At 41.9% G+C, this 72,089-nt stretch overlaps 2 protein-coding genes across 4 annotated transcripts; one reads left to right on the forward strand and one right to left on the reverse strand.

Moving 5' to 3' along the window:
* Positions 1 to 27,851: 27,851 nt before the first annotated feature.
* Positions 27,852 to 49,016, forward strand: LOC125295197 (major histocompatibility complex class I-related gene protein-like). Of its 3 annotated transcripts, XM_048244429.1 has the most exons (7): positions 27,852 to 27,960; positions 42,548 to 42,814; positions 43,475 to 43,759; positions 44,443 to 44,730; positions 44,889 to 45,005; positions 47,723 to 47,770; positions 48,396 to 49,016. In XM_048244429.1, exons 1-7 carry the CDS (start codon positions 27,903 to 27,905, stop codon positions 48,458 to 48,460), a joined length of 1,128 nt encoding a protein of 375 aa, XP_048100386.1. In that variant the 5' UTR covers positions 27,852 to 27,902; the 3' UTR covers positions 48,461 to 49,016. The 3 variants fall into 3 exon arrangements, with proteins under 3 accessions (XP_048100386.1, XP_048100387.1, XP_048100385.1); XM_048244430.1 differs by lacking the exon at positions 42,548 to 42,814; XM_048244428.1 differs by lacking the exon at positions 27,852 to 27,960 and having other exon boundaries at positions 40,785 to 42,814.
* An 11,798-nt stretch (positions 49,017 to 60,814) lies between these two features.
* On the reverse strand, positions 60,815 to 62,606 carry LOC125295307 (major histocompatibility complex class I-related gene protein-like). Its single transcript, XM_048244572.1, has 3 exons — positions 62,594 to 62,606; positions 61,992 to 62,149; positions 60,815 to 61,656 (listed from the first exon to the last, which is right to left on the reverse strand). The coding sequence occupies exons 1-3, from the start codon at positions 62,604 to 62,606 to the stop codon at positions 61,291 to 61,293; spliced, it is 537 nt and encodes a 178-aa protein (XP_048100529.1). The 3' UTR covers positions 60,815 to 61,290.
* Positions 62,607 to 72,089: the final 9,483 nt, after the last annotated feature.

Genomic DNA, 72,089 nt, shown 5'->3' on the forward strand with positions numbered 1-72,089 from the left:
CAGCTAGTTATTATTTCATTCTGATATGACATTCTTTTTTGACTATGTTACAACTGATAAAAGCAAGACAAATAAAGTAACCAAATCGCTTTGCAATATTTTAGTCCAGAAATACTTATGGGTGTTCATTTACCATAATGTTAATTACAGTAGCCTAACATTAGCGTTATCTCCCCTTGCTGTTACCACCAGTTTTAATAACTTTACATTTGCGATCATGACCCATTTCATCTAACAACACCACTGGCATCTTCTTTGACTATCAGACCCCAAACAGCAATACATTGAACTACAAAGATGTTATAGTAATGGTGTTCAGTTCATCATAATCTTTATGACATAATGTAATTTGCCGTCCGTCTCCCATCTTTTTGCCGTCCAGCATGGAGCCGTCACGTGACTTAAGTCACGTGTCTGCAAGGGGTGAATAGGCCTATTAACTGACCACCCGATTCACGTTGACTGGGGGGCAGGGGGGGCCATCAGACATTTGTGCAGTTAATCCGGCCCTGCCCCCAAGAAAACCTTCCCACCAGCTGTGACAGCTTAAAAGAAGTTGAGAGGACTCCTAACTCACAGACCTATTCACAAACCGGTTTTGTGGCATTTCGCCTGTTTTGAAATCCAATGCGGCTACAGGAGCTTCCGTGAGGAAGCAATTTAGCATTGTAGGCATAACTAACATGCAATAACGGCACCAACAACAACCAAAACTAGGCTACTCATTGTCAACATGTAAATTAAATGTAACATTATTGTGAATCAAATTAAAATGTTCTCTTTTGCAAACGTAGGCATAGGCATGGTAACAGATTAATTTAATAATGTTACAAAGATACTACATCAATCCGTATGTTTCATTAGGCTACTAGGCTATTTGTTTTGCCTTACTCTTGATTCATTTAGGCTAGGCCTTTTTATTCAATTATTCATCATCTTCCGTCCTTGTGTAGCGCACGCATTCTCAGACCTGTCACCTGCCACTCGTCGTAACGGAGGTGTTTGGAATCATTCCCGTGTTACAATCATCAGCCAATCAAGGTGGTCACTTCAGTCAAGCTTCGTGCATAAGTAATAACGTCATCCATAGCAACGAAGACTCACTCACTCCTAGTCAAAGATTCTAGAGCGCTCAGCTCCAGAATCTGTTCAGGAGTTGTCATTTTCCCTTACTAAGAGTAGGTCTGAAAGGCTTTGTGAATAACTTAAAGGGGGACTTGGCAACTATTTCAACGTAATAAACCCGTTTAGAAATCATTTGGATGGTTAAATGACCTGTTCCGGTGAAAATGGTGACTTTTCCCACTGCCCCTAGCGTCCCCAGGCGGAAAACCAACCTTGCAACATTGAGACTACCGTTTCTGGAAAGAGAAGTGAGAAACAAGAAACTTGTTTTAAATCGTGTTTCTTACCTTGTAACATCCACATTGTTCTGCCAAACTTATGCTAACTGTTTTGCTACCTTGTAAACAAATCCATGTGCTTTATCGTTACCTTTTTCCACAGTTTGAAATAGCATAATGCACAATTTCTCCAGCAGAGGGGGAAATCCTGCCAAGTTTCCCTTTAATAAGAGAAACTCCTATAGCTAAAATCTTTTATTGTTATTTAGGAGTAGCCTACTCCTAGTGGTAAGATAAAAGGCTTTGTGAATATGGCCCCTGGTGTCTAACCCAATGCATAGCCCATTTACACAAAATAATGGTTGAATATTAGGCTACTGATGATCATTGTTATTTAAGAACATGCAGGGCACCAAAAACGTCTTGCTCGTAAAAAATCATCATACCGCACATTGTGGCGGGTCTGTTATTTAACCTACTTACTGTAGGCTGCTAGCCTAGAAATCTAAATTACATTTGCTGCCAGGGCTAGTCTAGCAACTCTCCGTTGGCTTGTGAGCTTCAGAAATCGAAACTTAATCAGGCCAATGAAATCGTGTATAGAGTCGTTAGGTGGGTGTAACATAATGATTGATGGCAGAGTTGCAACGGTTTGGCTTGAATTCCCTGCTACTTGAAAACAAATAAGATGGATGTTGCTGCTGGCGAACAGTGTGACACGAGTTAAGCTTTTATTAAGTTGGCAAACGTTTGAACTAGCCAACTAGCTCCGCTGGTTGGAAACGCATGGGACTCATAGCGCTGCCGCTGTCCTATTGCGTGCAGAGGGAATTTGAAAGACAACTGATTATCCCGCCCCTCGGCCTGAGCACTGTGAACGGCGAGTGCCCAGACCCTACATTTTAATGTGGGTCTGGCTCGTCAGGCTAGGCGTTCCATACTGTAAGCACACATTAAGCACAGTAAGCACATTTACTATATGAGGGGCCTACCGGTTTTATATCCAAAAGGTAGCCCAAAGCTGACTTCACACTGCATTTGGTGTTCCCTTTGCCCCTGCCTGATGCAGTGGGGGGCAGCAGATGGACAAGCTTATGAAGAGCTCTGTAACATGAAACTATAAAAACAAACAAATGTAGTAAACTCTTACTTGTTAAAATCAAATGCATTCATTCACTGTAGCACAAAAGTCAAAGTCAAAGTCAGCTTTATTGTCAATTTCTTCACATGTTCCAGACATACAAAGAGATCGAAATTACGTTTCTCACTATCCCACGGTGAAGACAAGACATATTTTACCAATTTAAGTCCACAGACAAACATAACATTCAAGTAAAAACAAAAAGTAAGTAAATAAGTAAATAAGAGGGCACATATAATAATGAAAAAAATAAGAGCAGCAAAATTTGGTTGAAATTGTGCATAGACAGTCAATAAAATACTAGTGCAATAAAATACTAGTGCATACAAATACAAAAGCTTAACAGAGATAATTCCTCCTACCATCATCCTCAGGAACTGATGGCAAGGCAGCTGCAGGTTCATTTGTGGACATTTTTCAGTATCTTCGGGATGATGGTTCCCTCCCATTTTCGGATTTACATGTCAGCTTTTCCAGGAAACATCTTTCCAAATTCTGTGTCAAACTACATAAATGGACAAAATACAGTCATTTGAATAATTATAATGATATCAGAGGGATTAAACACAGTTCATCCAACTTTCATTATTTTCATCTTTATTTTACAATTGTTTTTACAAATAGGTAATTTGAATAGATAGATAGATAGATACTTTATCGATCCTCAAGGGGAAATTCAAGAATAATTAGAATGATATCAGAGGGATTAAAGACAACTAATCCAACTTTCATTATTTTCATTGTCCCAACACAATATGCACTCACCATGTATGGCATGTCCACAAATAGATGGAAACTCTGCAAAAATTCCTCCAACGTTGGATGTCTAGCAGCAATGACTATCATAGGGATTAAAGACAGGTTCATCCCTTCTCCCAACACAATGAGGTTTTGTATGTCCATGGCATGGCTTCTTTGATGGTGCTGAGGTTTTGTCCAGCTTCTTTGATGGTGCTGAGGTTTTGTCCATGGCTTCTTTGATGGTGCTGAGGCTTTTGTCCTTTTGGTGCTTCTTTGATGGTGCTGAGGCTCCTTTTGTCTGAGGTCCTTTGGCTTCTTTGATGGTGCTGAGGTTTTGTCCTTTTGGCTTCTTTGATGGTGCTTTGATGGTGGAGGTTTTGGCTTCTTTGATGGTGCTGAGGTTTTGTCCTTTTGGCTTCTTTGATGGTGCTGAGGTTTTGTCCTTTTGGCTTCTTTGATGGTGCTGAGGTTTTGTCCTTTTGGCTTCTTTGATGGTGCTGAGGTTTTGTTCTTTGATGGTGCTGGCTGAGGGTTTGTCCATGGCTTCTTTGATGGTGCTGAGGTTTTGTCCTTTTGTCCTTCTTTTGATGGTGCTGAGGTCCTTTTGTCCTTTTGGCTTCTTTGATGGTGCTGAGGTTTTGGCTTCTTTGATGGTGCTGAGGTTTTGTCCTTTTGGCTTCTTTGATGGTGCTGAGGTTTTGTCCTTGGCTTCTTTGATGGTGCTGAGGTTTTGTCCTTTTGGCTTCTTTGATGGTGCTGAGGTTTTGTCCTTTTGGCTTCTTTGATGGTGCTGAGGTTTTGTCCTTTTGGCTTCTTTGATGGTGCTGAGGTTTTGTCCTTTTTGGCTTCTTTGATGGTGCTGAGGTTTTGTCCATGGCTTCTTTGATGGTGCTGAGGTTTTGTCCTTTTTGGCTTCTTTGATGGTGCTGAGGTTTTGTCCTTTTGGCTTCTTTGATGGTGCTGAGGTTTTGTCCTTTTGGCTTCTTTGATGGTGCTGAGGTTTTGTCCTTGGCTTCTTTGATGGTGCTGAGGTTTTGTCCATGGCTTCTTTGATGGTGCTGAGGTTTTGTCCTTTTGGCTTCTTTGATGGTGCTGAGGTTTTGTCCTTTTGGCTTCTTTGATGGTGCTGAGGTTTTGTCCTTTTTGGCTTCTTTGATGGTGCTGAGGTTTTGTCCTTTTGGCTTCTTTGATGGTGCTGAGGTTTTGTCTGAGGGTTTTGTCCTTTGGCTTCTTTTTTGGCTTCTTTGATGGTGCTGAGGTTTTGTCCTTTTGGCTTCTTTGATGGTGCTGAGGTTTTGTCCTTTTGGCTTCTTTGATGGTGCTGAGGTTTTGTCCATGGCTTCTTTGATGGTGCTGAGGTTTTGTCCATGGCTTCTTTGATGGTGCTGAGGTTTTGTCCTTTTGGCTTCTTTGATGGTGCTGAGGTTTTGTCCATGGCTTCTTTGATGGTGCTGAGGTTTTGTCCTTTTGGCTTCTTTGATGGTGCTGAGGTTTTGTCCTTTTGGCTTCTTTGATGGTGCTGAGGTTTTGTCCATGGCTTCTTTGATGGTGCTGAGGGTTTTGTGCTGAGGTTTTGTCCTTTTGGCTTCTTTGATGGTGCTGAGGTTTTGTCCTTTTGGCTTCTTTGATGGTGCTGAGGTTTTGTCCTTTTGGCTTCTTTGATGGTGCTGAGGTTTTGTCCTTTTGGCTTCTTTGATGGTGCTGAGGTTTTGTCCATGGCTTCTTTGATGGTGCTGAGGTTTTGTCCTTTTGGCTTCTTTGATGGTGCTGAGGTTTTGTCCTTTTGGCTTCTTTGATGGTGCTGAGGTTTTGTCCTTTTGGCTTCTTTGATGGTGCTGAGGTTTTGTCCTTTTGGCTTCTTTGATGGTGCTGAGGTTTTGTCCTTTTGGCTTCTTTGATGGTGCTGAGGTTTTGTCCTTTTGGCTTCTTTGATGGTGCTGAGGTTTTGTCCTTTTGGCTTCTTTGATGGTGCTGAGGTTTTGTCCTTTTGGCTTCTTTGATGGTGCTGAGGTTTTGTCCTTTTGGCTTCTTTGATGGTGCTGAGGTTTGGCTTCTTTGATGGTGCTGAGGTTTTGTCCTTTTGGCTTCTTTGATGGTGCTGAGGTTTTGTCCTTTTGGCTTCTTTGATGGTGCTGAGGTTTTGTCCTTTTTGCTTCTTTGATGGTGCTGAGGTTTTGTCCTTTTGGCTTCTTTGATGGTGCTGAGGTTTTGTCCTTTTGGCTTCTTTGATGGTGCTGAGGTTTTGTCCTTTTGGCTTCTTTGATGGTGCTGAGGTTTTGTCCTTTTGGCTTCTTTGATGGTGCTGAGGTTTGGCTTCTTTGATGGTGCTGAGGTTTGGCTTCTTTGATGGTGCTGAGGTTTTGTCCTTTTGGCTTCTTTGATGGTGCTGAGGTTTTGTCCTTTTGGCTTCTTTGATGGTGCTGAGGTTTTGTCCTTTTGGCTTCTTTGATGGTGCTGAGGTTTTGTCCTTTTGGCTTCTTTGAAGGTGCTGAGGTTTTGTCCTTTTGGCTTCTTTGAAGGTGCTGAGGTTTTGTCCTTTTGGCTTCTTTGAAGGTTTTCCTGACACGGTCTCATTCTTTTTATAACCGTCATCCATTCGTTGACTGAATCATCCCCTTCTGCAGGCATTTCCACCCTAATGGACGCTCTAGGGTTATCAGTGGACTTGACACGCTTGCGCTGATAACGGCGTTGATCATCTTGAAGATTCCTCCTTAGATTTCGGAGTCGGATCTCAAGGAATCCACTGTGGGATATGGGGTCATAGAAATGTTCCTGGAAAAGAAAAGGAACTTAAATAGTTTTCCATTCTTATGTATTATGTAGAATACATACAAATGTGTACAAATAATAGGAAACCCTAAATGCTTAATCTCTATGCAGATATAGTGGTCATTATGTCTAGCTTTCAATTTTTTTCTGTCAGTTGAGTCACTCACTCTAAAGTAGATTACCAACTCACCACAGGGAATAATCATTCAGGGCATTTCTATACATGAATGTACATACACTGAACCAGTATGTATGAATGCTCTATATTGTACAAAAGCAGTAAATATGCTTAAAAAAATCAATTAAATTAAGTTATAAAACTCATATCAGAATTATAGTACTTTAACTTTCCCAGTTACAATAACACCACAATACATTTATATAGCGCTTTTCTTGACACTCAAAGTGCGTCACATGGAAGGGGGGACCTCACTAGCAACCACCACCAATGTGTAGCACCCACCTGGGTGATGCACGGCAGCCATTATGCACCAGAACGCTCTCCACACACCAGCTTGAGGTGGAGTGAGGGAGTGAATGAGCAATTACTGTGGGGAATGATTAGGGGGCCACATTGAATGAGCCAGGTTGGGAATTTAGCCAGGACACCAGGGAACCCCCTATTCTTTGCCATGGGATCTTTAATGAGCACAGTGAGTCAGGACCTCGGTTTAACGTCTCATCCGAAGGACGGCATTTCCTACAGTGCAGTGTCCCCGTAACTGCACTGGGGCATTGGGATCTATCATTTTGGCCAGAGAGAAGAGTGCCACCTACTGACCACCCACCAACACCACTTCCAGCGGCAACCTAGTTTTCCAAGGAGCTCTCTCATCCAAGTACTAACCAGGCCCACACCTGCTTAGCTTCAGTAATTCAGTTAAGACAAGGTATCTGGCTACTGGGAATAACAGTTGTTATAACAATGAATGAGCACTACTTACAAATCCCTCATTCTCCTCTCCCATCTTGATTTTGAGTGATGGGAAAAGTGCTACCATAGATCTGGCCAACTTGGATTTGTCTTCACTTTGTGGATAACTGTCGATTAAAACAAATAATTCAAATCAGTGAAATATAGGAGTTAAAGAGTATACAGCTATCTTACAGACTTTTTTTAAACAGGCTTTCTTTCAGTCTATAACTATGTCACTACTTTCAAAAAGTACTGATATACATTGTATTGATATTTTCAATGTACAATAGAAGTGACGTATTAATATTGAAACATTTTAAAAGAAGCGCTTTAAGTACCTATAAGCTAAAGCGAATTGTAAAATGGTGTATTAACTTACAATCCCTTCCTCTCAATCAACTCACTGACAGCGATTTTAACAAAGGAGTTTTTCTTGAAGACTCTGAGAGTGTTCCAGAGGCCTCATAATCTGCCAGAACACTTGCACCTTTCCGCACAATAACTGCTCTCAGAGTTTCAGCACCAATGGGATCCTGTTGCTGGGAAGAAAACAAACAAATGAAATCCACATACATGAACCATTTCTGATGATTTCAGTGCTCATTAGTACAGAAAGAATTCACTGCATGCATTTGTTGACTACTAAATGAATGAAGTAGTTCCCAAAGACCAGTCACACAATTATGAGAAGTAATGCTTATTTACTACATACTGTAGCTAAGATGTTCACTTGAGTGTTGACCTTCACATCACATGTTTTGTCCTGTCCAGCCATTCTTGTTCTATACTGTACATTCTAGTAGCTCTAAGTATACTTTTGTTTGCAAAGTTGCAAGCCCCATAAATATCTATTTCCAATTAGTATTTTTCATGTTATCACATTAGTTGGTGTACATACCCTGATTTGATTTGTTTCAACTGCATCCGATTGTTCAGTCTTAAAATGGTACAAGAGACAATTATTATTATCAAACATCACTTGTATATATTGGTCATTGTGTCTATACTAAAGTGGTAGTAGTTATTTAGAATATTCAAATCATAGTGGTACTTTTCTTGTTTCTTTGTTTAATTTGTTATATTATGTTATCACATTAGATGGTGTACATACCCTGATTTGATTTGTTGTGACTATTTCAACTGCATCCGAGTGTTCGGTCTTAAAATGTTACAAGAGACAAATTATTATTATCAATCATCCCTTGTATATATTGGTCATTGTGTCTATACTAAAGCGGTAGTAGTTATTTAGAATATACAAATCATAGTGGTACTTTTCTTGTTTCTTTGTTTCATTCGTTATATTAAAGAATTATCATTGCATTGAGAATATCATACATACCAACATTGATGCTCCACGTGTCTTGAAAAACACCTGGAACTTGTCCATGTGTTGAACAAAGTCATGGCAGTCTATATCAATGAATTCATTGAATTCAGGGGAGAATTTGAGAATTCTGTCACATTCAAGGAGTTCACTGTTAAGGAGTAGTGTTGCATTCGATTTGCAGGCATCTACTATCTCTTCGACAGACTCCAGCTGAAATATTTTTTTGCTGATTTCCTTGTCATCCAGAAATATGGTAACAAGCGATTTGGGCATCTCCATGTCTCCTTGTACTGTAGCTGCAACAAAATAGATTCTTTTAAATTTGATATCACACCATTTTGTGAACACATAACTTATTTCAACTTCCATACAGTTTACATTTAAAATTATTCAGCATTTCCAAAATAAACACACAATCTTGGTGACTGGCGGACTGGTCAGAAACTAAATGTTACTTTAGGCTATTATCAAAAGCATTGATTGCCGTTTCATTAATGTGTCACTTACTGCTTAACCTGCACCCCAAAAAAGCAAACTACACACTCTATAAACTACAAACGATAGCTAATCATAACGTTATGCATAGATGTAGTTCAACACTGGGTCTAACTGCATGCAATAACGTTTCATCAAACCGTGTTCACTAACGTTAGTGTCACGTTCGGAATACAAATGTGTTTTCCCTTGGCAGCGCGCTAAATGCATCAGTTCATTCATCATCGCTAACTTGTACATTCATTGTATGTAGTAGAACATGTTCTAATGTTATGTCATGGAGCAGAAGAGATATAACGGCATATAAAAACAGGACTACACTCACGTTACCTGACCTTATGTCTGTTATGACTGTCACTTAAAGCTTGTAACCACTGATTGTTCGGAATAAAACGGTCACCGTTATCTAACTTATGCAACTAAATCAATAACGGTGGTTATCATGATTTATAGTAGTTAGTACTGTAGCGTCGGCGCAAAAAGACAGTGTTAGCGTTCTCCCGCGAAAGGCATGCTGGGATACGAGAGCAAACATTTGGGGGGTTTATGTCGTTATTCTCTTAAGTTATAAGTGTAAAGTTAGTGTCTTTAGTGTAACATGTTTCCCTTTTAGTTTTCCCTCATGTGTGATCCTTTTTGTGTGGGGGGCTGCGACCTCCCCTGTTGGTGTAGTGTGTGTGTCTTCTTGACCTGCCCTGTGTGCATTGTGTTTTGAGTCCATGTCCCTGCCCTCGTTCTCAGCCAATAAACCTTGCACTGAACAACTCTTGGCGTCCTGAAACCATCAAACGTTACAGTGGTGTCAGAAGTAAAGCGATGGAAGCCTCCAATGCGAGAATGTGTGGCGGAGCTGCCCCTGCCCCGGGAGTTATCCTGAGGGCAGGCAACCTGACCCCGGGGTGGGGGCCGTTTGAGCTCCCGCCAGCCCTTGTAAGGGCTCTCAAGGCTCGCCAGAGGAGGGAGAGGAGACGAGGTGCAGTCATAAGGGCTTGGCTCCGCGCGGAAGAAGAAGCTCCAGGGGACCTTTGCATAGGGGAAGAGGAGGGCCATCTGCTCGAGCTGCCGGATGAGGAGGACGAGTGCCAGTTCCGGAGGAGATGCTCGGGCCTGCTAGCGTTGGAGTTCGCGCCAGTGACGAGCAAGGAGGAGCTGAGCGGTAGCGAGAGTGACGGCGGCAGCAGCGGAGAAGCCGGGCTACCAACAACGCCAGTCGAGGAGGGCCCGGAGCGGCTGCCCCCGCCGGGGGAGCGACGCCGTGAGTTGGCGGCTCACCTCCGGCCCTCCTCGACGGCCCGGCTGTTGGTCGGCGAGAGCGGGGAGCCCGTTGCCACGGTGAGTTGGGCCCGGAGGCTGGCCGGGAGCCTCGGTGGCAGCGCCTGGTTAGCGCCATTTTGGAGCGGGGAGCAGTCGTGGACTTTGGGGGTGGGGAAGAGGGTGGGGGCCCTCTAGGGTGTGACTGTTTTTGTGTGGGTTGTGACTTTTGGGTGTGTGTGAGAGGCACCGTGCTGTGCTAGGCGCCAGTTCTAGTTGGCCTGTTGGCCGGCGCCTTTAAAAAAAAAAAAAAAGTTTGTTGTGTGGAGTTCGTTAGCATGGCCATCTCGGGGGGTCGTGCCGCCGCCCGAGGCATGAAGAAGTGGAACAGGCGGGGAGCAGAGCAGGGCGGCTCTGCGAGATGGCAACCACGAGGAGGGATGCCGAAGGCAGTAGCTGCAGCGTGAGAGCTCAGCGGTCCGGTTACTCTTGGTCGGTGCCTGTCTGTCCTGGTCGGCAACTTCGGCGGGCGGAGTGGCGTTAGTGCAGCTTCATCTGGCCCCCCTCGAACCCGGTGCTTGGTACAGTGTCGGCGGTTGAAAAGGCCACCTAGGGCCCGCCAGAGGAGGTGTGCCGTGGTGACACGTGGCGGAAAGTGCAGCCTGAGGGGCGGCTGCTGAGGGAGCTGGTGGCGAGTGGGGTCAGCCACATGGCGCTTAGCGCCCGCACTGGATTAATAGCAGCGTGGGCCCGTTGAGTGAGCTCCTGCGGTGTGCACCCCGTGAGTTGGCGGTACTGTCGCCAATGGACTGAGTGGCCCGGGCGGCGGCGCGCCCGATGCTAACATGTGGCTACCCGTGGTCGTTGCGAGGGCGGCAATGGCTTGTTGGGGAGCTATGTAGCGTCAGCGCAAAAGACAGTGTTAGCGTTCTCGCGAAAGGCATGCTGGGATCTGAGGCGAACATTTGGGGTTTATGTCGTTATTCTCTTAAGTTATAAGTGTAAAGTTAGTGTCTTTAGTGTAACATGTTTCCCTTTTAGTTTTCCCTCATGTGTGATCCTTTTTTTGTGGGGGCTGCGACCTCCCTGTTGGTGTAGTGTGTGTGTCTACTTGACCTGCCCTGTGTGCATTGTGTTCTGTGTCTGTGTCCCTGCCCTCGTTCTCAGCCAATAAAGCTTGCACTGAACAACTCTTGGCGTCCTGAAACCTTCAAACGTTACAGTACGTTAGATAGTGTTGTAACTTATCGTAATGTGTAACGTAGATAGTAGTTTGTAGTTTTGACATCCTGAGCCTAGCATTTCATGCCTTATTACAAGGTCATACCAGTTCCCACAAACAAAGCAACGTTTCCGCCTGTAATGTTAGCAATCATAAGCGTCTAGCTAAGCATAAGCGTTAGCATTCTAGAACTAGCTCCTTTCCGCCGAATTTGCTGGCAAAATACATACCAATGTGGTCAGCTTGCTAGCGTTAGCTGTCCATAGCTAAAAACTTTACCCAAAATGCGGTTACCCACATAGTATCTGAGTTGGCGTAGCGTTAGAATATTTTAGTTTCTACATGTATGGCAGTGTTTTTTTTCAAAGTGTGTTAATGTAAGGTAACTGCGATTGCTTATCAATAACCTAGCTTCTAGGTGCTAAAGCTAGCTGCTACTTGGCTAACAATCGATGCTGGACTCTATTTTTAGTTTATTATCGTTTAACCTTTACAATATTGCAAATTGCAACAGTCTTTAAAATAAACATAAGAAATACGTCTGAAGACATGGGTCTACCTTACCTTTTATTCAGACATTTACATCCACTGTGTGCCAGGGCCACCTTGCAACTTCTTCAAGTCTTGGCGCCAAGATAAAATGAAGTGCTGCTGAGAAAAAAGAACCTCTCAGGGTAACGGCTCATCCAGGACACCAGGGATTGGCCAATAATTTAACACATTTTGTGTTGGGCAGTATATTCCAGCAATATAACACATTAACAACACAAAATAACACAAATTGTGTTAAAATTGTGATAACACAAAAAATGTGTAGTTATTTAACACATCATTTTTGAGAGTGTGGTTAGCACTCTGGACTTGTAACCGGAGGGTTGCCGGTTCGAGCCCCGACCAGTGGGCCGCGGCTGAAGTGCCCTTGAGCAAGGCACCTAACCCCTCACTGCTCCCCGAGCGCCGCCGTTGTAGCAGGCAGCTCACTGCGCCGGGATTAGTTTGTGCTACACCTCACTGTGTGTTCACTGTGTGCTGTTTGTGTTTCACTGATTGGGTTAAAATGCAGAGACCAAATTTCCCGAACGGGATCAAAAAAGTATATATACTTATACTTACATACTTATACAAGTATATATACTTATACTTACATACTTATACAGAAGGAAAGCTCAGGAGTCACCAAAATCAATAGGGTTCTTTGTGCGACTGGCAATATGAAAGATGAATGTACATATCTTACATTATTTCATAAAGTATGCAGTGCTGCGAAGAATTGTTTGCCCCATTCCCGATTTCTTCTATTTTAGCATACCAGTAACGCTGAAATGTTTCCCAAGCAAACAAATTTTAATATTAGGCAAATAACCAGACTAAACATGAATTGCTGATTTTAAATGATGATTTCATTTATCAAAGGAAAAAAAAAAACAATCCAAAAGTTTGCTCCTTTGCTCCCTTGGATATTACCTTAACCAACTAACCAGATGTAATTGATAATTTGGTTCAACTTCACTAGACACACCCAGGTATGATTACTGCCAACCCTTTTGAGTCTAACCATCACTTAATTAGAACCTTGTCAAGCAAACTTTCTATATGTATATGTGGTTTTTTTTTTTTTAAGCATGAGTCCATTTAATAATTTTAATGTATGCATTAGTTACAGAATACATTATCAAGTCAGCATATATTATAATCAAAAATAATAATAATAACAAATTACTTACTTGGAGCACATGATACCAGCATAGAAGAACGTCAGACTCAGGAAATGACTCTTTCAAAGCATTCATTTCACTCATGTTTTTATCGACCATGAAACATCTGTCAGACATAATAATTAACATTAACCATTTCCACATCATGTGCATCAACCTGGGGAACTAATAAAACATAGCTCTTTCATCATCAAATTCCAGTACAATACCTGGCTGGATTAGAAAACAAAGGTCGTAGCTTCTGGAGTGCAAGCGCAAGGGTTTCTTGTCTCTCACTGCATGCCACAGGAATGCCATGACCATCTCTAACAAGCAAAGTGAAGAGTGGAAAGGGATACTGATTCACACAGTGTGTGGCATCGAAGAATAAAATGTTCTTTCCGTATTTGTTCAAGTCTCTTTTCATGCTTTGAGTTTGAAAAATTAATATAAGGTCCTGGTCCTTGGTTAGAGGCTGGTAAAATATGACATGTTCTTTAAAAGCACCAGCTAAAAGTTTAAAGTAATTTATTTATCTAAATGCCTTTTTCGAAGCATACTGGTGCGAATATTATAAACGTCTTCTGGGGTGACAAAGTACTTTCCGTTATGTCAATTTGTTTGGCCTTGTGCTTTTGACCAGCTGTTTGATTGAATAAGAATGATATCCGGTTTCACCCCTAAATTTATCCACTTCTCAATATGACTGACTAGGTCAGGGTGAATGGTTTCAAAATGGCCATCCTTTTCAGAGAGTAGGTTTCAAAATGACCATTCTCTTCAGAGAGTGGGTTTCAAAATGACCATTCTCTTCCACTGTGTGTGCCACAATTATTGTGTGCCTTTCCCAATCATTCCGAACTTTAAAAGATACTGTATGTACGCTGTACATCCGCTTCTTCTGCTGCTTTTTCCACGTACAGGTCCAGACCTTGAAAAATGGAATAAATAATATCCTTTCTTTTAGCTCTTACACATGTGGCTTACACATTTTAGCTCTTCCACATGTGGCTTAGACATTTTGCCAACCAATTTCTTTAAAACTGTTTTTCACCTTATAGCAGCAGATGTCCTTCGCATGGTAAATTCATCACTGCTGTCTGGCATTTTCCCTAAGTCAGTGAAAACAGCTGTTGTAAAGCCACTTCACAAGAAGAATAACCTGGACGCCTCCATGCTAAACAATTACAGGCCCATATCCAATCTACCTTTTATTGGCAAAATTTTTGAAAAAGTAGTCTTTAATCAACTAACCACCTTCCTAACATCAAATGGGTATTTTGATTACTTTCAGTCAGGTTTTCTGGCAAATCACAGCACTGAAACAGCTCTCATCAAGGTTTTGAATGACATACGTGTGGAAATTGCAGTACATCGCAAGAGACAATTTCTCACGTTGAGCACACAAATGCATGTGTCGTTTATTTAAATAGGAAAAACACTAAAATCCAAAATGGCGCTGTCCAACAACAAAACAGGCATTGGGCTACATGTCATCACACATTCATAACATTTAAATGAACAGTCATACTTACATGAAGTAACTACAAGCAGAACAAAGTGCTGCGTTTAATATGAATGGTGTCACTTAGGGCTCTGTTGTGCACTTTAGCGCAATTGACTTTGCGCAAATCGCTTTGGGGGCGGATCTTGGGCGCTGTTTCTATTTTACCGGCGGGTTAATGACTGTTGCACCTGGCGCAAATCTAAAATGGGGTGGTCTGAAGTAGCTACATTAATCATGGGTGTGGTTTGGGCATAACGTGCAATAAACCAATCAGATCGTTATTCTCGCATTCCCCTTAAAAGCAGGGCGCTTGTTCCATGGCGGATTTGCCAGGTGCACACCAGGAGCACTTCACAGCAGAAGAAACCGACGTTCTTGTCAGGGCTGTAAAAGGCCGAGAAGTAGCATTGTATGGGGATGGGAGAAACCCACCCAAATTAGCTATAGTTAAACAGGCGTGGGAGTAAATTGACGCCATTGTTTCTACTGCTGGCATCCCTCGGACATCGCACCAGTGTCGCAAACGCTACAATGGCGTCCGAAGACGGGGGAAGTCCAAGTTTGCTGGCAACACTCGTACACGCCGTGTAACTGGAGGTGGATCTGCCTCTACTCAAGAGCTGACGCCAGCAGAGGACATCGCGTCCACCCTTACCGCTGAAAGCATTGAGGGATTTGGGGGCTTGGAAGTCGGCACCCAACCCGATACAGTAGCTGTTCAACCCCAAGGTACACTTACTAATCAAGTTCACATGTGTCATAAAAATCTTTATTGACATGAAATAAATGTAACACAGCCATACAATAAATCAAAACAACGTAACGCAGCTTCGCAGGAAGAAGACCCTGGCCTCAGGGAGCAGTACGCACGCGCCGGCAATGTGCAAGGGCCAGCTGAGGAGGGTGCAGCGCAACCACCGAGGTGCAGACGATCCAGACCCAGACGTAGCAGCATCGTCAGACCGGAGGACCACCCGTTCCTGCAGCTCCAGCAAACCGGATTTGACATGCTAGAGCGAGAGCTGTCTGGGTTGCAGCAAGGTATCAATACCCGTCTTGACCGGGTGGCGATGTTGCTGCGGCCTCTCAGGCGCATCCCATCCAGTCTAGAGAGGATTGCTGCAGCCATGGAGCGTGGGTCTCCAAACACACCAGCTGCTCCTGTTGTACCCCTTCCTCCTCCTGTTGTGCCCCTAACTCCTCCTGCTGTGCCCCTTCCTCCTCCCCCCACCCGCTCCACCAGGAGTACATCGCACATTGCCACTCCCGGACCCTCACGAATCCAATCCCACCGTAGTGCGCGTCGCGCGCCTATAAGAGGGGAAAAATAATTACTTCTGTTTACATCTTTTCAACTTTTCATTTTCCGTTTGTATTTTCTTTAATTCAGTTACGAACAGCTTGCTGTTGATTTTTCTTTTTGACAAAATAAAGAAGTGTCAAAGATATACTTTCCGATGTTTTGGGCTCACTTTCACTGAATCACGAAGTTATGAATGCATGTTGATATTTCTGCAATGTAGTCTAACATTAAACCGAGATTACTTTGCTTACCTCACTATAGACGATGCAGCTCTTCTGTCAAATATGCTCTCCTCTCCCGTGCTGCTGCTGGGGTATTTGGGTTAAATGGCATCGGCACATGCAGTTCAACATCACGTCTCCTAAAGTCCTCTAATATTTCCTCAGTTATGTCACCAACACATCCACGATCCCTGGAAATGTTGTGTAAAACACAACATGCCACAAAGAATACTGTGACTTTTTGAGGACTGTACTGTAAAATGCCTCCTCACTTATCCAAACACCTGAAGCGCATTTTCAGTATGCCGAATGTTCGCATGGAGTGTGGGAGGCTTGGGAGAGAGGGGAGTAGGGGGTGGGGGCAGAGCTGGAGGCCGTCCGCGTCGTGGGGGCTGGGCCAGGTCACATCCAAGTGAGCCGGTTTGAGGCGGTCAATGGAGAGTCGCTCCAGTTTGCCACCCATGTCCACCACAAAATGTTTGTCTCCTGCCTCCAAACCACGGAATGGGCCCTCGTAGGGCGGGCGTATCGGTCCTCTGTGGGCATCGTGGCGAATGAAAACATGGTCAGCCGTCTGAAGCCCAGTGGGAATGTGCGACTGAGGGAGGCCGTGACGGGAAGTAGAGACAGGTGCGAAAAGCCTCGCATTGTCCAATAGAGTAGACCGCTGGAGAGTAGCAGACCAAGGAACCGTGGTGCTAGGGACAAAATCCCCTGGGACCCGCAGCGGCCGTCCATAAACAAGTTTGGCGGATTAGGACTGTAGGTCCTCCTTTGGCGCAGTGCTGATCCCCAGTATCACCCACGGGAGTTTGTCGACCCAGTTGCTGTCTTTGAGGCTGGCACGCAGGGCAGCCTTCATTGACCTATGAAAACGTTCACAGAGTCCGTTAGCCTGCGGGTGATATGCAGTAAATGGGGTGGAGATTCACTCCGAGGCTCTGTGCGACAGCATTCCACAGCTCAGATGTGAACTGCGCGCCTCGGTCAGAGGATATATCCGAAGGGGTGCCGAAACGAGCAACCCAGGTTCCCATAAATGCCCGTGTCATCTCAACAGTCGCCACAGACGACATATCAGTGGCACAGTGTGACGGTGTACTTTGGCCCGTTGGCACTTAACACAGGTGTTAGTCCAGTCCCTAACGTCCTTCTTGAGGCCGTGCCAGACAAACCTGGGTGGGAGAGACCATGGATGGCATCAAAAACTTGTCGTCTCCATCCTGTGGCAACGATTGGCCGAGGACTGCCTGTGGAGACGTCACACAGGAGCGTGGTGCCAGCATCTCCAAAAACCACGTCGATCTGCAGCCCTGTAGTTGAGGTCCTCAGGAGTTGCACGTCCGGGTCCGTGGTCTGATCTGTTGATGGTTGTAATCAAAGCCAAGATGAACTGCCCCCGCCACAGCCCGTGACAGGCAGTCCGCCACGTGGTTGTTCTTACCAGCAACATGTTGCAAGTCCGTAGTGAACTCTGAAATGTAGGACAGATGACGTTGCTGGCAGGCGGACCACGGCTCAGCCACCTTGGCCATGGCAAAAGTCAGTGGCTTGTGGTCCACAAAAGCAGTGAAGTGTCGACCTTCCAGTAGGGAACGAAAATGTCTGATGGCGAGGTAGAGACCAAGCAGCTCCCGGTCGAAAGTGCTGTACTTACGCTCGCTGGGACACAACTGACGGCTAAAGAAAGCCAGCGGCTGCCAGGCCCCCGCCTACCCACTGCTCATAGACAGCACCGACAGCGTAGTCTGAGGCGTCCAAGGTGATGGCGATGGAGGCTGTTGAAGAAGGATGCGCCAGCATGATGGCATTTGCCAGGGCTGTCTTAGTGGCAGCAAAAGCCTTCTCTGCTCTCTGACCAGTCCGCAAGGTGCTTGGGCTTACCTTTCAAGTCCCTCTATATGCTGCCACTTGGTACCCTGGAAATCCAGAGTTCTTGCGAGAGCACAATGGAATTGCCTCTGCTAGACACTCTGGCAAAGAGCAATGATGCACGTTACTTTTACCCCAACATTCCGGGGAACCAGCTAAACTGATGAAGACAGCGCTGCAACATTGGTGGACAGTATACATTGGTCGTATTGTTATCCGATTGCGTCCGAAATCATTCAGATTAAACATGGTCTAGTTTTATCCAATTGTGTGCAGTGAGATTTTTAAATGCGTGCTTGTTGCCGCCCCTCGAGTTGGGCCATTACATTGCTCTTTGCCAGACCCTTAATCTTTCTAGATTATCAGGGTCTGGATTTTCCAGGCTAGCCACTTGGACAAATCATCCAAAATAATGATTTCATATCATAGCTATGCAGATGATGTGTCTCATTGATGACATCACAAGCTGTGATTAAAGTTAAAGTTGTGGTTAAAGCGGAGCCCGTCTATGGAGAGCCTCCCCACTCTCTATTAATTCCATACATACCGAATCTGTTCACCTAGAGGGCGATCACGGGCGAGTCCAAAATACAAAAATAAAATACCAAAATAGAGTCCTATGGTAGCCTGACGAGCCAGACCCACATTAAAGGGACACCAGGTAACGTTTTCGTGTTAATTACTTATCTTCGTAAGTCGGTATATGGTTAAATTATTCATTACAGGGCGAATGAAGACTCTCTCGCCCGCCCCTACTGCCTGTAGGAAGAATATCCCGCTTGCAAGTTCAGTGTATCAAACCCGGCGACCGAAGCAGTTTCAGTTTCCATCCTGCATCCACAGCACAGAGGGAGGGCTAAACGCTTAGCGATTGTTGCAAGCGGTGTATAATGGCAGAGCGGAGAAGAAGCAGCGTAAACCCTTGACGGAAGATGCAAAGAAAAGGAAAAGAGCTTCAGACCGAGGGAGGGGGAGTTTCAGGCTTGCCTGGTGCCGGGATAATCAGTTGTCTTTCAAATTCCCTCTGCACGCAATAGGACAGCGGCAGCGCTATGAGTCCCATGCGTTTCCCACCAGCAGAGCTAGTTGGCTAGTTCAAACGTTTGCCAACTTAATAAAAGCTTAACTTCGTGTCACACTGTTAAGCCAGCAGCAACATCCATCTTATTTGTTTTCAAGTAGCAGGGAATTCAAGCCAAACCGTTGCAACTCTGCCATCAATCATTATGTTAAGCCCACTAACGACTCTATACACGATTTCATTGGCCTGATTAAGTTTCGATTTCTGGAGCTCACAAGCCAACGGAGAGTTGCTAGACTAGCCCGCTAGGGGCGCGTCTAGATTTCTAGGCTAGTCCTATGGAGCTACATGGCTAAATGTATTGTTTTCACCTATTTAATGACTGAAACCCTCAGATTTTATTGTGTGTGTGTCTATGCGTGTGAATGTCGATGCGTGTGTGTGTGCATGCTTGTAGAAAATGTAGTAAATACATTTCTGTTATCCTCTGCTGGCAACCCTTCGCTCAACTTACTTATCTACAGGCTGATTGGTGTACGCTTCGCTCACAGTCCTTGGTGGCCCTGTCAGTGCTTTGTAAAATGTTGCATTAAGACCACACAAAGTCTCAAAAAGCATCTGAGCTAACGTTCATTCCCAAACACCCACTACTTCAATCTTCTATTTCCAAAGGTGTTTCAAGAAAGGAAGAGCATGGCTCAAAGTAAAGGAACTAGGGCAGAGGCGATTAGTCGACGTAATGGACTGCATAAATTCATCAAAGTAAATAAAATTTGTGTAAACTCGCCGCAATGTAGATTTATTAACATACCCGTGATGACGATATGGAGCAGGAGCAGAATATCACAGAAGATGCCGTTACAACACAGCTAACGCTCCACCGGAAACAAATGAGCTTCCCGCAGAATGTGCCAGAAGATGCCGTTACAACACAGCTAACGCTCCACCGGAAACAAATGAGCTTCCGCAGAATGTGCCAGAAGATGCCGTTACAACACAGCTAACGCTCCACCGGAAACAAATGAGCTTCCCCCAGAATGTGCCAGAAGATGCCGTTACAACACAGCTAACGCTCCACCGAAACAAATGAGCTTCCGCAGAATGTGCCAGAAGATGCCGTTTACAACACAGCTAACGCTCCACCGGAAACAAATGAGCTTCCTGCAGAATGTGCCAGAAGATGCCGTTACAACACAGCTAACGCTCCACCGGAAACAAATGAGCTTCCTGCAGAATGTGCCAGAAGATGCCGTTACAACACAGCTAACGCTCCACCGGAAACAAATGAGCTTCCTAAAGAGCATGTCGTGCATAGGGCCTATTGGTTAACCAATTACAAGGGACTCCACCCATTAATCCTGCCACACAAAGCAACAAAGCATGTATAAACAAGATGTACCGCAAAGCGGTACCAGGGGCGGATCTAGAGATTTTTTTCCTGGGGTGGCATGAGGTTCCAGGAGGGGGGCCATGGACATTATTAAAAAAAAAACATTCTACGGATTTCATTGAATATGTTTTGTTCTCTACATTACATTACATGAGGTGGGAGGCAAATCGGAGATGTAGCTGGCGTTTTGGATGATCTGGGTCTTAATATGTGAATTTCTTTCTGTGTAATCACTATACAGTCTATGTAGTCTGTACTTAAATTATACAGTGTCAAAAAGCAATTCTAGGGGGGTTTGGAGGTATGTTCCCCCAGAGAATTTAAAAAAAAAAATGACCCCTCAAATGACTTCTTCTAGTTAGTTTTGATGGAATATGGATACATTTATAAAATAAGATATAAGCCATCAATAGATTTAGGTTATATGGATTGAAACAAGATTCTGATGATTTGGGGGTATTTTTAAAACATGACCCCTCAAATGATGTCTTCTAGTGAGTTTTGAGTAAATATGGACAAATTTAGTCATACAAAATAAGCCATCGGTACATTTAGGTATCTGTATTGAAACAAGATTCTAATGCAGGATTGTTGCAATGATAACCATGACTGTCAAAACATTTCCATCTGATTCAATAAAGACTCAGTCAAGTAAGTACCTTCTTAGTCAAAACATTATTTTTGGATTTATTATAATACAACAATTTAAAATGTACATAACAAGAATGTAATTATTAATCTACCACCTCACTAATGAACATGCAAACACACACACTGGTGGACAGTAACTAAGTACTGGGTATGGGTATCTAATTCAATTATTTAATTCTTTGGAAGGTTTTTACTTCAACCCTCACTACAATTAAAGGCCAAATATCTTTAGCAGGGATTAGAAACGGTTCAAAGAATGAAAATGAAAACCGGGAACGAACACAGTTTTTGGAAGGACGTAACTGAAAGCGGAGCAAAACCAATTGTTCCGAGTGGCGTAATTTTCAATTTTTAGATAACCGGTTAATAGCGGTATTTATCATTCCGATTAACCTTTGTTTGAATATTATTCAAAACTCCATAGGCTTGGAAAGTCACCTGCCCACACAGTGTTCCCCAGACCCCTTATAAGATGACTTTAGTCCAGTGATTGACCACATATAAAAAGAAAGGAAAAAGAAAAACGCAACCGCCACCAGCTTGACACCGATTAGATATTCTAGTTTGATTTGACATGTCGACCAAATTTGGATAGTCATAGATGCTGGGAAAGTGGATGCATGACAATTTTGAGAACCTGTGTTGAATTATCACGTGTATTAATGGGTTGACATCGACAGCAGTATTTACAATCAAAGGTTATAAACTAGCGACACACACAAATAGACTTTAAACGTTAAGCTACGCATGAGCATGCCCTTATTATCTGACCTGACCATCATCGAAAAATTGATGAGACAAAGTCTTAATGGATGTAAATGGCGTAGACTAACAGTGAGGTTGTTGCCGGGTTAACTGATTTATGGACTGACTATGGGTCTGATTATGGACTTTTTCGACTTGGTGGTCAAACTTACCACTTCGTTGTAGGCCTACAGATAGTTGACACATAGTTGCATGCACTGTGCAATCTGCTGCCAATGGTGAAATTTCGCGGGGGTCACTGCGCTGATGGTGATGGGTGAAACCATTGTGAGGGGGCGGGGGATTCTAAATCGGCGATTTCTGTTTGAGAGGAGTTTGGTGCGGGTTTCACAACTTCTCACAGTTCAACATGTATGAACATAAAATATACTTAAAAAAATATGATCTGATTTATAAATGGGGTGGCAACAGGGGTGGCAAGACTGTGTCCCAGGGGTGGCAGTTGCCACCCTTTGCCACCCCGTAGATCCGCGCATGAGCGGTACAAAATATGACCGCCACTCAGTCCTGCACATTATCTTCACAAAAAAAAAATCATACATGTCAATTTGTCTCCATCTCCTACTCTAGCCCCTACTCTAGCAACTTGTGTGTACAGTATGTAGGCTACATGACTGTGTTTTTATGCGTGTGTGTGTGTGTAATATATGGAAACTATATTTCAGTGGACAGGATATACAGCTTTGCCGTGCTGGGTGTGCTCACTCCACCTTTGATATAATATGTTTGGGCGGTCTCTCACCCCCCAATCTGAAGGGGGAGCTGTCTATGTTCAGTCCATCTGGTCTAGACAGCAGCTGATTGGCGGGACTGTTTAAAGACATCTCCTGCCAGTTGTTCGCTCTCTGCCATGCACAGCTCTGCTCTGCGCAGTGCGTCTGCTCGGCTGGGCTTAGCTCTGGCCTCCATGCTGGCGGCAGCACCATCCTTTTTGTCTTTTTGCATCACACATAGTCTACACTTTACTGATCTGCACTACACTTTTTATTAGCTTTCTCTTGCTTCTTATTTACTGACTTGATACACTTATTTATGTAAATTATGTTTTCATAGTATAAGTTAATGTTTTAATAAATTATTTTGGATTTAACTTAACCCCTATGTCATTGCTACTGTGAGCCAGGTAGTCATGACATATGGGGGCTCAATCCAACCATTTTGAACCTGAATTGTGAGTAGACTACTATAATTCGGACTTTTGGAGGTCTTTTGTGTAGGCCTAGTTGCGTGGGTAGTGCTACGTCATTGATTCACATTTTTGTGAATGGAATTTACCGGTGATCAGCGGGTGGTGGGCCTAGTAGCCTAAACAGCTGGCACGCGCTGTATTTGTTTGTTGGGGAGTTCCACATCGACTGTTCAGTTAATGCAGTAGTACACAAACTTTTTCTTCCGAGGGCCAGCTCACTATGCCTGGATCTATGAGAGGGCCAGAGACTCGGAGTATATCAAATATAAATAGCTTAGTGCTATGAACAACAGCAGTCTACCTTAGTTGAATATTCCATTACATTTATCATCATAGGCTACTGCAATTTAAAAAACATGTCCGTGGTATATAGGATCCGGCCCGCACGGAAGTAAGACATCGTCAAACTACAACCTCCGCAATTTCCCCCATTCATTCTCTATGGCGGGTCTTAACAGTACACATGTAATACTCTTTTTGTCCACTGGTGGTTGTTTTGGCGCTGTTTCGCGTTTGCCATCGAAAACGGAATGAAATGTATAGTAGGCCTACCTGCAAACAATGTAAGATGCCTCTGCTGACTGCATCAGTGCTCAAAGTATTCTAAAAATGTATCAATTAATTGTTAATAACTAACTAACTTCTATTCAAGTCATAATTCTGGAACTTTCTGGTATAATTATTTATATTTTTTATTCACTCGTTCATACAGAGTTCACAAAGTTGAAAGTCAAATCAGGTGAGTGAAAGTTAGAATGGTGGTCATTTCAGATGTTTCTGCCACCACTTCATAAAACTCATAGTTTGAGAACTTTACATTATTTGTAGGATATTGCTTGTTCACAACTTGAGCTGTGTATGCAAAGTTCAGAGTTCAAAATATACTTTTGGGACTCCCTGCTTATAGTTTTGAGAATGCTATTATTAGTATTATTTCATTTGAGCTACATTTTACACTGATATGGCATGATGGCAATATAAACACAGATAACAATGGTATTAAATTGCAATAGCCTATAGATTAAATGTAATGGAATATTCAACTAAGGTAGACTGCCTTTGTTCTGGCTTTAAGCTATTTATGGTTACTGATATACTCCGAGTCTCTGGCCCTCTCTTAGAGCCAGGCATAGTGAGCTGGCCCTCGGAAGAAAAAGTTTGGGGACCACTGTAGTAAAGCATGGTTTAGTGGAATGACTATTCCATACCGTCTCGCAAGTAGCCTCCTTCAAATGCGCCGTTGAATGTCAAAATACCAATGCATTTATTTGACATTGCCGTTAAAGGGAATGACAGATGTACGCCCCAAACACACCCATGACTGATTAAAAAACCTAGGAACACCTTGTTGCGCCATGCGCTGGACGTTTGATAATGAAACCCCCCCCAATGTGGACTGGACATCCTAATAAATTTGAATAAGCTTTTGACGAGTGAAAATAGGCTTTTGACTGTCATGATATGGCCCACAGTGTTTCTCCAATAATTTGATTGGAGTATTGGGCAATAAGATTGGCCTGTCACTGTGCTTGAAGGAGAGGGTGAGAATGGTCCGACAGCTTGTCCTGTAGGGCTAGAGAGAGAGAAAGAAGAGGAGTAGGTTCGTGTCACAGATATGGAGCGCAGAATGGTCATTTTTCATTGCTAAATAAAAAATGGCATTTATTTCCGTAAATTACACACCACATATTTCTGTAAATTGCTCAGCCCCAGAGTATCTGTGGTGATTTTATCTAGACATAATAATAATAATACTTGTGTGTGTAAGGAGACCTTCCATTTACTATGAGAACATTGTTTGTGCAGCTGTTATTGTACATTTACTGGAAGTCATGAGACTGGACTGTCAAAGGCTCAGAGTGGAAGTAAACAAGACAGGGCCTGGGAGAGAAAGGTGCTTACCAGAAGGGTAGAAATAGAAGGGGCTAGCAGGAGAGGAAAGGCAGGGACCTTCCAGAGAGAGGAAGTGAAACCAAAGTTGAAGTGACACATAGAACCAAATCGAAACGTACCCTGCCTGGCAACAGATTACACATAGAACCTGAACACATGTATTCTGCCTAGCAACATACATTTTTTTAATGTTTATATGAGGAGGAGTTTCCACCAATATCTCAAGTCCCAAAACGTTCTGATTGGCTAAAAGGGGCCTGGTGACGTTCCTGGGGATAGGAACGCCTCCCAGGCCCCTGAGAGCATAAAAGAGAGAGCTCAGGCACATTCAGATCAGATCTCATCGGGGTAGCAGCTGCCACTCATCACTCTATTGCCTGACGGTCCAGTCCTGACGCTGTTTGGATTGTATTATCACTGCAATACGGTGAATAAAGGACCAACAGTATCCAGCATCTCTCGTCTTGGTGTTCTCCTTCGGGTCTTTGACATCAGAGTGCTAGTTGGATTGGAGGTTTTGGGAAGTGGATGATTTCCACGACAGATCCCTCCAACATGGCAATTATATTGCCCGTTTCAGGATAGTCTGCCCTACACACACATGAAATGCATGTAGAGCTATGAACTTGCTGTGGTGAGATACAGGTCAAAATATACAAATTTTTATAATATGATTTTTATATTTTAATTCTTTAAGTACAATGCTAGTACTAATACATGAAATGATGGCAGATCTGGATAGCCTAGACTCTGCTGAAAAAAACAATATATAATATGTGTGTGTGGCACTTACAATGACCAGAATAAATCCTTATGAATAAAGGTAGTGAAAATGCCCTAAAAACAGCTTAGGGTTCTAAGGGTTAAACAGATTCAGCAGCCATTATCGATGTCATCCGCCATCTTTGTTTACTTTTCACAGCTGTTTCAGACGTTGCCGCAAAGGATTATGGGTAGGAGGGAGCATGAAGTGTGCATCGATGCGTCCTCCAAAAATGACCGTTATTTTGGAAATCTAAGATATCTTAGAAGGCAGCAAAATGAGTTTTTTCAGTTTCGAACCGCACTTGCTGCCTCACTCCCCAGTTAGATATCTTAAAAGGCAGCAGTTTTACCCGTTTCGAGCAGACCCATAAACAGTTTGGCCTAAAACACTTCACATCTCCCCTGAAACAGCACTCCAACCTAACAGGTGCTAGCTGTTTTGTGTCCAGTGACAGAGGGTGTGGTGGCCAACGTGTGGGCCATGTTTACATTATGACTAAGGGAAGAGATCTTTTGTTATTATCAAAGGTTTACTCATTAAAGCTAACGGAGGTGTAAATTATTAACAAGACATAATGTATGTACAAACACAGCCTGACACATTGTCCACACACTGTGCATGTGGACTGTGCATTGAAACCAATGTACTGTACTGGTTGTGAACTATTTAGGGTTAGAGTTACACTAAATTGTACTGGTCGCGTACTATACTGGGTTATGCAAATATCAATCAGGTTTATAGGCCAAGTATCAACCACTTCCACCACCTACATTTATCCTACTGGGAACTTTTCCTACTGGGATCAAACCGGCAACTCTTCGGTTAAGAGCCCGAAGCCCTATCCAGTAGACCACGGGTTACCCTATACTGCACTGGTTGTGTACTATACTGGGTTAGGGGTACACTATACTGTACTGGTTGTGTACTATGCTGGGGTACCCTATACTGTACTGGTTGTGTACTATACTGGGGTACCCTATACTGTACTGGTTGTGTACTATACTGGGTTAGGGGTACCCTATACTGTACTGGTTGTGTACTATACTGGGTTACCCTATACTGTACTGGTTGTGTACTATACTGGGGTACCCTATACTGTACTGGTTGTGTACTATACTGGGTTAGGGGTACCCTATACTGTACTGGTTGTGTACTATACTGGGGTACCCTATACTGTACTGGTCGTGTAACCTATACTGTACTGGTTGTGTACTATACTGGGGTAGGGGTACCCTATACTGTACTGGTTGTGTACTATACTGGGGTACCCTATACTGTACTGGTTGTGTACTATACTGGGTTAGGGGTACCCTATACTGTACTGGTTGTGTACTATACTGGGGTACCCTATACTGTACTGGTCGTGTACCCTATACTGTACTGGTTGTGTACTATACTGGGGTAGGGGTACCCTATACTGTACTGGTTGTGTACTATACTGGGTTAGGGGTACCCTATACTGTACTGGTTGTGTACTATGCTGGGGTACCCTATACTCTACTGGTTGTGTACTATACTGGGGTACCCTATACTGCACTGATTGTGTACTATACTGGGTTAGGGGTACCCTATACTGTACTGGTTGTGTACTATACTGGGTTAGGGGTACCCTATACTGTACTGGTTGTGTACTATACTGGATTAGGGGTACCCTATACTGTACTGGTTGTGTACTATACTGGGGTACCCTATACTGCACTGGTTGTGTACTATACTGGGTTAGGGTACCCTATACTGTACTGGTTGTGCACTGTACTGGGTTAGGGGTACCCTATACTGTACTGGTTGTGTACTGGTTAGGGGTACCCTATACTGTACTGGTTGTGTACTGGGTTAGGGGTACCCTATACTGTACTGGTTGTGTACTATACTGGGTTAGGGGTACGCCAGTGCTATACACAACATCATCTGACCGTGCAATAAGCACTGTTCCCTTGTGCCTTTGCATGTGTCCTGTCTGCCTGCAGTGGCCTGTTTTTTATTGTGAGTTGTTTTGTGCATCTGTCTGATTGGAGATCTGATTTTGGACTGTTTTAAACGTTCCTGTTCTGTCCTAGTGTTTTGTTCAACTCTTTCATTTCCTTATTTCTGTGTGCTCCACTGAGTGTTGTCTTGTGTACACAACGCCACAACACACAACAGATCTTTTGTTGTGCATGTCTGTGTGACCTGTCTAACAGGTTTATGGTTATTTATTTATTATGGTTTATAAACCATGCCCTACTAGTATAACAGTCCATTGGGATTGGTCCAATGTCCTCCATTTTGTTTTGCTGTACTACCAGAGGGAGTGGTTTTAAAAGAGAGGTAGATCTTCTTTCAGTGGGCAGGATTATACAGTTTATGAACTTGTCATACTGTTCACATTTGTGCCCAGTCGTTTACATGGACCATATGTTTGGATCAGAACAGCCAAAGCATGAAGAAACTTATTTTGTTGTTGTCATTATTTCAGATGTCATGCGGCTATGAAACAGGTAAGGTACATTTAATTATTGTGAATGACTTGGGACTTTTTTCTCCAGAAGCAGTGTGTGTGTGTATGTGTGTGTGTGTGTGTGTGTGTGTGTGTGTGTTTGTCAGAAAGAAAAAAGACAGTTTTAGCAATCAAAAAGGTGGAAGTTATTTCAGTGAATTAACACAAGGTAAGTGTGGGACAATAGTGTTGTGACCACATTACCACCTCTAACATACCTTAACCGAACACAGTCGTCCATTATCCATTACTTGTCATGTGGAACAATCAGTAAGTAGCTAAGAGGTGATGGATTTGACTAAAGCTGTTTTCAGGCATGACCTCCGGGCAATCTCCAAGTGTTCAAACATGATCCTCAAGCAAGCACATTGCACGGGTGGGACTTCAAGGATTCAAGGATTTTTATGTCACATACATAGAGATACTGTTATACAAATCATGTAGTGAAATGGCATGTAGCTGCTCAACTGTCCTGTGCATAGGTGTCTATTTATAAGGATAGAGAAAAATAATTAGAAACTAAATAGATTGAGAGAAAAGGTGTGTGTGTGTGTGTTTGGGGGGGGGGGGGCAGTGTTTGTAAGTGCAGTATGACCAGTCCATGTAATTTAGTAAAAGAGTTCAAAATAAGTTCAAGATACCTGGAGTAAAAACACACTATATTGTTGGGGTGTGGAGCACAATATACAGTAGCCTCAATAATGATGATTAATAGCCTAATGCCAATATGGCAAGAAGGCATTTTTTATATTATTATTTTCCCTTAAAGGGGCAACATGTTCATGTTCACCGGTCCCACTTGCCCCAAGATCGCTCGCAATAAGAAGACCCTGGGGATCGAAAGTTGACCTTTTAAGAACATCTTTTCTGTAAGGCTAATGTAATCCATGTGGTAGCAGAAACCCTGCACTGCAAAACATTAAATCTAGTGTTATTAATCTAGATTTGCTGGGTATGCTGGGTAACGTCACTTCTATTGACGTTCAAACAAAACAGAGAGCTGGCTTGCTACTCTCTCCCTCCCGGGATTAGTGTGTGCTTCACCTCACTGTGTGTTCACTGTGTGCTGAGTGTGTTTCACTAATTCACGGATTGGGATAAATACAGAGACCAAATTTCCCTCACGGGATCAAAAGAGTATATATACTTATACTTATTGAAACTCTCATAAACACGCATCTCATTGGGGATTTGCTGGAAGTTTGTTATATTTTTATGGTCCAGGTTGGACCCAGTTGTTTTTGCTATTTTTGGAGCCTGGGCTGTCCACAGACACTGCATACACTGCATTTACAATGTATTCTGGGCACAGGCAGCTCGCAGATGGATAGGTGGTGATGGTGATGTGTGCTGTATGTGACAAAAAATGTCTTAGAAACCGCGTAACATCGCTTAGAGTACCTTTAAGATCAGAAAATCTATTTATTAGGTATTATTTTAGTATGTAGAAACGTACCTAGCGCTCTCTCAAAGATCATTTTGACTTAATTTAGCCACTCCGTCTTCAGTGTCCCGGCGGAACGGTTACCCACCTCCCCCAACATTTTAAATCAATTGTATGCACCTTGCTATTTAGCATAGTAATGGGTCATTTCGTGTCAAATCACCCAGTGGCTGACAGGTCACCCTCTCCCAAAAAATCGGATAGACCAAACCTATACATAAATCTTAAATAGTATATCTGTATCACTAATGGTTCCAAAACTACAGCCCTTTGAAGTTTCAAGTCATTTTAAGCATTGTGGTGAACAATCGTTTTTGTTCAACTTCCAACATTATTAGCTCTTTTGGTATTTCACGCACATTAGTGAAACTATGTGAATAGAAGTACATTTTCCTGTTGAATTAAAAAAATCCAATCAATTCCCCCTCTGCAAAGCTCTGAAAATGGCTATAAATTCATTATGTGAAAAAACATAATCACCTTTGAGGGCTTCTCATTGAAAAAGTATGTGATGCAAATTCACCAATTTTTTTCCCACTCATATATGGATTATAAGGTCATGTCCATGCAACTTTGGTTGGTATCATTATCATATTGTCAGCACATTTTTATTAAATTGGGCTTGATTTTCAAAAAGCCTGTTTTCCTCTTCTCATTTCACCACGTGGACAGTTAACAGGATTTTTTTTTTTTTAATTTTACCACATATCATTCTGTATGTGTGGATCATCTGCCCAAAATTTGGGCTTGTTGCTGAGTTTCTTTATTGAGATAAGATTTTTGAAAAATATTAAAATTATAATAAATCTACTGAATTTGTACTTTATCTGCAGTACCACTTTGCAGCACATGTGGTACTCTTTTAATACAATGGAAGTCAATGTAAGAGTAAGAGTCACTTGTTTGCTGCATAAATCCAATTTAAACACGGTTCATAGTTTTCGTTGAAAAAAAAAAAAAACATAGTCCAGTATTTCTTTCGAAATTGAAATGAAGTTGTATGGACTGGACTATGTTTTTTTTTTTTTTTTAAATGGCAACGAAATTGTGAATTTCCAGAGCATGTTACTCCACACTCGGCAAATCAACTCCTACTGACTTTCCCCTAAAGACGCCAGCTGCAGCAGCAACATTTCCGGAAAGGTACTGGCTTGATGAAATTCATTCTGGACTCTCTATCCGACCCCATAAAGACCACGGGATACTTCGGTTTGGCTTTAGGGATCCTCTACTCACTACCACGTAAGTGTAGTGTTGTTTGGAACGGTAGAAGAGGTATGAAAATAGCGCTTTTGTAGCAAAATGACTTGCCCTGGTCACTTCCAGGCTAACGAAGTTTTGACTAAAAACGGTAAAATCGAACTTTCTCAAAACACATCCAAATGACATGATTTTGATGTCAACTCAACGTATGTACTCCCAATCATCCGTAAATTGATCTAAAGTGCATTTTACTCCGGATAATTCCTTTAAGTAAATTATACACACTTAAGACTGACTGGTCATCATACATGCAGCAAGAGGAGTTAGCATAATTGCCATCTTTGTAACAAGTTTTCAACACCAGCTTCAACCTATCAGTGCCTATGCGAGTACTTTAATAATTTCTAGCCAGCTGGTTAGGCAAAGTCTATATAATTTGCGATTTGCATGTCATCGATTGCAATGTTCAAACCAGAATGAGAATGCTATCTACCAGAATGATAATTCGCTCGTCTACTAGCATTAGATTCATGAAGATAGCTTCCGCTAGGCAGACAACAAATTCGAAAAACTAGAGATAGTATACAAGCAATAGGCCTACACTTACTAAGTATAAGTATATATACTCTTTTGATCCCGTGAGGGAAACAGCATGTCGTAGTCCAACAGCATGAAGACCAAGTCAGCATCGGTTGGGCACCCCTCTTCCTTAGCTCATGCCAGCGAGCAAACGCTGATATTGATCCTCGTCTGGCCTTTGATTCTGTCACTTTCTCTTTCTAGTTTCCTCCGACAAAACCTATGCCTTCTTCGGTTTCGTTACTGCTTCAGCCATGACAACAACATACATACGTGACAGCCTGCAAACAAACGCTTTTCTCATGTCCGAATTTGAGGAAACGGGGGTGGGGGGGGAGTGAGGTATGCCGTAGAACCTATTGTAAGTCGATGTACCATCACAAGGGTCTTGGAAATATATTATGTAGGTTGAAAAACTCCATAGTGTTGCTTTAATTTATTTGGAAAAACTTAATACAGAATACTTAATACGGAACGCCACAGCGGACTTATGCTGCCCCCAAGCGGCTGCCGTTGTACTTACATTTCACGCAGCTGCATGAATCACGTTGTTCGTGAATGAAGTGTCCATTCTTACCTACTACCCACTGTAGTCCTCATTTTGGCATTTACTGTAGATAATGGGAAGGCATCCAAGAATCCAATATTACAGTACCCACCAAAAATATACTGTATATATGACAGCATTTTTTGTTTGACCAGGAAATTATTCAGGCTAAAGGCTATAGGAAGACACTGGTGCAGCTTGTATAAACCAGAGGCCTAGTGTTTTATTATGTTTGCTGTAGGATAGAGTCTAAAAGACAATATTGTGACTATTAATAGCCAGTTTGAAAGCATACATATATTTTTGTCCGACAGCTGACATGGAACGTTATTAACCGATTCAGGAACAATATTTTTTTTGTTCGGTAACATCAATTCCCAGCCGAGGGGCAGCCGTGGCCTACTGGTTAGCACTTCCCTCACGGGATCAAAAGAGTATATATACTTATACTTATACTTATACAATTTTAGGGTGGGAACCAAAACCGGAAACATTAACATACTGTTTCTGTTTAAAAAGAACCAATTGGCAAAAAATTCTGGTTCAAAGCCCTGCTTTTTTAAATGTTTTTCAATAATCAGAATTACGAGTTTGAATGCTTAATACATCTATAGTTAAACCTATCAGCAGAGGTGGAAAAAGTAAAAAGTAGTTAATTTAAAATGTACTTTAAGTAAAAGTTACTTAGTTACTTTTTTTCTGGTGGTGGTGGGGGGGGGGACCCCCGAAACAATCGGTTTTACCCAGCTCGAGTTGCTGCAGCCAGCAGCTAAAATAGCCAGGCAGCTACAGCACTACATTCTACAGCGCTACATGCCCCCCAGAGTGTAGCGCTGTAGCTGCCTGGCTACCTTAGCTGCTGGCTGCTGAAACGGAGATATACAGTACTGTATGTGAAAAATCGCCAGAGTTCTCTTTTAAGTTTGAGCAGCAGTTGATTTCCAAAGTTAGTTGTGCTCATCCTTGCTCACTTTGCAGTGAACAGTAATCCAGTACAACTGAAAAGCTGCTCACAGGCATCTGAGGCAGGTAGGCCCATGTTGAGTTTCAGTTCAGTTTACTTTATTTGTAAAGGAGTTCAGCAGATCCAAGGGCCTCGGACTGTGGGAAAAGTGGGACTGATTACAGGGCCTCAACGTAGGAGAGGGCCCTTGAAAAGTCTGGTATATCTTATTTTACCTGAATATTTTAATTTCCAAATTAAATGTCAAAATGAATGTCAGACAAAATGTAACGTTTGACTGACTAAATTTTGTACAAAAAAATAGTGAAGACTGTCTAAGGCAGGGTGTCAAACATCAGGGCCCCAGCAGGTTTAACGGCCCCCAGATGTTTTTGGTAGGAACGGAAAGTCAGAAAAAAAGAAATTCACATCCAGTTTTCTTCAACAATGTATTATAACCAATATTTCTATGATATGACAAATTGATTAAACCTAGCACTACAAACCATCCTCAGCAAGAAAGTAGTAGAAAAACTAACATGGAAGTAGTGCATTTCAAGAGAGAAAGAGCAGTATGTGACAGCAGTACTTTACTGTGTACTTGTTTGCACATAAGTGATAATCAAACGCCACTCTGATACAGAGAAATGATAATGACCATAACAATGACGCCCCCCACAAGGTTTCATTCCAAAAAATCCGGCCCACTACCTAATATGAGTTTGACAAGGTCTAAGGTCATTCTCACTCTCCCTTGCTAAAGCGCAAAATGGTTTGGTCCGCCTGCACAACGACTGATAAGGTATCTCATTTTGTTTACGTAGCATCGCTAGTAGTGGACCGCTAGTTGTTGTGCTGCTGGTACAATGTCTTTCTCCAAGAAAACCAAGTCGGATTACCAAAAAAAAAAATGCATAAACAGGAAAAAGAGAGAGATCAGCAAACTAATGAAGTCAGTTTGAAAATGATTTGCTTCTTTGTGGTAACTTGCATACATCTGTATTTTGGGGTTTCATAGCACATATAGTGATTCTATAAGAGCTTGCACAGTCTAATATTCCCTCCATCTCCATACTAAACTCCCTTTACCAAAACCCAAGCCTACAAGCTAAATATAGCCTAGCACATGCATTGCCACAGCAAACAACTGACGCTGAAAAAGAGAGTATAAAGCTTGCATCACTTTGGTGGGCTGAATAAGTTGATACTGAAGTTCGAAGCAGCACCCAATTTGTTACATTTATCAGAGACCCATTATAGTGTAGCACTCTCAAGCACTAGAGGCACACAAGTGTTTACAATAGACTGTAGAACTGGATATTGTGCCGTCTGGTCAAGACAGAGAATGTCTAATAAGGGGAAATCCGCCACTCTCAGGAAACTTCCGGTTTCTGAACTGGTTGCAGTTCCTGTTCTGGTTCCACGTTAGGGCACTCACAAATAATGGTGATTTCGAGATGTCTCGTAAATCCGCCGCCCGAGTTGGAAAGTGTAAATTACCAAGCTTTCTTGCGGCATTTTGGGCAGGCACGCCCATTTTACCTCGGAGTACTTGAGGGTACCCCGAGGTGGACGTACGATCTTACAACAAACGACCTTACAACTATGGCTGCGCCCATAGTTGAGATGAGATGTATTTTTGTGGCATATGTACTGTGTTGGTCATGTTAATGTTGATGTAATGCTCTTACACACTAGATTACATTGCTGCTTCAATCCGGTCACCAATTCATGCATTGCACGGTCTTGCTGTGCCTGCAATACAATGTAACAATTTGTTTTCCAGCCGTTTAGCTAGAGGCTACATGTAGCACAAAACAATACCCAGTAAACAAAATAAAGTCCTGGCAACGTCCCCTAAAGGTCCCCTGGCGAACGTCACCTCCTTGACATTGTGTAGGGTTCCCTTTACGTCCCGCGGACCTCTGTTCGGGAGGTCTAAAAGACGTCCACGAGACTTTGAGAGGACGTCCTGTAATGGTCACCGCGACGTTATGCGCGCAACGTTTATTTTCCTCCGAATGCATTACACTAATGATGAGTAGACATGGACATTTATACCGGGCTAGGATGGGCTGCTTTTCTCAATAAACTAATACGACGTTTTAATGGGCATATCCCGTAGCATATTGTTCAAAACATCATCAGAGTAGGCCTAGGCTACAATTGTTATATATTGTTTCAAAATATTAAAAACTAATAATAGCCAAAAATACTAAATGAATCACAATGCATGCTGGGAAGCAAAACTCAACATGAAAATATAGCTGCAAGCAGCAATGAGGGGGCCAAGCAGTTAAGCAGTTGAGCGGGAGTTGGGATTGGATTGGACTGGACTGGACTTGACTGTGTTGTGTTTTGGATTGGATTGGACTTGATTGGATTGGACTTGATTGGATTGAATTGGATTGGACTGGACTGGATTCAAAGGTCACCGAATTTATTGTGTGTCCTCAAGATGTACTCCTAAGTCCATATGCCAAGTTTGGTTTAAATCGGTGAAAGTGTTAATAATAATTATAGTGAAAGTGTTAATAATAATTATAGCACCCCTAGTGGTCAAAGCACACCAAATCCTGGTCCAAAGGATGTGTTCACAAAACGGTCCTTAGGATGTGTTCACGAATCAACGTACCAAGTTTGGTGTCGATACGAAAAAGTCTTCCTAATTATATCGCCCCTAGTGGTCAAAGTACACCAAATGTATTGTGCGTCCTCAGGATCGGGTCCTGAGTCCATATACCAAGTTTGGTTTCGATACGTAAAAGCGTTGCTGAGATATGAGCTAATTTCCTGTATCTCTAGCGCCCCCCTAGTGGACGAAGGTCACCAAATTTATTGTGTGTCCTCAGGATGGGGTCATAAGTCCATATATCAAGTTTGGTTTCTATATGTGAAAGCATTGCTGAGATATGACCCTACTTCCTGTGATTATAGCGCCCCCCTAGTGGTCAAAAGACTCCAAATTTATTGTGCGTCCTCAGGATGGGGTCTCAAGTCCATGTACCAAGTTTGGTTTAGATATGTGTAAGCATTGCTGAGATATGAGCCTACTTCCTGTGATTATAGCGCCACACAGTGGTCAAAATTTACCAAATTTCTTGAGCCTCCTCCTAATTGGGTCCTGAGCCCATGTAACAAGTTTGGTTTTGATACGTGAAAGCATTGCTGAGATATCCCTTCACTTCCTGTTTGGTGGCTTTTAGCCGCCAATTTTGATTTTATTGTTACGGGCTTAACGGCAAGACAAAAGACAAAAAGGGATAACTTTTTTGAGGCTTGGACTGAAGATTATGTGTGTCAAGTTTGGTGTCAAGTTTGGTGTCAATCGGACAAACTTTGTGACCTGTGAAAACTTTTAGGTGTTTTTGATTAAATCCAATATGGCGGTCGGATCAATTACGTTGACATCACAAATTCACATCTGTAGGACTTACGACCTCCCATAGTATTAACAATCACCATTAGTAAGTTTTAATTCCAAACACAACAACCGTTACAGGCCAAAAGGTAAATTTGCTAATTATAGGTCAAAAGTCATTATATTTATTGAGCCTCCTCCTTATTTGGTCCTGACCCCATGTACCGAGTTTTGTTTTGATACGTGAAAGCTTTGCTGAGATATCACTTCACTTCCTGTTTGGTGGCTTCGCCGCCAATTATGATTGGCTGTTACGGGCGAACGGTTTTAGATTTGAAGACAAAATGGGATAACTTTTTTGAGGCTTGGACTAAAGACTAAAGATTATGTGACTAAAGATTATGTGTGTCAAGTTTGGTGTCAATCGGACAAACTTTGTGATCTGTGAAAACTTTTAGGTGTTTTTGATTAAATCCAATATGGCGGAAAATCCATCATGGCGGAAAATTACGTCATAGGGTGCGTTGAACTCAGCTTGGTCCAAGGATTCCAACGATACCTCATATTTGACAATAGATCCAACGGGTCAAAAGTTACTTGTATGAACGCACGTCCAACTTTGGCCTGTTGTTGGCGCTAGAGTGCTCGAGGTGCCAACTTGAAACTTGGTGAAATTAATCATGGGACTGTGCCTAATTTGTGTGCCAAGTTTTACAACTTTTTCCAGACGGTTCTATGGGCTGCCATAGACTTCCATGACAGAATAATAATAATAATAGGAAAACATAGAAACACAATGGGTGCCTTCGCAGCTTCGCTGCTTGGCCTCCAATAAAGTACATGAAACATAACTAGAATGCATTGACGTTATATCCACTCATTTTCTTGGACCTGTGATCAAACAGGGACAGCCTATAAATGTAAGCCTATCTTCCTGGAACATTGCAGATAAAGAAAAATGTATCGTTTTCTCTAGGCTATGAATGCTCTTTGTAGCCAACTTTAAGATGAAATAAATAGATTCCAGATGTTTCTATTCTATATCATTGTTTTTTAAATAAATAGTAAGGCTCTGGTGAGGCAGAGAGCTTCTGCTCCTCGTTAGAAATCTCATCGGATATGTGCACTCTTTGCTGTTTCCACAAGGAGCTGCTGTAACATCGGGACAGCTATATGCGGACCCTTTAAACGCGAAAGCATGCTTCAAATAAATTACAATGACATTTAAACAAGTCATGAAGAAGCAGTATCCTTAATTCTTCTGCAATGTAGAGCTAGATCGTTTTGTTTTTACAAATTAAGTAGTCACTTCTGTTGCTAGACAACCCTAAACAAATGCTAGTGGTCTGTTTTTAACATTTCTCTAGTTTTATTGCATCGTATTCAGCTCCAAAAGTCGGTTCAGTCCCAATTCGGCCCGTGTGTGTGTTTCTGAAAATAAAACAGATAATAAGTAATTGACTACGTTAAATAAACCACTGCCTATTTAGAGCATGTTACATGCATCACGTAATGACAGTTATCTGAAGAAATGCGCATTGTAGGCTAAGCTAGAAGCTAAGAACAGCGACTTTGCTAACGTTACACCAAGCATCACATCAGCTAACATGAATTTGATAAAATCCCTTCCCTTGTTTGTAACGTTATACATTAACGTTAAACTCAAAATGTATGTATACATTTTGAGTTTAACGTTAACAACCCTTTCCCCAGTCTATGAAGCTGTGCGTCTATGAGCAAAGTAGACATATGGTTCTAAGACGCACAACTTCATAAACTGTATGATATGCCTTAGACTACGGTAGGCTAATGCAGCTACTGGTGACTAGATAGATAGATACTTTAGTCATCCCCAGACGTGTAACGTGAAGTCGTGCATGGATGTGATGTCTCCGTCCTGCAGGCGGTAGCCAGAGTGCTCTCAACTTCGCTGCCATGTGTGAATAAACAAACGCCCCCCCCATGTCCCCGGTATAACGTTATTGTCGGGTCCTTAGGAGGTATTAGGTATTTGAAATGACCAAATGCAAATGTCATCCGAGGGACCTGACGGTGACGTCCCCAGAAAGTCCTGCACCAGACGTCACGCAATAACCAAACGATAACTTGCTCCGGACGTCAATAAGGTCACCGGAACGTCCACTAGAGAACATGACGTTCGGGACCAATCGGGGACGTCGTGAATGTCGCCATAAGGTCCGGGGGACGTCCTGTGTTTGTTGGGTAACAGTGACTAGCCTCCTGCTAATGCCCCTCGTGGCTCGAGAGAAAGGCGTTCCTAAAGCCAGTCATTCCTACATGTTGTACGGGTGGTTGTACGATGATTTACAAGACATCTCGAAAGCACCATAAGTGCAGAATGAATGGAAGTCTATGGAGCTGTACCCCTCAAAATACACTTTTCTCGGGATATCATTTTTTGAACAGAAATTTGAATGTTGCATTCGAAAGAGGGGGCAGAGAAAATACACACAGCTAAGTATTACATTTTTTGAGTCACATGTTTGTTCTAAAAAGCCTTTCAAATATTTCAATGATGTCATTCATTAGCAGAAAGCTAGTGTGTTGTGGGCAACAACGACCCAACCTGTAAGAAATCAAAAGAACATAAGTACTCGTTCATTCAACTTTTGACCTATAATCCATATTGAGCTTGTAGAAACCACAATCAAATCTTCGATTTTTCAACGACAACCAGGTGAAAGAGACAAATTTAGCCGTCTAGCTCCATAGACCCCCATTGTTTTTGCACTTATTCGTGATCCCCCCTAGTGGAACTGCAACAGATTGCAGGTACAATGGAGTTAATAGGGAGTGATCCGATTCCAGCTCTCCGTAAACGGGCTCTGGTCAAGAGTAATGCGAGCGCTAGTCCAGAGCCCCCTGGTGGCTGTGTGCAGTACAATGCTTAACTCCACCCATTCCCATGTATTTCGATGGCAAAGTAGCCAACTTTCCGTGTCCCTTTTCTCACCTAAAACTATTTTGCATCTACAACTTTTTATTCAAAAAAATAGTTTTCAAGATGCTTCAATACACACAATTTTACTTTTCTCACTGAAATTATTTTTCTAATGTTATTTTAACAAATCTAAAAAGGGCGTGTTTACACCTATGATTGACAGCTGGCTGGCTGCAGACCCAACGCTTTGTCCATATTTTTTACAGTCTATGCTGCAGACATGACCACGGCATCGCTCCCTTATTTTAACGACAGCTGAGTTAGTCACGTAATCTTACCTAAATAAGTGTTGCTGTCAGGGCTTGAAAACGAAATTATTTTTCAAACGTTCCGTTCCGAACGGTTCAGGTAGGCCTATGTTTAACGTTTTCGTTCTTGCATGCGTTCCGCCACCAACATATCGGTCCTGAACCGGTTCGAACATAAAATATCGTTCGTTCTTAAAGTTCCGCAGTGTTTGGCGGGCCTATCAAGTCTATTTTTGTGGACTTTACCTGAGAATAGGCGTAGGCTACTCATTATTTCCCCTTGATTTAGCCTATACCGTAGCTATGCCCAAAAATAATAAATCACAGGCGGCATCCAAAACATTCAGATGGGCTATCCATCCCATAGCCTACAGACTTACTGTAGGCCTAACCTATGCCTATAAATAATTTCTTATCAAAATATTTCTGGATACGTGCTAAACTCCTTACCTGGTTATAGCCTAAGTTTTATCCATATGGAGATCTTCAAAGGCTTTGCTTATAATTCCAACCCTGTTTATAAACAAACCTGTCTGTTGCTGACAAGGCCTATCTCAAATTTCCCGTTTAACTCTTCTACATAGAATAGGCTATAATTGCGCAAACATTTCAAATCTCGAATTTAAAACGACAAAGGCGTGGACAGGCAAAATAGGCTATTACACATAGGCTACAAACAAATTCCAAATCAGTTTCAGTAGCCTACGCTACGAGCTGGCCTAAGATCGAAGTGGCAGACGGATAGGTTACATTACAATAGCAAGACAAAATATACACATTTGGACCAAAGGTCCATTTATTCGCTTTTTTTTTTTTTCAAACTGCAGAAATCAAATTATTAGGCTGTTATATAGAGAACTAAAAAAAAAAAACGTTATTAACCGGTTTTGTGGATTTCAGAATAACGTTTCTGTTCGGAACAGTTGAAGACCATTTTGTTTTCGTTTTCGTTTCCGGCTCCTCGTAAAATTCCGTAAAATTCGTTCGTTTTGGTTTTCGTTTTCATTCCTTGAACCGGTTCGGAGCCCTGGTTGCTGTATTATTAGGCTATATCTTATCACAGTCTGATTAAATACATATTGATAGTCATATATTGTGTAGTTGTTTGTAAGAGACATCGTTGGTAGTTGTGACAGATTCTTTTTGAAAAAAGATATGTGCTGTTCTTTCATAGATGCTAAGTACATTAGCTTATAGCATGCTAAATCATGCTAGCAGTAGCCAGTTGATAGGTAAAGTAAAAGGGCTCTGCTCCGCCACCATCATTGCAACTTCATTTAAATACACTTCAGTCACTGGGAGAAGGCGGTGTTAAGTTTCATTAACGTTAACTCTTGCTTAGTTTTGCATGAATGGCAGCAAATGTCACCTAGCCAGCTAGGTCGACAACCTCGGTATGACAATTTATTAATTAGCCGGAAAATAATGTTACTTGTTTTTTTAGTGAACACATATTGGACCATAGCTTAACGTGAGGAGGGTTTCAAAGTTACAAATGGCCAATTTGCTTAGTATGCTCAGAACAGCGGTATCTGAAAATGTTAAGGTATCGTTACCTGCGATTGCACTGCTGGAGAAGCATTTTGCATTGGTATGATCTGATTCACCTCCAAGGAGACTTTATGCACATCCCAGGTGCTGAACAAAAAAAGGTCAAGTTTTTTTCAGGAAAAAAGTTCGCACACCCCAGATAGCAAAGGGGCGTTGAGGGGTGTTGAATCCACGTTTGTTTGAAGCGGCGGAGGTTGATTCAACGTGGATTCAACGCCCCTGTGCTATCTGGGACTCCTTGGTACTCTTTTGTTGAGTTTAATTTCTCATTATTTGGCACATGACGTTTTGACCTTGCGGTCTTCCTCAGATTCACTTGCAAACACAGGCTTGGTACATGATCTAAATCACCTGTCTAGAGGGGTGGAGTCAGCTCAGTGATTCATTAACCCTTGCAGGTACACCATGCAAGCTTGTGGCGTGACTAAAGCCAAATAAAAACATTAGATAAAACCTTAAACTTTGTACAATAACACAAACAGATGTCTGAAGATACATTCATCTATAATAAATAGAGTTCATCATGTAAAATTCAGTCATCAATGCAAATACTCTTCACAGTCCATATTAGAGGAAAGGTCTAATGTCCAAATCTCCATTGAGCCCCCTTGGGGCCAAGGTTCCCAGGTGGTGGATCCAGAAGGCCTCTCTTTTTAGAAGCACAGATTGTCTGTGCTTCTAAAAGCACAGACTCTGCTGTGTTGTTTTACATGTTCTATCCCAATAAATCTCAAGGTTGAGAGTGGGTGTCCTGATTGGTTAAAGTGAACCGCCAGAGGGCTCTTTTCATTGTTGTTTCTGATGTTACTCCTATGTTCACTTATTCTTATATTCAGGGCCTGGCATGTTTTACCTACATAGGCTTTCCCACAGGGCCATTTGATCAAGTAAACCACATTGGTAGTGCTGCATGTGATTTTACCTTCAACATGTAAATTCTTTCCTGTTGTTGGGTGGGTGAAGGAGTGACATTTATATGTGAAGCTGTCTTGTGCACAACGGCCACAAGGGTAATTTCCATCTGGAATGTCGCTTAGAAAATGTTGTGGTGTTGGCGCTGGTGGACAGTCTGCCTTCACTACATAGTCCCTGATGTTGCGTGGCCTCTTGTAGATAATCCTTTGGGGGCGCCTGGAGGCTTTTTGGGCATGTGGGGTCTGACTGTATTATATGCCAATATTTTAGCACCACTTGTTTGATCTGTCCCGCCACTGGTGAATAATCCAAAATGCATTGAACCTGCCTTTCTGTTTTCTTACAGTGAGATGGGCTTTCAAGTTGGGTAACGCCCCTTACCTTGTTTGGTATGATCTGAACCATAGACTGTAGGCTATATATATATAGAACAGTCTAACTGCAGTCACACGCAGTGTGAATTCTGAGGAGTTGTTATGAGTAACATGCTCAGTTGCTGCTTTTGTTTTGTTTACAATGTGTTGGTCTGAATTGTTTATCTGTTATAGCATATCTGTGGTTTCTCCATGCTGGCTGTTCCCATGTCAGTGTTGGCTAACACCCTCTTGAATGTACCTCATGCTCACTGTCCCCATGTCAGTGTTGGCTAACACCCTCTTGAATGTACCTCATGCTGGCTGTTCCCATGTCAGTGTTGGCTAACACCCTCTTGAATGTACCTCATGCTCACTGTCCCCATGTCAGTGTTGGCTAACACCCTCTTGAATGTACCTCATGCTGGCTGTTCCCATGTCAGTGTTGGCTAACACCCTCTTGAATGTGCCTCCATTCTCAGCTTCTCACTCCTTATGGATGAAGTCAACATACATCAAAGGAAGAACTCCATTTCCAGAATTCTCAGCATATATGATGTTGGATGATATTGTGTTTGGGTACTATGATTCCAATAAACACAAATTATTATACACATTCATTCATAAAGCCTTAAACAGCAGTGTTGATGAAGATGAAATGGATTATGTTGGATCCATTATTGGATATGTACATGGACGCCTGAAAGATCGAGCATCTTATCTGAGCAAGTATTTCAACCACACAAATGGTGAGCCGATGGACTGGGGAAAGGCATGTTACATTTAAGCATCATTACATTAAAGACCTTAAACCCACTGTGCAACACAGATGTCAAATATACACTAGAGAGATGTTAGATCCCTTGTGCTTTAAGTAGGGGATTTCACACAGCGGCTGATCAATCAAACGTGAACGGTAATGTGTTTCTGGGCATTCGTAAACCACGTTTCAAATACGAGAAAATTAATGTCTAGTTCCCAGACCCCATCTCAGTGAGATGAGGTCTGACGTTAGCCAGGCTAGGGTGAATCCCACTTTTACTGTAATTTTGTTTTTTATTTATTTTTATTTTTTTCCTCAGCATGCTGTGAATGGATTCCATTGATAAATTCACTGAGACATTGTGTGGAATGCTTTTGTACGGGAACTCTTGCTTACATGCAACCTTTCTTTTAAAAAACAAAAGATTTTCTACCTTCTCTTAACAATCCATCATGTTCCCTAACCAATAGACGTCATGACATCAAACCAACTGCAACCTAAACTAATGTCTTTCACATGGATTTTAATTTAGGGAAAACATAGTTTTAAATATGTCATTGCAAATGTTTATTTAAAACAATTTATGCAATCTGTGTATCCACTTGGAAACCAGACACATTCATCTTTGTTTTGTTTTTTCTCCCAGAGATTTACACTTATCAGAGAGCTGCTGGATGTGAACTACTGGGCGACGATAAACCAGGATTGATGATTAGTACAGATGCTTACAATGGAGAGACTGTTGAAGGAAAGTATTTTGATGTAGATCATGAAGCTCTTCACTTTAACCGGAAGTGGACAAACAGTGAGAGTGCATTATGGACTCCAAAGTTGAATGGCCCTTCTATGTACAAATTTGTATATCAACCCAACTGTATCAAATTTCTCAAAAAGCATCTAGCCAAAGATAGGAATCGAGTGCTGAAAAAAGGTAAAGTATGATTGACAATTGTGAGCTTTCTCTGTACGCCTACGCCTAGTTCATTTCTGTCAATGATTATGCCTGCAATGTGCTATGACATGGTACTGACAAACTACCCTGTAAAAACATAACATTATTAAAAAAAGAGAGCATAATTGCAAAGAAAAACGTTGCTGTGTGCTTTAGATGGGTGCATGCTGTGTTCTAGGCAATATTTGTAATGTATCAAAAAATCCAAACCACCAATTCATACAGTTTAAATTCTGGCATAGGGTATATTGGACACAGTTAGGACACATACTGTAGATAACAGGTCACAGCCAGAGTGAAAATGGGATTCCTGGCACATTTTATGGTTGAGATGTCAACTCATTTTAGAAACAGTTTTAACTGTTATACTGCCAAATGTTTCAGAAATGGATATTCCTTTACAATCAACTCAGTTGTTGATTAATGATGATTCAAAGCTACAGTTTACCTAAAAAATAAAATAAAGTCAGACTTATAGGCTTAAAAGCAGAATGTGAGCTAAATGTGTGGAGATGGTTACCCCCACACACACTACTGGGAACTGGGTTAGAGGGTACTGATGATATTGCAATGTTGTTTCATAACATTGGTTACATCCCTATTTAAAAAAAAAATAAAAACACAACTCAAAAAAGAAAGAAATAATTCCCCACCCCCCACAGTGAAGCCCAGAGTCAGGCTCCTCCAGAGTGAAAAGAAGGGCTCAACTGGTGTTCTGTTGACCTGTCTGGCCACTGGTTTCTACCCCCGTCACATCAACCTGACCCTGCTCAGAGACGGCCAGTCTGTGTCTGACCACCAGATCACTGGGGGGGAGCTGCTACCTAATGGAGATGAGACGTACCAGATGAGGAAGAGCCTGGAGGTCAGCGCAGAGGAACTACAGCATCACCACTACACCTGCACAGCTGAACACCTCAGCCTGGACAACAAGCTGGACATTGATTTGGGTATGACAGGGGTTTTGAAATGTCATTGGCTCTGTTGAATTGGTATTTGTCCAGTGTCTCTTGTCTCCACTGTTTTAGGTATTGAATAGACTGGCATAGTATTGTAGTAATATGCTTTGTTGGTGTGCTTGTTCAGTGTTCCTGGTTTGCTTTTTTAGCAGAGGGTGATTGGGACTTGGGAACTACGGCCATCGCATCCTCTACACTGGTGGCTGTGTGTGTGTGTTGCCTGGTAGGAGCCACCGGCTTCTTTATCAGAAAGAAAACAACGAAAGGTAAAACAACTGTCACTGTTATTGCAAAGTAGCAATACAGTAGCTTCTCAGAATCATTCAGACAACTATGTCCTGGCAGGTTCGAAAACGATTTTGCTTAAAAGTCATAATCATTGCTAGGTAGGTGATTTTGAGTTTTTTTTTACTAGATTGTTTACTGCTAAACTATAACTGGCTATAACTGTAAGTACAATATATTGTCTACTCCACTCAACTAACATAACAAGCAATCATACCTTCTTGTCTTGACTGTTGCCATGAGATAATGTTTGGAAACTTAATATTTTCCTCTGTTATGATTTTTTTCCTCTGATATGTAAACCACAATCTGCAACTGCAAGGACATTTATAATACAGTGGCTATACACAGTATTCACCCCCTTGGCCTTTTTACAATAATGTCCAAAAACCCCCCTCTTTAATGTCAAAGTGAAAGCAAATATCTACAAAGAAATGTTAATTAATTAGAAATATAAAATGGAAAATAAGCGATTGTATAAATTGTGATTTATCACAAATTGCACCCCCCTTAAAGTGGCTGACCTATATCAACCACATTCCAGCCAATTGGTGCTTATAGTTTCAGAATTTATGAAATGGAGATTGCCTGAGTGCAGTGAATGTATAGTAATATAAAGACACCTGCGCCTGAAAGGTCCAGTCACAGGTCAATCAGTATGCCTGGCTATGATTCCACCATGAAGACAAAAGAACACTCCAAACAACTCAGAGAAAAGATTATTGACAAGCGTAAGTGAGGGGATGGATACAAAATTTTGAAGTCACTGAACATCCCCTGGAGTTCTGTGAAATATATCATTAAGGCATTTAAGGAATATGGCAAATGTGCAAATATACCTTGAGTAGGCCGTCACCACAAACCGAGTGACCATTCAAGAAGAATAATGGGGGGCACCAAGGCAACTATGACAGCTCTGAAGAAGTTAAAAGCTTCAACAGCTGAGATGGCAGAAACTATGCACATACCTGTCAACATTTAGCTTTCCAAAAACGGGAGATTTTTTTTTTTTTTTTTTGGGGGGGGGGGCAGTGTTTATACCGGATCTGTGTTTGCATATTTAATAAGTTTCATACACGTGTTTCAACACTGCATTTTGGTTGCTTTTACCTTACCATTACCTTACGCATGCCAGTTATGTATCCACCAGCTGCCTGTGTGCAGCCTACTTCTAAAACTCCAAAGCTGCTTGCTGTCAAATTTGGTTCCGAGGGAACAAGTTCAGTGTATCAACAACACTCAATAACAGTTTATGTGATGTGTTAATAGATTAAATTCCCAACAATTTCACAACAGCTAGTTCTGGAGTGAGTTCTCGACGAGACTCAGGCTGCGCAGTTGGCACCCGCTTCCTTATTTGGGTTTTGGGTTGCCAGGTTTTAGCCTATGACAAAACAGTTGAAATTGAAACTAAGTGATCGTGTATGTGTAGGGTGTATTTCATACACAACCTGGCAACCTGAATGGATCAATGATTTTAAAATGAAGTTTGATGGCCATGCAAATTATGAGAGTTTTCCGGGAGAAATAACAAAACGGGAGGGTGCTGGGAGATGACCTTCAAATACGGGAGAAACCCGGAAAAAACGGGAGTGTTGACAGGTATGTATGCATACAACAACTTTTGCCCAAGTTCTTCACCAGTCAACACTCTATGGGTGAGTGGCAATGCTCTTATTAAATCTCAACTAAAGTTGACATGTGAAGACTCCAAGGTCAAATGGAAGAAGATTTAATGGTCTGATGCTGTGCGGATACTTTTCGACAGGAGGCCCTTGAAGGTTTACAAAGGTAAAAGTAAAATTAAAGGGGAACTATGCTGTTTTTTAGCTTAATTTACCTTAACTAAACAGCTTCAAAATCATTGGAATGTTATATGACTTTTTTCGGGTTGAACGGTGGCCGTCTCATTTCCCCCTAGCGCCTGTGAGCGGAAAACCACCCTTGCAACTTTGGGCCGACGGCCTCAGAGACAGAAAGTCTTGCAGCCTCGCGATGTAACAAATTGCTTTACTGCACTACACACTTACACACCAGGCACCGGCTAGAACAAGGCAGCCATGGAGTTTCTCAGACATGTGTCATGGCAGAGCCAGCGAAAAGAAGCAGAAAGCGAGTGAACCGTTGTAGGAGGAGCAGGGAAAGAGGAAACGGCAGACGGACCGAGCGAGGAGTGTCATAAAATATATACTCCGAAACTGTAGGGGGCGCTCTGCAGAGAAACCTGCGAGCAAAAAGCAAGAAAACAGTGAAGAAATTGCCCAAACTGCATAGTTTGTTTTTAATTCAGCAAAATATATGGAAATCCTGGAGGACAATCTGATTCAGTCTGCAAGAGAACTAAGACTTGGTAGAAGATTTTATGAACGGCAGAACTTGATAAGTTTTGCAAAGAAAATGGAGTAAAATTGCAGTATTGAGATGTGCAAGCCTAACTGAGACCTATCCAGGTATGCTTTGTTGTGGCCAAAGGTGCATATACATAATGCTGACTGGAAGGTGTGAATATTTATGTAGTCTCTTATTTTGCATTATACATGTATATTTTTTTATTAATTAACATTACTTTGTAGAAATCTGCTTTCACTTTGACGTTAAATAATTTTTGTCAATTGTAAAAAGGGCCAAATTATCAAGATTCCATTTATAAAAGCAGTAAACAGATCTCTTTTCTGATTGGAATGTGTCTGTGTTCCAGATAAGGACTCCCAGACTGCTGTGTCGAGTAACTACTCAGCTGCCTCAAGTGAGTATGTCAAAGAGAGAGCACATCCACTCCACCTCCCTCAAAGAGAGAACACATCCACTCCACCTCCCTCAAAGAGAGACACATCCACTCCACCTCCCTCAAAGAGAACACACTCCACCTCCCTCAAAGAGAGACACATCCACTCCACCTCCCTCAAAGAGAACACACTCCACCTCCCTCAAAGAGAGACACATCCACTCCACCTCCCTCTGAAGCACTCTGCAGTCATAATACCAATTAAACACACAACTCAGCTAATGTAAACACCAATTAAACACACAGCTCAGCTGATGTAAACACCAATTAAACACACAGCTCAGCTGATGTAAACTTGTTTCACAGATTCAGAGGTTGTGCCCTGTGGTTCAGTGTGTGTAGATCATCCAGCCCTCAATATGTGACATTGTCATGTCATTCTCAGTTTGAGCAGAAGAGTTTGAGTTTGTTTTATAAGAGTTTTAGTTTGAGTAAATACAATAATTCAGTGTTCAGTGAATTAAGCCACATTCGACTGGTCTTGGGTTTGACATTCAGTGCATTTTGCAGATACATATTGGCAGAAGTCTTAAACCATGACTAAGTCCCTGCTGTTCTGATTGAACTGGTATTATTTTCCTAATAGGCACAGATGATTCAGAGAAGGCTGAAGAAGTCTACCCATTGAACTCAGTTTGCCCACCCATGTGATGGTGTTTGTTTGGATTTGTTTAGTGTTCTCCCTGTTTATAGCTCTGGCTCCACCTGCTGTCTGATCAAGGTATGACAGTGGATCACCTGCATCACAACTGTGTCCTCTCTGTTCCCATGGTAACATACTGAACTGCTACACCTTGCTACGCGCAGTGATTGTGCTGCATGCTGAAGAGGATAGTCAGTGTTCAGTTGCTAATTCATAATGTGAAATGTTTGTGAAATTTAAAATCGTGTGCAAAAGCAAACATTTGCATATAGCAATCTGAATATGCTTGTATATGCATTGCGTAAGCTACTAAATATTATCCTATATTAGTCCTATATTATTTTCTGTTCAAAAACAAAATTATCAGTTTTTAAAAAAAAAATATATTTTACAATTATGTCATGAAGCAGATGTGTATGCATATCAAAATGTGATGCATATTATTGAGTGTGCATATGTACAGCTGCAATATCATGTTTATTGTTTTACACGGCTTACACCGTTTACTGTTTTATTTTACACAGCTTTGTTCAAAATCCATTAAAGGAAATGGGATCATTTTCACTGACATCAATATGTTGCTAACATTTGAACTTATAAATACTGTTTCACTGGAAGAAGGAAGTGACAGTTACAATCTGTTCAGTAAAATGCTACAGGATGTGATGAAATGACCACTAGCCTGAGCTACAGTGTAACCAAACTGGGTCATGTGATCACACACAAAAAACAAAAGGTTCTATATTGAACCACAAATGGTTCTATGGCTTGGTACATATATGGCACCCTCAAAAGATTCTTTAGTCTATAGAACCATTTTAGAGGGTTCAATTATAAGAACCCTTGGGGTTCTTTCATACTCAAGAAAAGGGTTCTATATATAACCTTTCAAAGGTGCAATCCCCTTGTTGGTCACATTTTTAATAATACTTAATGATAATTAACAATACTTCAAAAATTAATTATCAATAATTTCATAAAGTTACAAAGTTACAGCTACTATAGAAGGTCTGGTCACCCATCCCATCTCCCACTGATCATTAATGGTTCTGAGGTGGAGAGAGTTCGCAATACCACATTTCTGGGGGTCCATAACGGATGAATTGACCTCCAGAGACACCACCACGGCTGTCTTCAAGAAGGGCCAACAGCGCCTCCACTCTCTCCGTAGACTCAAGAAGGTGTACCTCCCTATCCCAGCCATGACCATGTTCTACAGAGGCACCAGTGAGAGCTTTCTCACTTACTGCATCTCATCCTGGTATGGGAACAGCACAGCCGAGGAGAGACACAATTTCAACAGGATAGTGAGATCAGCGGAGAAAATGATTGGTGTCTCACTGCCTCATCTGGAAGACGTGTAGCGGTCAGCTATGCCTGCCTACTTATAATGATAATAATATATTAATTAAATAGTAACTGGTGGGTTTTGGCGTAGACTGGTGGCAGTTGAGGGGGTCTGTTTGTGTTGGGACGTGACGCGATGACGTGAGTGAGCGTAGGCCTGTCATTATTTGAATGAAGTCTGTGGCGGGGAGAGTGTGGGCCGATGGCGGATGAGTTGCGGCAAGAGAGAAATACTGAGAACGGAAAGGATCGTATGGATTCTATTGGGATACTCTGGTGGATTATTCTATGCCCTGGGAGCACTTTTGGACCCTGACATCCGTTTCCGAGAATTCTGCAAGACACAGGGAGAAGGAGCTTTCTATGACGAACAGCGCTGGATACCGGGTTTGATACAAACTTTTTCTGTTGTGACCGGTTTCCCTAAGCCTGTTTGTAGCCTCCAAAAACCCTTTCTCCTGCCCTCAATACCTACCGCTGCCCCAATCCCATTTAAATTCCTCGTTACAACAAACTATAGCCTACTTTTCCGTGGCGGCGCCCACACAACAAAACGTCTCACCCCTTCTTTCACCCCTGACTCCTTCAGTTGATATTTTGACTCTAACTTTTGATTTCGTTTCATACATTTTCTTTCTTTCATTTTCTTTCTTTTGATTAGAGATCGTATGCTCTAGGAGCACGATTCACTTTGTGTTGTCGGCCTATGTGACCGACGTTGTCGGAAAACTGGTAGCCTGCATTAATATTCCTGAGCTCAATAGAGGGTTGTTGAAACTGACTACTATTTATATGTATGCTATTGTACGAAAGTGGGTTACTTGAACAACTGCGTATTGAACATTTTCAGTTTGGTTTGAATGGGTTTTTTTTATTATTTGGGGGCGATTCCTTTGTTCATATAAGCCTTGAGGGCGGCTTACCTACAGCTAGGCCTGGCGTTGGTAAACGCATACGGTCTTAAATACTGTTGTGAAATTGAACATTTCAATACACTCATTTTTCATTTAAAAGTTCAGAGTGAAACCGAGTCTCCTTCCCACATACAAAAAATAAGCTGGCGTAACTGAAATGAGTATATGTCCGGGTTTCAGTCACGTTACAGAATGGCGACCACGAAGGGACAGTGAGACTCTGCACTAGGCTATGTAACTAACTTTGGAAGACTTTGAGACTTTGAACCTCTACTTTTCACTTTGACTCTAACCTCACTGCATCGGTGAGCTTGAACTCTGAAATCTTCTGATTTTTTACGTGACTTTGTGCTTTGCGTTTTTTCTGAATCAAACGAAAAGGAATTCAATTTTTTTCCATTGGACTATGTGGACTTGAACATGAACTCAAAAAAAAAAAAAAAAACACACACATACACCCATTGTGAAACGGTGTGCTGAGTTACTGAATTTCTCTGCAATGTTTATTGTTAATCATTAACTAATGAACTGTGTGTTTTGAATGCAATATTGTGGGAATCTCATCAGAGTATAGTTCTTGTACTGCTGCTGTTTTTTCTACCCTCTCCTGCTCTTTTTTTCAGCAGATACTCTAATCTGTGGCCTTTACTACTGTGAACTATAGGGTGTTCAGTCACTGTAGCATTCCCTTAAGTCACCTCAGTAAGGACCATTATTAATGAATCATGTCTGCCCAAGGTGATCAGCTAGATTCCACTCATTCCAAGTCACTTTTGGATCTTAGTCTTCTTGCTCCACCCAATATAGCCACTCAAGAAAATCATTATTTTCCATATCCTCCCCAGCCCACTACTCTACCTAGTCGCCTGACTAGCCCACCAAATTACCCAAAGTTTCAGGAATGTCTGATTGTCCTGGTTCTATGCCCCTAAGATTGCTTCCAGGCAGTTCTCCACCACCAGGAGATGCTCAAGAACCTGACATGGAGATGGCTACTTCTCCATCCACTTGTTCCTCTGCACCCTCAGCTCAGCGTGACTTGCCTACTACTCTTCCTACGCCTGGAAAAACCCTGGGAAGACTGGCTTTGCAGTCTTTGGGCCATGCAGAGAACTGGTCTTTACTTTTTGAGAAATTAGATTACTGCAATAGTCAGGTGTGTGATCTGTCAAAGCAAATGGGACGGAGTCGTTTTCATTTAGAGGCCAAACTGAAGGTTTTTGCTGACAAAACCGAGGAGCAGTTTATTAAACTTGATAAAAACTAATGCAGAACATAAAGACCAACTAGATGTTGAATTAGATAAAATGTTAAAGGGAATAAAGCCTATGATTGCTGAGGAGATGAAAAGTCAGGACACCGCACAGCTCAGTGAAGTCCGATTTATGGTGGAACAGCTGCAAAGTGAAGTTCAGCAGGACATTCATGGCCATCACCAGAGTTTCCTTTGCCACTCATAATATCCTGTCACAAAAAAAATGGATCATTGTGTTAGCGTGTTTGATCAATTATGTGTTGCCATGAGCAACTTACAGACAGAAAACAGTGAACAAAACAGTAAATTGAAGGCTCTTGAAAAAAAAAATTGAAAGCAGTTTTTCTAACACAAATTCCCTCCTTTCCCGTTCAACGCCTCTGCTCAGTTCAATTCACCTGGCCCCAGGACAACCCAGTGTCATCAAAACAGACCATCTAAAACTGTCTTTTCCTACCTATGGCAGATCACATGATGATCCGGATCCTCTTCTGTATTTGTCCAAGTGTCAAGACTTTCTGGCTGTTCATCCTCTGTCTGGACGCAGAGATCCTTGCCACCTTTTAGGACTGTTCTGCATGGCACGCTTCGCGATTGGTGGGAGATTGCCAGAACTCAGGTTGTGTCTTGGGCTGAGTTTCAGAAGGACTTGCTTTCCGCTTTCTTGTCCGAAGACTATGAAGACGAGTTAGCAGACCGGGTGAGGAAACGGAGGCAAGGAGAACAAGAGTCTATTTGAGACTTTGCATTTTCATATCGAGCTCTTTGTAAGCATTGGAATCCTGACATTGCTGATTTGGAGATAGTGAAAATGATCCTGAAAGAATGTTAGGCGAGCTTGCAAGTCATCTCCGTGGACGAGTCAAATTCGTGGGCGAGCTTGTGAGGCTTGGTCACCAGCTAGAGAAAGACCTAGAACAACAAGCACAGTATGAACAACGCCTAGCATACACCAGTAGAAACTCACAACAACAGAGAGTGACTATAAATAAACCCACAGAGAAACCTCCAGTAATGTGCTGGCATTGCAAAGGCCAACACTCACCTGGTTCATGTCCCCAGTACCATTCCCCTGCTGGAGATCATCAGTCATCGGGCCCATCTTCCAAAAACATGCAAAGATCTCCAAAGCCGGAACCGCATGGTGGAAAAATGTCTGACTTCTGCCTCCAAAGGTTCTGCAGAAAAACGGCAGGCAGCTAGAGCTGAGACTGAGCAAGGACCTGGTAGTTGTGGCATACCCCAACAGTTGGTGGTCCCTGTTGCCATTGACACATGGAGCGGCAGGGCTATCGTTGACACGGGTTTCAGTCACGTTACAGACGTCTACCCAGAGCGCTGTGTGCGGAGAGCAGTGAGCATACGAAAAGACTCCACCCATCCTTCTCATGGCCTGTTCATCCCATGGAGGTATTATATATAACTGGAGAGAGTGGCTAAGTCCCGCCCCCATTCATGTTTCAGACTTGTAACCGGAGGGTTGCCGGTTCGAGCCCCGACCAGTAGGCACGGCTGAAGTGCTCTTGAGCAAGGCACCTAACCCCTCACTGCTCCCCGAGCGCCGCAGTTGTTGCAGGCAGCTCACTGCGCCGGGATTAGTGTGTGCTTCACCTCACTGTGTGATGAATGTGTTTCACTAATTCACGGATTGGGATAAATGAAGAAACCAAATTTCTCTCATAGGATGGTATATATACTATATTATATACTTATATTATATCAGATCAGTCTATATATATAATAATATATATATATAATTATTATACTACGCAGGTCTGGTTGTTCCTTTGCTGGTTTTGGGTTCTGCCGGATTTGGGCTCGCATTTTTCACAACATAGCTCCCCCTGCAGCTTCGGTAGCAAGTGACTGCTACGCTAAACCCCCACTAGCTAGCAAGCTAGCCATCAAGAAACCAAGCTAAACACATACAGGGCTCACAATAAAACGGTCGAGCAAAACACATTGTTCAAGAGACTATCAAACCACATTACAAAACGGTTCACCCAAGGGTAGGCTACTTACAATTTCAACAGCAACAAAGCCAAGTTAAGATCCGTTTTGCAGTCTTTTAGAAACTACAATCTGACTACATTTTCGAGGCGCGATTGGATATTTCCGATGAGTCACAACCGGATTTACCCAGACCAGGTCCAGAAAGTTGCATATTCGCTTTTTCCCATGGACAAGCGATAGGGGAGACAAAGCATCCACCAAAACGACCCAAAAAGTGTTGTAGAACCATCAGAACGACTCTCAACCTGCATATTTAAGGTCATATTTTTGCTAAAATGGTTGCATAGGGCTTCTTTAACCTTAACACCTAAGCCAACATGTCACATCAGAGTCCAACCCTTCACAACCGTGCAGCCAGAGCTCCCCCATCTGTTGAACAGAGGAAAGGAAAAAAGGACAATCAGAACTTACCCCTCTTTCCAGACACCAGCAAACTCCAGCAGAACTCTGTTGTAGGTTCTCACACAATAATCCCACAAAGACTTGAATGGATATCCAAAGGAAAGAGTAGGGTTATCTCATGCGCACCGGGAGGGGAATTATCCCCTAAAAGGACACCCAGACAAGGGAAATTGTCTTTATCCCTTCCCCACTGGAAGTAGTTTTATTGATTTTTTTTGTGACCAATATATAAAAAGTATAAAAATTATAAGTCAAAAATACAGATAAAAAGTTTCAAAAAGGAAAAGCATAGTAATCCGTAAAATGAATCTCCTCAACACACTTCACATGAGCCACAGGCTGCCCTCAAACCCCTTCAAACTCTCTTTATATGTGACCACCCTATATATGGCTTGGTTCCCCATTCCTACTCCTGATTGGTAGTTTTTGTTATTTCATTTTAATTTTATTTTTTACTCTAACTTTCCGTCAGTCAGGTGGTTGACCATGTTCCGGCCCCCCACCCAACAGGATGTACATGTCTGGTTCTGCTCCACATGATGTTTCTAGGTACTGCTCCCCCGAGACATTGTATGAATTTCCCCTTGGGGATCAATAAGGTATCTATCTATCTATCTATCTATCTATCTATCTATCTATCTATCTATCTATCGCACCCCATGTTCTTTTGTGATTTATTAGACAGAGACTTTCTAAACAGCGTCCTACGTGTGGTTACATTAACGCTCCACTCCGCACCTGTTCCTAACCCAGCAGCCAGTGTCCCTGCTTGACTTTATGTGCCATAGTTCATACATGGTTACATAACATATCTAAACACTTTAACTTTATCTACTAACAAGTGATTATATTGTATACCAAATTTACCTGTCAAACGTTTGGTTATGTGGCATACCAAAGTTATCTGTTATACAAAGGATATATGTCACACAAAAGTTTGTCAAACAAAAGTTACAGGTCAAGCAAGTGCAATTCCCCATTTTGCCTAATGCTTGAGGTGTGTTGTAAAGCAAAGCAATTGCAAAGCTCAGCAAAGCATAGCAGCAGCAATATAGGTTTGTCAAGGCACATCTTTCATTCAACATTCATAATCATACTCTCAATGTTTCCCCTCACCTTTCCCTTGTGTCTTATTAGTCTCTTCTTTATTAACACAAGGTTCAGGTGTTACATCTCACATTTCAGTTTCTCCAAGGTCTTTTGACAGCATAGTTTGTTACATTCACATCAGAGTCCAACCCTTCACAACCGTGCAGCCAGAGCTCCCCCTGTTGAAAAGCCCATTGCAGTAATCAACCATACCGTGGATAAATGCAAAAATGAACTTTTGTAAATCATGTTCTGACATCAGACCTCTAAAGGCTATGACATGGTCCCGTGTCTGCGTCCCAAGCACACGGCACTGGCGGCAACTCGAGCTAGGTAAAACAGATTGTTTTTGTTTTTTCTTTGTACCGACAGTACTTGGTAACCTTGAGAAAAGGAGATCTATGTGAAAAATCACCAGATTTATCCTTTAAGCCCTTTGTCAAGCAACCCCAAAGTATTTTCCCCTATTTACCAAATGTACCATAATTTCTTCAATTTTCACATGCACATGCACAAACACATTTATTATCTTGCCACTGAGGCACTCATGATTGCAGTTTTTCTCAGTCGCTTTGGTGCTTTTTTCAGATAAGAATGAAAATTCTCATAACTATTAGTTCAACCTCCACAACATTTAGTCATTTGTGCACATCATAGTAGCAATTTCTCCTTCCTCTGAACAAATTGCAAATACTTTTGGCGATGTATCAGTTGCTCATACAATTCTCTGCTGTTTTTTAACATTATCATTTGCTCATGTCATGTCAGTCAAAATGAACTATACTTATGAATGCTGAACAGTCGTTCCCAATAAAACTAATAGTCTTCATTTCATTGCTTGAGTCATTACATACAAAATTGTTGAACTAGTTATCAAATTCTGTCACAATGCTGTAGATTGCAAAGGGCATACAGTAAAAATGTACGTATTCGGTGTCTTGTACTCACTTACTCACCTAACTACAGCAATGTGTAACTTTTACTGTAGTTACTGTACAAAATACTGTATAGTGCTGTCTTGAGCATGTTCAGGTAGTGTCACCGAGTTCTGACCTTTTTTGCATTGGAAAACACTGAGAGAACTGTCATAATGAAAACGTGACAAAGACATTTGACTCTCTTGTTCATAAACGATGGTGTCAAGACTTCTCATTTTGATGACACTGACAGTTTCATTGACATGAATACCTGCTTTTGAGGAATGGACTATCCATTTTGAGCAAGTGACCTGCTTTTGCAGGTCATCCATTAGGTTTTGCAGTTTGCACTAATTGTTTTAAGAATTGCTTTAACTGCTGTCCAAATGTTAATAGTGATGTGAGAAAAGCACCAAAGCGACTGAGAAAAACTGTAAACCACCTAGTTTGCAGACTGATCCAGCTGTTGCAGAGCTTCATCTGTTTCTGAAATACAAAGAGCAGTACAATCATGTCACATTCAAACACAGGATCATATAAGAAGGCAAACCAATCAGGGCTTGAAAACGAAATTATTTTTCAAACGTTCCGTTCCGAACGGCCTAACCTATGCCTATAAATAATTTCTTATCAAAAATATTTCTGGATACGTGCTAAACTCCTTACCTGGTTATAGCCTAAGTTTTATCCATATGGAGATCTTCAAAGGCTTGCTTATAATTCCATCCCTGTTTATAAATGAACCTGTCTGTTGCTGACAAGGCCTATCTCAAATTTCCCCGTTTAACTCTTCTACATAGAATAGGCTATAATTTGCTAAACATTTCAAATCTCGACTTTAAAACGACAAAGTGGACAGGCAAAATAGGCTATTACGCATAGGCTACAAACAATTTCCAAATCAGTTTCAGTAGCCTACGCTACGAGCTGGCCTAAGATCGAAAGTGGCAGACGGATAGGTTACATTACAACAGCAAGACAAAATATACACATTTGGACCAAATGTCCATTTTATTCGGTTTTTTTTTTTTTTTTCAAACTGCAGAAATCAAATTATTAGGCTGTTATATAGAGAACTAAAAAAACGTTATTAACCGGTTTTGTGGATTTCAGAATAACGTTTCTGTTCCGGAACAGTTGAAGACCATTTTGTTTTCGTTTCCGTTCCTCATTACAATTCGTAAAATTCCGTTTCGTTTTCGGTTTTCGTTTTCGTTCCTTGAACCGGTTCGGAGCCCTGAAACCAATACAAAGTCATGATAGAAATCTTCACATCACATCACAGGATCGTCAGACAGAATGTTGACTTCCAAGTCTAAATGCGTTTAATTACTGTACCTTCGGTTGAAACATCAGTAATAGAGCAATTATGAGAGATCCACAAGTATATGGCAGAGAGGAGAATAACAAACTAAAGATCACAAAATCCCCAAACTGAGTAACTTAGCATATTTAGGCCTACTCCTAATTAGGCAACCATGACAGTGACTGACTTTAGATTATATATGCTTAAACAATATACAGTGAAATTATTATTATTATTATTATTATTATTATTACCCTACTTTCTGGACTATAAGTCGCTCAGGAGTATAAGTCGCATTAGTCAAAAAATGCATCATGAACAGAAAAAAAACATATATAAGTCGCGCTGGACTATAAGTCGCATTTATTTAGAAATGTATTTCACAAAATCCAAAACCAAAAATAGAGACTATGCAACTGGACTATTGAGGCCAAAAAGATTAATGTTAAGGAAGACGAAGGAGTGAAGGCAGCCAAGAGGAGGGCCAGAAGGTCTAATAAAGCAAAAGATTCACTGAAAGAAAATACCATGTGGTACACCAAAATTTAGCTAAAATGTGAAGAATACAATGCAATCAAGCATTTTGGGCAATGTGGAGTCACAGGCTGGCAGCAGATTAAATGTTCATGAGAGAGAAAAACATGGTTTTAAAAGAACGTGACCAAAAGCATAAACCAGGCGACGTCGGCCTATAAAACCCGACAGTAATTAAAGCAATTTACAAAAGATTCACTGAACAAAAATGTTGATGTGGTACATGAATATTTAGCTAAAAATGTAGAGAATGCAATGCAATCAAGCATTTTGGGCATTTTGGGCCGGCAGCAGATTAAATGCCCACGAGAGAAAAAAAGATGCGGTTTTAAAAAGACGTGCACAGACCGCAGGTGATATTTAGAAATTTATTTCACAAAATCCAAGACCAAGAACAGACAGATGTAACTGGACACATAGAGGCCAAAAATATTGAGAATGTTAATGAAGATGAAGGAGTGAAGAGCGGCAAGAGGCAAGCCGAAGGCTGCTGACGAGTGCCCGTGCTAATTGTAAAGCAATTTACAAAAGATTCACTGAACAAAAATGCATGAAAATTTAGCAAAAAATGTGGAGAATGCAATGCAAGCAAGCATTTTGGACGATATATTGGCACAAGCTGGCAGCAGAAGAAATACTCAGCTGGCCACCTCCGAGAGAGCGAGAGAAAAAAATATGCGCATTTAAAACCAGGGCCTAAATTTCACACGTTACAGCGCTGTCTGATAACGTTAATCCAATAATGGAGCGGCCTGAAAGCGTGACTATTGACTGGACGGACCAACTCTGACCTCAATTGAACCCCATGCACACACACGTGCGCGCAGGACCACTTTGCGGGTGCCTTTCTCTCTCCCTCTCTCTCACCGCTTAAGTCAAATTATAGCCTAGGAGGTGCTTCTACATCAACTGCGATCGACAGGAAAGGAAAACAAACGTTTAGCGTTCAGGAACCGTCAGGAATTTTGCGAACACAGAAGCATGACAGCCTATAACGCGAGAGAACATGGATGTGCTCTCCATTTGAGGAACGTTATAATCGATTGCGGACATGAGCAAAACAGTGATCAAATATTAGCCTACATGGCAGTGAGTTTTGTTTTCAAATGTTTTCATGCATGTCTAGATAACGGGTGAGGAATGTTTAGGAGACAGACTATCGTAAATCCTCAAATCCTTATGGCGGGGGTCTTTTATTTAGGCTGCGCAAAGCACAGCACCTTTATTTGGGGCATGGCTTGTACTGTTTGATATTGCTAAATATCGGGACTGATGACCACTGAAATCTGTGGGGTATTTGATGGTTCATGTATGAAGTGTCGGGATTTCCATCCGCTTATTGCAAGATAAGGCATCCGCTTTCATTTATTCATGGGACATGTGTTGTGTTGAAATGGAAACCTTATTCATTATAGCCAAAAGAGGTCTACGATAGCCTAAATTTAGTTATTTTTTTAATTCTGCATGATTTACTTTTATATAAAATTCGTAGGCTGATGCCTGGCAGCAACAATTGTGTTTAAATGTAGGTTACTGCTTCAGCCTCTGGCAAGCTCAGAAGGGGGGGTGTATGCAACTGGTAGCTTGAGAGCAACGTGTTGGAGACTCGTGGTGTAAGACAATAACTTTTCATTGGCAACAATATTAAACCAACCAACAATATAAAATATTAAGAAGAGCTCTTTTATGAGTTAAATTGAAACAAAATTATTACTGGCCTTTATTTGTCGAATCTGAGGCCCGCTATAAATAGAATCCCGCCATAATTTGATGATTTAGGTATGCACATGTGCTTCAGGCATAGCTACCACTAATCTCTGACTGAAAGTGCACAGAACTTGTGCATTTGAGAGCGCACTCAGCTTAGACAGTAATGTTTCATGTAGGGTTCATGTCAGTTAATATGAATTAACATTTAAAAACATGTTTAATTATATATTTTTTTCATATATAAGTCGCACCTGACTATAAGTCGCAGGGCCAGCCAAACTATGAAAAAAAGTGTGACTTTTAGTCCGGTATATGGGGTGCAAGCTAAGGTAAGCTAACTGGCTCATTTGTTTTGTGTTTGTAATGGACTGTGCCTAGGTTGATGGTGGTTGGTTAGGGTTTTCATGGTTATGGTTCAGTCAGCATCAACGGGACGGACCAACTTAGCCAACCTAGACCATGCCTAGGTTGGTTAAGGGTATTTGGATGTTTATTGTGGTAATATGGTGGCAACATGGGGCGTAAGCTAACTGGCTAATTTGTTTTGTGTTTGTGATGGGCTGTGCCTAGGTTGATGGTTGGTTGGCTAGGGTTTTTATGGTTATGGTTCAGTCCACATCAACGGGACGGACCAACCTAGCCAACCAAGACCATGCCTAGGCTGGTTAAGAGTATTTTGGGTATTGGATATTTCAATGTGGTAATATGGTGGCAGTATGGAGGGGAGTGTCTCCAGGACGTTGGTTTCACTGTTAAGCATGAGGTGTCGTGGGCCTAATTTAACGAAACATCGGTGAATGAGGGTGCCCACTTGATAACCCCAATGACATGCCGCATACTATACATATACTGCTGTTGGATGGGCCATTTGTCTTGTGTTTGTGACCATTTGTTGGCAGATTTGTGGGTTAAGTTAATTTGAAAGTTCATTTGAGTGGGGCTTCTGAATGTGTTTTTACCTTGGATTTTGGCACAAGGGATTTTAACATCTAATCCTGTGTATTACTGTAATAGCATCAGTAAACATGTATGCATCCTTGACTGAGAATAATGTGAATAGACTGCTAGAAATACAAAACTGTAAGTTGATTTGGAGGTGTGTTGTTCTCCTGTGTCTGTGTTTTACCTGCGTTTGTGTCTTCTGCTCCGCCGGCACATGATAATGACTCCACCCACACACAGCAGTGCAACTCCCAGCACGACCACAGGGGTCACTATAGACACAGCACCTACACCTGGCTCATCTGCTGATAGAAATGAATAATAAACATTTTTATTTAATATTGAGGGCTAAACGTGGTTAAAGTATTATAATACATGATAACTGACATGGGTAGAAGAAGAGAGAAATTTAGCCGTTCTGAGAATTACCCAATTTGATGTCTAGTTTGTTGTCCAGGCTGAGGTGTTCAGCTGTGCAGGAGTACTGGTGTTTCTCTCTTAGTTCCTCTGCGCTGACCTCCAGGCTCTTCCTCATCTGGTAGGTTCCATCTACATTAGGTAGCAGCTCCCCCCCAGTGATCTGGTGGTCAGACACAGGCTGGCCGTCTCTGAGCAAGGTCAGTTTGATGTGACGTGGGTAGAAACCAGTGGCCAGACAGGTCACTCTGGCCCCTCCGGAGTCTGGGAGTGTCTTCTGGAGCAGCCTGACTCTGGGCTTCACTGTGGAGGATGAATCATAGTAGTAAACAGGGCTTAAAGTGTTCAGGCACCGTGCCTGAATTCAGGTGTGAGCTGGTATGCTTAACATTTGAAAATAGGCAATGAGACTACAGTATATATGACGTCCTCATAAATGTCTGATAACTTCAGGCACAGACATCTTTATTGCTTTAAGCCCTGAGAAAATCCACCACAGCTCATAACAAGCAATACTGTCTAGTAACTAAATATTAAAGTTATGAAATGAATGCAAGGTACAGCTGTCTTACCTTTTCTCATTATTTCATTGTTCCTCAGGCGAAGGTACCTCTTCAGTAATTTGAGGCAGATAGGGCTATACACATTTGCATACATCCATTCAGTACTTTCTTTTTTAATATGGGTCCACACGTTTGGCCCTTCACCTTTGGACTGTAAAGTTTTCTGTTGCATGCTGAAATACAGCTCTTCCTCATTTACGGTGTTGAAAGCATCCCAGGATCGCATTGGACCAGGGGTGTCCTGGTCAAGCAGATCACAACCAGCCAATCTCTGCTGAACATGGATACCTTTGGTGAAAAATAAGAAAATAATGCCTCACTGAAAGAGCAGATGGTCAACGGAGTCCAATGTTGTAGCAGATGCTTCAGCCCAAAGCGACATACAACAACAGCAGTACATATTACAATATCATTACAAATTGTTTAAAGTCAAATAGTCAAAATAAATGAATTATTATTAATAAAAATAATACTCGCAAGCAACAATGACCTCCGTGTATGAAATGTGCTATATAAATAACGTTGACTTGACTTGACAATGAACGGTCACAGGTTCCAAACAATTGAGTATACTTATACTTAAGGGTTGTGTTAGTGAGAGAGCTAGCAGCCTAGGCTTTTAGTTTGATTGTTAGCAGGCTTGACTCCCGATCTGAGGTGCTGCTGTTTGCAGGTTCCTGTTTTACACAATGGTAAAACTTTGAGTTTTTTTCCTGACATCCTGAAACTTACTGGTGTATGCCATAATACTGCAGTAGGCTATTTCAATGCAACTAAGTGTAAAATATCCTTGCAATACTAACCTTGTGTACTGTTGAGCTGGTGCTTGGAAAAAAATGCTCTGTCTTTCATGTTTACAGTATATGCTGTTCTCCAAGTATAAGGCTGCCATCTGTCTGCTCATCGTGTTCATGCTCTGACTTGTGTTGTCTGTAGATCAACTTTACATCTGAGTCAAAGTAAGCCAGCTGGATGTCATGGGAAAGGTGTGTCTCCGAGGATTAGTGTTGAGAAAGTATCTATCTATTTATCTATCTATCTACTGTAAGTAGGGCAGTTCATCACAGTTCATCCATTGCAACTGGATTGATAAAAGCCCATACCTGTAGGCTACATTGTATTTGGGAAAAGCAGAAGGTATCAGAATAATGTTTTATTTGTATTTATTTATTAATAAACAAAACAATCTCTGTCAGTTCCATGCAGTTTTCAACAGATATCAAGAAGAAAGGTCATGCCATGGTTTTTTTGTGAATATTTCTTCTTCTACATATGCAAGATTTTAGTCATATTTAGTTCAATATGATACTTTATTGTCAATGCACAAATTAAGTATCAGTAGTCTGAAACAAAATAAAGTTTTACATCTAACCAGTGGTGCAAATAACCGACATGTCCAAAAGGGCCTTCATGAAATGCGTCGCTAGACTGTTCATATACACATTTTAACGGGCCAAGTTGAGCTGTTGTCCGTTATTGTTCGTGCAAATATAGGCTGATTCATGTTCCCTTGCATTTTGCAATTGTGAGGTCCATGGCTAGTCTGGTTTTCACCAGACCAAGCTCAATCTTTTAAGAAATTGAAAAAGAAATCGCCGGCAGATCAGGCTGGGTTCACCCAGCCTAGTCCATGGTAGGCGCCCACTATTGTTTAATTTTGCGATTGAGATATCCACGCTCTGGCTATTCTAAATGCAAAAATGCATAGAGGGAGTTATGAAAAAACCGTGACTGTTAACAAACCAGATCCTAATAGAAAGCTATAGCTTTCCTAAGCTAAAGGTATAAGCTAGGCCTATTTACATCATAAATTGTCAATAGGCTATGCTGGCGACACACATCTGAGGCATCAGTCTCTAGCCACACGACAACCCCCTCAGAAGCACCCCTCCTACTCCCCCATCATCAAGTCAGAGGTCAGTTGAAGAAACTTTGCCCTCGTAAGGCAGCCGGGCATGACAGACTGTGTCCAAGGCTGCTCAGGGCCTGTGCTGCTGAACTGGGGGAGCCACTGAAGCACATCTTCAACCTGAGTCTCTGTTCCGGACGAGTCCCAACACTGTGGAAGACATCATGACTTACCCCCTGTCCCTAAGAAGCCACACCCAAGTGAGCTTAATGACTACAGGCCTGTCGCTCTAACATCACATGTGATGAAGACAATGGAGCGACTTGTCTTAGGTATGCTCAGACCCCAGGTACGCCATGCACTCGACCCGCTACAGTTTGCATACCAGGAGAAAGTGGGCGTTGACGATGCCATCACTTAACTCTTACACAGGACACATTCTCACCTAGACAAGGGGAAAAGTGCTGTGAGAATAATGTTCTTTGATTTCTCAAATGCTTTTAACACCATCCAACCCCTCAGACTGAGAGACAAGCTCTTGCAGATGATTGTGGACGCTCACCTGGTATCCTGGATTACAGATTACCTGACCGAGCAGCCACAGTTTGTCAGATTGAAGAACTGTCTCTCAGACACTGTGATCAGCAGCACCGGAGCTTCACAGGGAACTGTGCTCTCTCCAGTCCTGTTCACTAGGGGTGTGCATTGGCACTGCCCTCACAATTCAATTTGATTACGATTCACCAGTTAACGATCCGATTCAATTCGATTCTACGATGCATTCCAATGCATTGCGATGCATCAAAATTTTGAGGTCATGAGGCAATACAAGCAGTCAGATATTGAACAGATTTTATTGGCTGCTATGTGTGTAGTATCACTCTCCTGTATCTTTGACATAAATGTCATTAAATAATGGAATTTCACCATTTTAGGGGCAAGGCTACTTGGCCTTCAGTTGGGCATATTTGGTGGGGGGCACAAAGGCCACATGTCAGGGCACCAAGGCCAAAGTTAACTATACAGTAGTAGGCTATAAAAATGATCAAAGTTGTATTTAGCCTATTCACAGCAGTAGACCTGCATCACTGTAGCCTATGAAACATTACAAAAACATGAAACATGGCATATTACATAGAACTGTAAATCATCTGATCATCTAATATTTAGATATCTAAGATATATTTTAACATTTATTTTATATTTGGCCTGTTATGAAATCATGTACTGAACAATTTAAGCACAGCTCAGTTTTAAGAAACTCAAATAGCATAGATGCATGCTTAGCATTTTGTGATCATTAAGGCCACTTTCACAAACTCTTAATCAGCTGTTCTCTGATTTACCGATATCTAGGCGATATTTGTAACAATTATTTTGTATTTGGCCCATTATGAAATCATGTAGAATAATTTAAACACATTGTAAAACTTAAAGCCCAAATTTGGAGACATCCATGCATGTCGAAATTTGCTGCAAATTCAAAACTGGATTACTCTGGAACGGCTAACTGTACAGGAGACAGACTTTCTGTTCGGTAAGGTCAGCTGTTTATTCTGATATGTGTTGAACGAAGGGTTCGAGAAGTATTCCACCGAGATGAATGGGTAGGGAGATGGGCGCAGAACGGAGTCCTGCAACGGGTCAGGTATCCGCGGGTTGCTAAAACGGGTAAATTTTGACGTCCCTAAAAAATGGTAGGGTATCTTGGTAAAAAGATCTCCTTGTGGGCGGATACGATGAGAACCAAAAAAGTATAGAAATGTCAGAGCACAGATTGGGAATCAAGAGCAGATCCAGTCGACCTCGCAGAGAAACAATTTATTTAGCTTTTAATTCAATCGGCAGGCAAAAACACAGTCCAGGAACGGGCAGAGTTCAAAGGCAGGCAGGCAGTCAGTCAGGTACAGGCAAACAATCCAGACAGGGCAGGCAGAGGACTTGGTCAGAGACAGGCAGAGTTCACAGGCAGGCAGGCAGGCAGACAGGTTCAGGCAAACAATCCGAAACGACAGGCCGCGGGCTAGGTCAAAACAGGCAGGGTCCAGAACTGGTAGAAAAGTTAGTCTTTTACTCACAAGTAGAATATAATAGAATAGAATATACTTTATTGTCATGCCTGCATGAAAATTGTCTTTGGTCTCACTGATAGGAATAGTATAAAACACATAGGAAACATAGAGTAGACACATTCATTCCGTTACACACAGACATATAGCCACAGGATGAACACAGCACATCACATGTATCCCCTCCCTCTAGCCCACACACACATGCATACACATCAGATACAAGGCACAAAGCACCAGTTCCAGCCCATTTGTAGTGCTCTTGGCTACACCTCCCTTCTGTCTAGTTTTTCCATTGTTTGTTGACCATGGAAATTGCATTTGAAATAAAAGAGTTTTTGTATATATATGTCTCCTTGCCATGTGTGCTCTGTAGCGCCGCCCTAGGGGGAGCAGCTCAAACTCAGAATGGAGGGGGTGTGTGTCATCATCTAGTATGTTCATGGCTTTTCTGTGTACTGCAGTGCTGTATAGATTATCTGGTGTTTTTTGAGGTCGCCCTATGATTTTCCCTGCCATTTTAACAATTCTGGACAGCTTGTTCTTATTGTGTAAAGTCAAGTGACCATACCAGACATAAATGTTATAAGTAAGGATGCTCTCCACTAAACTGACATATATCCTCTCAAGAATATTACAGCTGACTCCAAATCCCTTCAATTTCCTAATTAAAAACAGTCTTTGGCTAGCCTTTTTGCTTATAGTAAGTCAGGCAGCTAACAGCATAAACTGTGAGGATCCGACAAACTAAACTAAAAAGGCAGGGTTTAAATACCCAACTGATTGACACAATAAGGGACAGGTGAACAGACTAAATGGAGGGAAAGGAACAAAGACAGGAAGTTGCCCAAATAAGGTTATGGGCGTGGCATTGGGCACATGATGGCACATGGCTAGATCAAAACAAAACAAAGAATTGTCATCACATTGACAGGTAGGGGGAGACAAAAACCAAAGTCCAGGGGCCTGTACTACGAAGCGGGGTTTCTGGCTTATCTGGGTAACTTCGAGTAACTTGATCACGTGGGCGAACTCCCTCCGATTAACCCGTACTACGAAAGGTGGATAGGTTTTAACCGAGGTATGCTGCCATGGCAATTTACGCTGCATCTCAAACCTGCTCCGACCAGGTCATGTTCTTGGTTAACCCGAGGTTTCTGTTAACCACACCCTTTATAAGTACCACCCCTCCACTAACAATTTCTCCCGAGACATGTCGGCGTACCTGGATGATCCATACGACATTGAGCTGCTAAATCGTGAGGCACTCTTCGCATGAGGGCGAGGGGTTTTAGAGACCGCCAGAAGATATATAGCCTACCCGGACGATATTCTCTATGAAGATATAGATTGTCAGCCGAGGGAATTCCGTTATCTTTGTCAGATGATCTAGGAAGACGTCTCATAGCAATGCCCGTACGTGGACATTCATGTATTCAATCGGTGATGCAAGAAAATGTCCGAAAATAAATCGGACATAGGCCTACAGTATGCTGAACATCTGAGCAAGAATAGCCTAAAATAAATCGGACACAGCCTACAGTAGACCTAATAAATAAAAATCACCATTTTAACAAACTTGTTGAATTGAATGTCATATTAGCCTACTGTACCCTGCACATGCTACACATTTCCACAGCACCAGAATCTGACCGAATGCCTCCCTCAACCCCCTCCATAATCAGCCTTCCACTATTATTTCATGATGGCCAACTCCTCTGCTACTGTAAAACACTCTGGTGCCTTTTCCTCCCTACAGTAGGCCTTGTGTTCGAAGACACCTGTTTCTTGTTAGCTGTAAAACAGAGGCCAAGTGGAAGGCTATAAGCTAGGCCTACATGTTTTCATAATTAAGAAATATTAATGCAATCTATAACTATATAAACCTACTATTCTGAATAATGTTTTTGTGTATCATTTTCACCTGCTGCCATGTGCGTTTGGCAATGGTGTTGCATCTGGAATGTTCACAGGATTAGGCACACTAAATTAGTCAATGGGGGCTACTTAAACATTCAATTATCCTTATTACTGTAATCTATATGCCCACTTCTGAATTGGGTTGCATCTGTAGGCCTTTCTATGAACTCAAAATAGGCCATTTAATTATTTTAACTCATTTCAGACATTCCGCAAGCTACTAATCCTCCGTAAACATATTTGAAGAACATGTGGGAATAAAACTTTACTTTTTTAGGCATTTAGGGGCTACCCGATCTGCAATACGTTGCCAACAGCCTTGCTTTGCTCACTGCCGACGTATTTGATTTTTGTAAGAGTGGGTTTTAATTCCTCATAACTGTCATAATAATTGTGCATTCCTCATCCATTGGAAATAAGGTGATCGTCATCATTGAAAGTGGTGACTTGCGCTGCAACCCGCCCTTTTTATGTGAAGCAGCGACAAACTCCAATTAGGTTAACCTCGCTCAACAAATCAACTTCATAATCAGCGTGTGAGTACCGATTAACACCACTTAAGATAACCAGGTTTTGTCAACCCTGGTTTAACAAAGTAACCCTGGGTTACATCTGGGTAGGTTAAGCTCCCTTCGTAGTACAGGCCCCAGGTGAGGATCCTGACAAGAAATAAGACATCATTGAAAAATATGTGAAATATTTGTATGCCTAAATTACCATTACCACATCGCAAATATGTGTTTTAGTCAACGATACGACACTTGACCCATCACATCAGTACTGCGACTTTTGAATTATTTGTTTGATGCATCTATGTGTGAAAACAGTAAACAATATAACTGTCTCATAGTTGGAGTGCAAGAGAGTAGGCTACAATGAATGAAGTCATGGTAAAGTTGGCTAGTGGCAGGCTCAGGTTGTTTTTTTCTTGTTCTCTTTGTTTCATTAACAGGTCCATTTTATGTAGAATAACTGATGCAGCAAGGTTTGGGCTATGTGTCGTTGTTGTAAGGTTTATCCCTGACGCAAAATGAAAAAAAGGTCGCCCTTTTACTTTTTCAATTTGCGAAAAAAAATAAAAAGCACATTCATTTGAATGATTTTAGCTTATGTGTGATTTATCGCGGGCACGGGTCGGGTAACGGGCAAAATATCTGGGCGGGTGCGGATTTAATATTAATATCACCACAGGTGACGGGTCGGATCTGGTGCTGAACTCCTCGGATGCGGGTGGGGGCGGGTGTAAAAAAATGGACCCGTGCAGGACTCTGGCGCAGAACCTTCAGTAGAATTATGATTAAATTGAATAATATTATTCACTTAAGTGTCATTTTCTCGCAAACCGTTCACCACAGCAATTAACGGCTAACATAGATAGATAGATAGATAGATACATAGATAGATAGATACTTTATTGATCCCCAGGGTAAATTCAAGTTTAAAAGCTGAGAAAAAGCTCTTTCCTGTGATGTGATAGGCTACTTGTGATGTCTGTGTGATGAGTAGGCTCGTTCGCGAGTAGTTCAACTGAGAAGAATGGGTGAATTTGGATGCCCTTTCTTTCTTGCCATGCGCTGTCACTTTCTCCATTGCATAAAAGACTAAATTAATTTGCGCTGTGAATGCTTAGATTATTTTGACAGGCCATAGGCTAAATAAAAATCGTTGTCGGACAGCAAAACAGAATATTGAAAGAAGGGGGCACCAAGGCCACTGTGGCCTGTAAACCTTTGATTTTCAAAGGGGCATCACGGCCAACGCAAGGGGCAACGATGGCCATGGCCGTCATGAAATTCCTACCCTGCACATACTGCACAGTAACATACTGCACACCCTACACCAGTGGTCCCCAAACTTTTTTTTCCGAGGGCCAGCTCAAAATGCCTGGCTCTAAGAGAGGGCCAGAGACTCGGAGTATATCAGTAACCATAAATAGCTTAGTGCTGTGAACAGTCTACCTTAGTTGAATATTCCATTACATTTAATCATAGGCTACTGTAATTTAATACCATTGCTAGCTGTGTTTATATTGCCATCATGCCATATCAGTGTAAAATGTAGCTCAAATGAAATATTCAAAATGTGTGAACTCTGAACTCTTTGCATACACAGCTCAAATTGAGAACAAGCAATATCCTACAAATAATTTAAAGTTCTCAAACTATGAGAGTTTTATGAAGTGCTGGCAAAAATATCTGAAATGACCACTTTCACTCACCTGATGAGAACTTTGTGAATTGTGAATTTGTATGAACATTTGAACGAGTGGATACAAAATAGAAATAATTATCCCAGAAAGTCCCAGAAATATGACTTGAATAGAAGTTAGTTAGTTATTAGCAATTAATTGATAAACTTTTAGAATACTTTGAGCACTGATAGTCAGCATAGGCCTCTTACATTGTTTGCAAGTAGGCCTACATTTCATTCCGTTTTCGATGGCAAACGCGAAACAGCGCCAAAAACAACCACCAGTGGACAAAAAGAGTATTACACGTGTACTGTTAACCCTTTAGCCGCCAGGGTTTAAAAAATATAAATTGGATTTTTACATCAAAATTTCAAAAGGCCATGGCTTGCAAGTGGTCAGAGATAAAGTCCTACTGTAAATGTGAAAATCATTGAGTATGACCAGAAGTTTATGAAGGGGTAAATTTACTCATCTAATTTGCATATTATGACGTCTGGATGGCAACCACCGTGAATTATGCACATTTCAGTAAATACTAGATGTTGAACATATTTGAGCAGTTTTACTTTTTTTTTGTGATTTCACCGACATAATAAATGAACAGGAAAATAGTCACATGTAAACCAACAATAGTAAACTATTACTATAATCACAAACCCTATGCTACTATACAATAAAAGTAGCCTGGTCAAATCAGTTCCATATCGCGGGTAACTTTGAAGTTCTTTTTAGAGCCCTATTTTTACAACCCCTGCTGTCTATACCATTACGCCCATTACGGACACCATCACTACTGTCACTGGCACCTCCAGCTATGTTGGGCAGAGGGTCGAAATAAGCATGGTATGCTTAGTGGACACTGTCGAAAAAGACGCACCTCCATTCACAGACGCCCGTGACTATCAGTCAATAGACGATCGATCATATTCTCCAAAAGGCAGATATTCTCCTTCAGAATCAGAATAGGTGAATAACAGACCCAAGACTTCATCACACGTGAATTTTTTTTTTCAACATTTGGTGTATTTCTGCTTCAATTTGTGCAAAACTATGGCCTGCATCGCTTCCGCGTTATGGAGGAAATGCACATCTTCTTCGTGTGTTTCTCGCGTGTTTTCGCGAGCTTCCTGAAAACTTTGAAAAAAAAGGTTGAGCTTGAATCGAAGCTCTTGGTGTCTGCCAACTAGTGGTCAAGAGTACAAATGAGATTTTACACTGTACTCGCGTCTATCGTCTGTTTTATTCAGTAATGACGCTTGTCGCAATATTGCGACATGGGCGGTTAGAGGGTTAAGACTCGCTATAGAGAATGAATGGGGGAATTACGGAGGTAATTCGATGTCATACTCCCATGCGGGGCAGATGCTATATACCACGGACATGTTTTGGGGGGCCACCCAAAATGAGGTGGCGGGCCGTAGTTTGGGGACCACTGCCCTACACAGTAACAAAGCCAATTCAGGATGCCAAAGATTGACATGGTTTGTGAAGTTAGTTGTATTGCCAACGTGCTTGATGTTAGTGTGTCAGGTTTTACACACCGCGTACGTCTTGTCTAGTTTCCCATTAAATTAGTAGAATCGAAATGTGCCCAGATGTCCGCTTTCCAAGCTTTGGGTGCGTTTTAATTACCCGCCTATCGCGGGTCATCTTGATTCTTTAGTGTTGTTGTTATGCTAGCTATTGCTGCCGCTTAGCATGTAGCTACAGGCTGCGATGTCAACGCGTCTCGAAATGCCCCCAGAAGTAATTGAAACTTCACAACTTTATTGTCCACTCAAGGCCAGAAAATAAACAGTGACATAATCGACATGGCACGCTGTCGCATCGATGCTGAATCGTGCATGCCCCGCATTGCAATGCATCGCCGAATCGATTATTGTTGACACCACTACTGTTCGGGAGCGTACCTATGTTCCCCGGGTCCTATGTTCCCCGCTTTGTATGGGACCGGGGAACATAGGACCCTTTTTTAAAACCCTACTCATAACCATAATCCTAACCCTAACCCCGAGCGGGGAACAAAGGACCCGGGGAACATAGGGATGACCCCTACTGTTCACCCTGTACACATCTGACTTCTGCTACAATACTGAGTCATGCCACATGCAGACATTTTCGGATGATACTGCAATTGTGGGGTGTGTCAGGGATGGGCAGGAGGGTGAATACAGAAGCCTGATGGAGAACTTTGTGCAG

This window comes from Alosa alosa, chromosome 5 (genome assembly GCF_017589495.1).
Source record: "Alosa alosa isolate M-15738 ecotype Scorff River chromosome 5, AALO_Geno_1.1, whole genome shotgun sequence".
Lineage (NCBI taxonomy): Eukaryota > Metazoa > Chordata > Actinopteri > Clupeiformes > Clupeidae > Alosa > Alosa alosa.

Excerpts from the sequence above, each read along its gene's own strand:
- LOC125295197 (XM_048244428.1), top strand. The coding sequence starts at position 42,478 with ATGTACCTCATGCTGGCTGTTCCCATGTCAGTGTTGGCTAACACCCTC. Across the intron at positions 43,760-44,442 it reads GAATCGAGTGCTGAAAAAAG|TGAAGCCCAGAGTCAGGCTC; the intron begins GTAAAGTATGAT and ends CACCCCCCACAG. Across the intron at positions 44,731-44,888 it reads CAAGCTGGACATTGATTTGG|CAGAGGGTGATTGGGACTTG; the intron begins GTATGACAGGGG and ends TTGCTTTTTTAG.
- LOC125295307 (XM_048244572.1), bottom strand. Across the intron at positions 61,657-61,991 it reads CCAAAGGTGAAGGGCCAAAC|GCACGGTGCCTGAACACTTT; the intron begins GTGTGGACCCAT and ends ACCTGAATTCAG.